General features: G+C 35.3%; 1 protein-coding gene across 1 annotated transcript; it reads left to right on the plus strand.

Annotated features, from left to right (window-relative positions):
• The first annotated feature begins 2,841 nt into the window (after positions 1-2,841).
• Positions 2,842-57,533, plus strand: LOC120633212 (hemicentin-2-like). Its single transcript, XM_039903364.1, has 7 exons — positions 2,842-2,935; positions 6,793-6,944; positions 9,842-9,922; positions 17,130-17,213; positions 54,390-54,524; positions 56,253-56,469; positions 56,991-57,533. Exons 1-7 carry the CDS (start codon positions 2,842-2,844, stop codon positions 57,104-57,106), a joined length of 879 nt encoding a protein of 292 aa, XP_039759298.1. The 3' UTR covers positions 57,107-57,533.
• The last annotated feature ends 3,415 nt before the right edge of the window (positions 57,534-60,948 follow it).

Raw genomic sequence — 60,948 nt, forward strand, 5'->3', positions numbered from 1 at the left:
AGATATGGGTTAAAATATCGCTGTAACAAAAAACGTGACCAACCATGACTTTTGACTACAGCACGCAGAGGCCATCAAAAATATTTTATTAATGGCAAAGGCCAAAAATGTTATTCCAAACTCCAAAAGGGAATTCATCCAAACAGAATTCGTTTGTGACTTCGGAAGAGTAACAATAACACAGAACTTTTCTGCGTTCGTTGATGAACGGACAAAAATGTTTTCTCGCCCCAATTTATTAAAGTCCATCAATTATTTTTGGCCATACAGAAACTCGAGGGGAGAAGCAATAGGATTGCTGGCGTACCAGACCTCAAGGTCAAAAATTTGTGAGGGTTTTATCTAAATCAAATCTATTCTCCAATTTCTTCTCTGCAATGACGCCTCATTTTATATGACGACGTTATCATCATAATCATCATCACATGGAAGTAGGTATTTTGTAGGGAGTTCCAAATTCTACGGTTTTGTGCCGCTTGAATCCCGCGGCTACCTGCGATGCGCTTAATGACTGCACTGGTAAACGCAGCATTGTTTGAGTTTACACTAATACATATTTGACCAATATAACGGGATATCATCGAGGTGCTCATTATTTGTGTGTTGCCCTATTTTATCTCTGTATATATTACTAGCTATTGCCCGCGACTTCGTCCGCATTTATTTTTGTTTTTCGAAAGACATGTGCCTCATAAATGTGGCAGCATTGTATGTATTTAGGATAGCTAAGCCAGCTGTAAAATCTACAAACACTTTCGTCCCCTCTCCTGAGAGAACTGAGCTTAATTTCGGGATAAAAAGCATCCTATATTACTTCTTTTACCTTCAGGAATATGCGTACAAAGTTTCGTGATGATCGGTTTAGTAGATTTTGCATGAAAGCGTAACAAACAAGTTTTGAGATAGGGATAGGGATAGGGATTTAAAAAAGACTTACTTTTAAGAGCATAGTTCAGTTACTTAATAAAAACAATGTTTGTGTATGTAAGTTCCATGTTTTTCATAAACTGTAAAACATACTCGTGTAATATGCATTTTGACAACCGTGTTATGTATTTATTTGTATTATAATTTAACAACCAAACCGCATTATGCGACAAATCTGAATAAAAATATTTTCAGGCACTTACTTTCCACCAAGGTGTGGGGTCGGTACTTATTTATAGTATAGTATTCAGATCACAATAAGCTCTAAATAAATTAAAGGTAGATATAATGAAAAGTTCTTGGAATTTCCTTTGGTAGAAATGTAAGAATTATGTTTACTGAACTAACTCGCTATGTCCACTCCTAGACTCATCGCTTGATGTTTTGTGTAAACGAACAGTGATAAAGACGCTTCTGTAATTCTTATTTTAATTTATGTTTTCCTCTTTCATTTACAAATTTGTTTTTCTCTGTTTAATTGACTGTAAGTTTGATTTTTAAATAAATCAAGCGGAACTTTTAAATACTGTTCTTTTCATTCTTTAATGATGCTCTTATTAGTTCCAAGCAAAGTTATAAAACCCCAGCTACTTTATAAATAAATGTAGCGTAACGTCAGAATAGCATCGCAATGTCGAAATTCAAAAATGTTTTATTCATTTAGACCTTATCACAGGCACTTATGAAGCTGTCATACATGTTACGACTAATGCTAGGTGATGTTGATAACTACATTCGTTAACTTAAAACTAAAGATAGGAGGGTTCCAAACGCGCCCTGGTCTAAGAAGATCCCACAACAAAGCCGGGGTTTTTTTTCACACAACACACATATCACACTGGAATTAATATTTAGCTATCAAGTTATAGCAAATCATACCCAAGTTTTTAGATTTAATCCTTAATATTATAAATAGGATTTTTCTATAAGCAATGTGTTGTCACACTTTAACTGACAGCACCTTTTTACAATGGCAGAACGTGACAAACACTGCGTAATAAAATCAATTTTCGCTTTTAAGATCGCTTTTTAGCGATAAGGCCGCCCATTGTACCTGTGTTTTATTGTGTTGTTTTTATTTATAATTTAATTTCTGTTAGGTGTACAATAAAGTGTATTTTCATTTCATTTCATTTCAATTACATCCAGTTTATTAATTAAAAAATGAAGAAAAAAAGTATACTTTATGGTACACAAAGATACACATACAAAACTTTTAAACAAAAAACGATACATTGCATACTAAAAAGCGATATCTGCTAGGATACCAAACTGCAGGGAATGTAATGAGTGACAAGTGGTTTATTGGTGTACAGGAACTATAATTAATAAAAGAAGAAGAAAATAAAATGGTCGTAAGAGACTTTATTTACACACTGGTACCAATTTAGTCGTACGTAGATATTTAACATCACTGCTTTTCGTTGGCATTTCAAATAGCAGTGATGTAATTTTTCAGGAGATACAGTGTCTTTCGCCTTATTCTACGTTTGTAGAAAAAACGACACTAACAATAGAAAAAATGTATTTAATACATTGAAAGTTTTATTTTTACGCATTATCTAGTTTAATGAAGCTTATTGGAATATCGTGATACAGTTGTCAGTTCTCACGCAAACATACTCGTACGTAGATGTCCTTACTTTTACTTTGTTGACTATAGCTAACTTCAGGGTGTCGGTTTTTTGTGACGGCGCGCGCATCGTAAAAATTTACTCTCATAATTTTTCCCTAACGCGCCAAAAGAAGTAGGTATAACTTCAAAAACTTATGTGAAAGGAGATAGATATATTGTAAATATGTATAATGGATTACTGTCTCAGTCCAGTTATATTACTTTATCTAATTATAGAGATAAAATAAAAAAGAATGTATTCGGATTATTCTATATTAATTAATGATGTTTTGTTGCAGATGAAATGGCAAGTGGCTGGCGGGATGGGCATACCGTTCGCCGCTGCTGTCTTCTGCATGCTGCCCCTGTTCACATCGTCCAATGGAGATATACGTGAGTACTCAAATTCAAAAATTCTTAATGGAATTATTTCAAGTAGGTAGGCCTAATATAAGCACTTTTGAAACGTCTAGCCTGTCTGTTTGTGGTGACTCTACCACCGGTTCGGAAGGCAGATTCTACCGAGAAGAAGCCCGCAAGTAACTCAGCAGTTGCTCTTTTCTAACATCAACTATTGAAATTCAAAAATTCAAATTCAAATATGTTTTATCCTTGTAGACCTTACTACAGGCACTTATGAAGCGTTCATACATTTAACATGTTACACTAATTTTAGTGATGGTGATATCTGCTGTATCGTAGGTGGCGGTATTTACTTAAAACTAAATCTACGAGGGTTCCAATCGCGCCCTGGTCTAAGAAGAGCCCACAACAAACAGCCAGGTTTTTTTTTGTTATCACCATCTCACAGTCTAGTTAATGTTGATCTATGAAGTAAGAGCAATTCATACCCAAGCTTTTTTATCATACATGTAATCAATATTATATATAACAAATATTATAATAGGATTTTTCTATAAGCTTATGTTTTATATAAACTTTGAACTTATTTAACTTACAGAGAGACATCTCAAGGATTTCATCTGGTAATTTGATATAAAAAGATATACAATTAATTACCCTTAAATGAATTTCTAATTTTATGCAGCCTAGTTAACTGCACTACAAGTTTATTTTTACTTTTACATTGAAATTATATATTTATATAATTTTTTTTAAACACATAGCTCTGATAGTTTTTTAGACTTAATTATACTTGGCTGTATTGCTTCATCAATGGTAACTGGTAGCTAGCAGAGGACCAACTTCCTATCAGATCAGTGCTACACCAAATTCCCAAAGATCATCATGGAAGAGGTGGCATGTGAAACTAAGACGAAATTGCCTATTCTTATGCATAGATTTGACTAGAAGTCAATACATTCCCATGCAATTTCAAGCAAATACTCAGATATAAGTCACACATCCACCTTTACAATCAAGATTATATTTAAAGGATTCATAATAGCCTATGAAAGTTCTATATGAATAAAAAAGTTTTTACAAATTCAAAATTCAAAAATGTTTTATTCATGTAAACCTTATTATGAAGCGTTCATATATTTAACATTTTAACACTAATGTTAGTGATGGTGATAACTACATTCGTTAACTTAAAACTAAGGCTAGGAGGGTTCCAAACGCGCCCTGGTCTAAGAAGCCAGTTTCTGTTTTCGTTATCATCAGCTTTTTTTATCCTACATGTTATCATTATTGTTATAATAGGATTTTTCTATAAGCTTACGTTTTATATAAACTTTGAAATTATTGAGAGACATCTCATATCAATATTTGGTAATTTTGACTTCAGTCCGCCATTTTTCTTAAAGATATAACACCCGATTTGATATGTTCAAATGGCAATCGCGTTGTCTTTACAAAACTTCGTCCTTTGACTAATACATGCTAGAAGCAAGTATGGCGGCCAACCCTCGTCTAGATTGTACGAACAACGCTGGACAGAACCGTATGACTCGCATGTCGACTCCAAATGTCATAACACGAAATCCCAGGATTACAGCTTAGCTCTGATTCGACCCATTTAAAATTAATTCGACTTATTTTGAATTATTTACAGAAAACTGTATCTAAGAGCAACAATATAAACTTAGTAATAAATTGATTGAAAGGTATAAAGCTGGGGGCAGACTAGCCTCACGTAACGTAAAGTAGCCTCTAACCTCGGTGGTACGCAACGTAAGCAAGGAAACGTGGGAGAGTCAATTATTTTCCCCTGTACGTAGGTATGCAACGTTAATTAACATTTGACGCTGTTAAGACGCTGTTATAATTTTATGACGTGGTACATTTAAGTTCTAGGTACAATGGCCACACGCCTGGGATAGCCTACGAACGTCCCCTCCACCTTCTCATGCAGATCAACGTTGTGAGGAAGGCGTGTGTTCTATTACTTAGATTGTCATCTGAAATCAAGAGTCCAATTCAGTATCCATTGCATACGTTGCATGCGTGGGATCAGTTTGTCTCTAGCTTTACAATTTTTCCTTACATTACGATTCCAATCAGATGGAAGGCGTATTGCGTTGCATATATAATAAGTGTGTTTCTATTGCATAGATTTTCATCTAAAAGAGTCCAAATATCAAAATGCGTTGAATACATTACCTACGTGGAATCAGTTTATCTCAAACTTAACAAGAAAGTCCTAAAGTCCTAAAGTTACGATTTGAACCAGTTAACTAACCCGCAAGCCGCGTGGCAAAAATAAAATTTATTCTGAAAACTACACAGTTTTTATACAAAAACAAAGTCATAAATAAATTGAGGTGGGTACAGTTAGTTTAAATAACATTGGCTCCGATTTTATCCAGTGTCAATATTTCACATACAAATAGAAAACTGTATAAAACATCCATAACATGGCAAACAAAAACTAAATCCATAGCGTAGAACAAAGGAAAATATTGTACACATTTCACAGCCGCTTATGAAATAATAAGGTAAGACCGCACTATGCGTAACTGCACTGCAGGAAAAAGTTGTGGCAGGATGCGACCATTTTATTTTTATATGAACGTTGAAAGTTGACTATTACTTTAACTCTAACTTTTCCGAGTTATGTGCGTTTTATGCAATTAAATCACTTTGTTTTACGGCGAAGGAAAACATCGTGAGCATGTTGAGAATCCTCGATACAAAGGCATGCTAAATCTACCAATCCGCACTTGGCCACGCGACCTTAACCCTAAAGATCCGTATTTAAAAGATCCGTATGTTTGAAGAACCGTATTAATTTAGACTATTGTAAAGATCCGTAGTCGTCTGGTAATTTGTTGATACTGATAATGATGAAAGTTGACTAAACGCCTTACGCTGACGTTGACGTTAATTTATACAGAGACTTTTTGGCCCCACCACGCTGACTTTATGCGGATTGGTGGACTCCACACGCCTTTGAGAACATTGCGGAGAATTATCACTATGTTCTCCTTCACCGTTGAAGCAAGTGATATTTTAATTTCTTAAAACGTACATAACTTAAAAAAGTTATAGGTGTAGCTGGTTTTCGAACTCGGCCCCCCGAAACTAAAACAGATGTCAAAGGCTATCAACGCTTAAAAAAAATTAATAATACATTCATTTAAATTCACTGTTCCCTCCAAGAATTATTCCTCAGTGTAACTTATCTATGAAGAAATAAAATTCGTTTATAACGTTCATCGCAGTTAAGAGTTAAGATTAATTCTCTTACGAAGCCGTTTGATGGATCCTTGTCACCACGCAAGTTGTGAAGGGCGTACAATGTGTTTGCCCGGGAGAAAAAAACAAAACTTATACTAAGCATAATAAATGTTTTATAGAAATCTTTATCTCCTCGTCTATTTTGCGCAGTGATTATCAAACTTCGCGTAGGGCTTGTGCGGTTTACCACTACAGCAGTACTAACCGTTCCTATCAGTGTGATATTACCTTTAGGCCGCCTATATAAACAATAAACAAAATACAGGAAAATTGAAGCAAAATACTAAATCCCTATGGAAAGTTTTTTATCGGTCAAAATCCGTCATGCTTCCTTTAAAGAACGCAAAATTTCTAAAATGTATATATAAATGTCTTCAATTGATGTCCCACATGCCCAGGTCTCCCTTCTGATAAGAGAGAGAATTAGAGTATTGACTCTATTGATTGAGATTGATTATAACTGAAAACTATATTATTATAGTCAGGTACAATTTTGACAGACTGACAGCGGAGGTAAAACACGTGCTGTAGACACACTTCGGGTACTGTACCCTAAAGTCGTTGATTTCTGCCTATATACTTTATTCAATGTGCATAATAATTGGCAGGGCATCACGGGACCTCCAGAGCACGCGGTTGGCGCGGCAATGCCAACGCGCCTGCCGACGTGACAGCCAACAACTCAGTCAGCAACGTAACAGCGCAGCTTGGCGGGACAGCTTACCTGCACTGTCTTGTCGGACACTTGAGCGAAAGAGGCGTAAGTACTTTTATTTATTTTTATTTATACTGCCTTACTGTTGCTTTTATAGTGCAACATCTTTTTTACACGCTATTTTATAAATCTATTAATTTTATATATATTATCTTTTTTGCATTTTGCACGGATGGTTTTTTTTTTATTTATTTAATTATAGCCTACTTGAACTAAGGATAAAAGTAAAGAGAATCGAAAACAAGAAAACAAGACTTAATCTATACTTACTTCATTAATATTATGATCACAAGGTGTAAGTACTGTTTGTTTATTAATTTGTATGAAAGGCAAAGCAAACGCGACGGCTGACCTGACAGCCAATGTCTTTGTCAGAATAGTGTCAGATCAGCTTGGCGAAACAGCTAACTTGCACAGTCTTGTCTGACACTTGATCGAAAGAGGTATAATTAGTATTTACTTGTTTTTTGTGAAAAGCAAAGCAAACGCGCCCGCTGACCTGAAAGCCAACCGCTCAGTCAGCAACGTTACAGCGCAGCTTGGCGGGACAGCTTACTTTGTACTGTCTTCTCAGACACTTGAGCGTAAGAGGCGTAACTATACTATAATATTATTTGTTTTTGTGAAAAGCAAAGCAAACGCGCCGGCTGACCTGATAGCCAATATCTCAGATAGCAATGTGACAGCTCAGCTTAGCGAGACAGCTTAGCAGCACTGTCTTGCCGATCACTTGATCGAACGAGTTTTGTGCAAAGCAATGCGAACACGCTCGCTGACCTGAAAGCTAACAGCTCAGACAGCAACGTTAAAGCTCAGCTTGGCAAGACAGCTAACTTGCACAGTCTTGTCTTGCACTTGAAGAAAGTAGTACAAGTTGTATTTGTTTATATTTCTTTATGAAAGTAATGCAAGCGTGACTTGAGCGAAAGAACTTGTTGCAACTTCAATAATTTCGTTAGTTCAAAATTTTCCACATGGGATAAAGTAAAATGTACAATTTTTCTTGTATACAAAAAAAAACAAAAAAGTTGTATCACAATGTGTCCTTATCGCAAAAATCTAAGGAAACCTTTCTGGGAACTTCAAAAGAAATTGCTAATTACGAAACTTCGCTGATCGTAATCTCACGCCGTCGCATTGCAGATCGTGAAGTCACAACAGTCTTTGTTAAACGGAACGTATGCTATATTGTGTTTGGTATTAACTATGGTGGCCAGGTGATTTGTATTTCTAATCGGAATTTCCCGTAAATTGTTAGTAAGACATGCAATTAAGTATATTGGTCTGTAGGTAAAAAATATCACAGTTTCATGTATTTTTTACCCTATTATAAAAAAATCATTAATTCAATATACGAATAGAGTATATGGTTGCCACTTTGTGATATTTTTCCACGTACAGGTATATTTAACCTTTATTGTTTTGCATCAAAATCGCATTTTTTATGTAGACGAAATCACTGTGTAATATATTATGTTTGTAGTTGATATGTTTAACATTTTTAAATATAATAAGTAAAAAAAAAATTACAAGCTACCCACAAATTTGAAAAAAGACAGTCGATTTTGCTATAAGTAATTAAACTTTATAAAGCAATTGAATCTATTTCCATCCATATAGCATAGAAATAATAAAAAACAACGTGGTTGACAAAACTGTAAATATGTAGGGTGTATAAGAGCTCATGGATATTAGTAAAACATAAAAAGCAAAGTGTTGGGAACGTTCAAAAGCTTACTTGTACACACCTAGCAAAATACGCTATGTTCTAAAAATTTACAAGGATAAAATTTAGCTTCCCATACTTTATTCGTGACTAGGTATATAAAATGTTCGTTATGTTGCGATAAAGTCGCTAAAATATAACTTCAACCTAACCTCTATGCGGATATTGATGGTTATCTTCACCAATATTACATAGTCAATAAGGTTTTATCATTCGCCTATAAAAATCATGAAAAGTTCATTGTATGAAATATTCATAATATATCATTATGTTGTTAAGCAAATTATTTAGATTTATTTCTGTACCGGACGCCAAAAGATTTTAAAATTCTGCTTCAACTTTTAAATTAAAATATTTAATACATAATCTTCTTTAGTTAAATTGAAACGTCAAGGTTACCTGTTTGTAGTAACTCTACCACCGTTTTGGTAAGACACTCAGCACTCTTATATAGGAATGAGTTGTAGATTTGCTTAAATATATACATATTATTGCACTAAAAGTTAGCAATCTCAATTGGTAAGTAATGATGTGATCTAAGATGTTAACGGGCTAAACTTTTTTGGGAGCACGGCGGTCAAGGCAATGGTTTCTACGCAAAATCGTACTGAAACCCTACATAAATAAGTAAATATTTATTATATTATGTATTATTTTATTTGTGTAATCTAGTTCAAGTATTAGTATTTAGTTATTTGTATGTTTTTTTTTAATATGCACAACCTGCAATATGTTATCCTTTTGTTTTCCTTACCCTAAGGTTGCCTGGAAGATATCGCTACGAGGCGATAAGGCGATAAGGCCTTTTGTATACTGCTTTATCTGTGTTTTTTTTATTCTTCTTATATATTTTTATTTGTGTGCAAATAAAGAGTATAAATAAATAAACAAATAAATAGGTCAGACCAAACCAGACCAGAGAACATTCAGAAATTATAAATTCCCAAATCTAATCCGAGACCTCCAGCTTAAACCACAGGTCTCACCACTGCGCCAGAGAGATCGGCAGTAATAATAATATAATATTACATAAGCAAACTGTTATTTTTTTGATATATTATTGTTTGTAGTAGGTTTTATTTTTGCTTGTTTAAATAAAAATGTCTCATACATGAATCTATGAATAAAAATTACAAAAATGTCCTTAAAAGTATGCCGTGTGGAAACCCTAGTACTGAAGCAGCGTGGAACTAATTTTGTCCTGTTTGTTTCGCAGCAAGTGTCGTGGATTAGGAAGCGGGATTGGCACATCCTGAGCTCCGGAAAGTTCACTTACACGAACGATGAAAGATTTCAGGTGAGCAACATCTTACATTTTTAGAAACATATATAGAGAATTGCAGGACTAGACGCCATCTTTTTATTTTATTTATTACTAGCTGCTAACTTCGTCTGCGTTTGATTTTGGTTTTTGATGTGACATTCAATTTAGTTTTAGTTAAAAAAAATTAAACTTTTCAGTATCTAGCGATACTTAAATGAGGGGTTTGCTGCTGTCCGCCGAGGAGTTCTGTCCTCTATCTCCAACCACATTTATCAGATCTACACAAAGTTTTGGCAAAATTAAAATAAACTCTATAGTACAAAAATAATTATTTAAATCGGTTACAATTTGTCGGAGTTATGGTGTAAAATCGTCAAGCACTTTCGTCCCCTCTCCCAAACGGACTGAGCTTGATGTCGGGATAAAAAGTATATATATAAAAGTATATTACTTCTAACACTTCCAAGAATATGTGTACAAAGTCTCATGAGGATCGGTTAAGTAGTTTTTGCGTGAAAGCGTAACAAACAAACTTACATTGACATTTATAATATTAGTAGGGATAGGGATAGGGATAATAATTAATTAATGGACCAAGCAGATTGGCCACCTGATGTTATATGGAAAACCATTGCCTATAAACAGAGCAACATAGGGCATGCAAGAAACACATCCTGCGAAGTATTGCCATGTGACCATCAACCTGGGGGGTAGATGTGAAGTCTCATGTGCCTGTAATTACACCGGCAACCACGCGCTTCGTACCGGAACACAGCATTACGACAATGCTGCTTAGCGGCAGAAATAAGCATGGCGGTAGTACTACCCCGGAGGAGCTTTGTAGCAAAAAGCTCTCATCGTTATCATCATATCAACCCAATACCGGCCCAATACAGGGCACGGGTCTCCTCCCACAATGAGAAGGGGTTAGGGCCGTAGTCCACCACGCTGGCCAAGTGCCAACTCCACACACTTCTGTAAGCATTATGGAGAACTCTCAGGCATGCAGGTTTCTTCACGATGTTTCCTCACTGGTGAAGCAAGCGTTATTATATAATACTTAACAAAACACACATAATCGTAACTTAGAAAAGTTAGAGGTGAAGCCGAAAACCTAACTAATAGGCTATCATCGGTTCAAGAAAATTGGAACCCATTCCGCGGTGCTTTTAAGATACCTATCGAACTAACTAGTTCCCCACTAATACTGACTAAACCCACTTTGCACTGAAACTCCTTTTTGTACGATTTAAGATGCCTATCTAACTAACTAATGCTCCACTAATACTGACTACACCCACTTTGCACTGAAACTCCTTCTTGTACAATTTAAGATGCCTATCGAACTAACTAATACAAATAATACTGACTAAACCCACTTTGCACTGAAACTCCTTTTTGTACGATGGTTAGTGTAAGAGCTGACATTTAATTAAATACAACACAGGGGAACCAACATTTGGAACATAACATTTTAAGTAAAATTAAGTCAATTTACGAGTGAAACTTATTATAATTACAAGTAATTTCATAATTACTAGTTATTATGAGAAATAAGCATGGCAGTAATATTATTAACGAGGTCGGTCACAAAAACCACGATAACTATTAATTAAACTATACATTGGTTAAGACTTACTCCAGGAAACCATGTTTTAAATTGTTTCCTCATCCTCATCTTCAATATCATCATAAACATATAAACGTGTTACTCTTAATGATTAGTGAATATTATAGATAACTAGCTATTGCACGCGACTTCGTCTGCGTTTGATTTTGTTTTTTGACGTGGCATTCAATTAAGTTGTAGTTCTAAAAAAAATTAAAGTATTCATTATCGCTAAGCCTTAAATGAGGGGTTTGCTGCTGTCCGCTGAGGAGTTCTGTCCTCTATCTCCCAATTCATCCCAATTTAAACACATATTATAACCTCTATAGTACAAAAATAATTATTTCATTCTGTTATAATTTGTCGGAGTTGTGGTGTAAAATCGTCAAACACTTTCATTCCCCTCTCCCAAAAGAACCGAGCTTAATATCGGGATAAAAAGTATTCTATATTGCTTCTAACACTTCCAAGAATATGTGTACAAAGTTTATGAGGATCGGTTAAGAAGTTTTTGCGTGAAAGCGTAACAAACAAACTTACATTGACATTTATAATATTAGTAGGGATATACGTGTGCTCTCTGAGACACGAGGATGATCTATGCTCATTTTGACAAGTGCTGCACACTACTTGGCGGAAAAAGGATGTGTTTATGAGTTCTTGGCCGTGTCCGAGAATCGAACCGTAGTACATTGTATATAAATTACTAACCACTGGATTGTTTTTCTTCATAGGGTTCGACCGATTTGTCCGTTAATAATCAAAATCTATTATTGACTAGGTATGATGCGAAACATAATCGTTAGGAATAGATCACGTTCTGTAGATTGGATTTGGTCGGGTCGATATTATTAATTAGTCAAGCTTGTTTGCTGGAACTTGGTCTTCGTTAACCAAGTCAGACTATCCTCACTAGCATCTAGATATTACTAAGATATATACTTCCTACGCTACTTTCATTTATTTTTCCTAATAGTGATATATGTATTCCTTTACGTTCTTAGCTTAAAAACCCAAGATTATATAACGTATTATGTATATATATTGGTTTTATTCAGGTACAACTTATTGTAATTTTTTCGAACTTCCTTTAATGCAATGTAATAGTATATGAAACTGGGCCTTTTAAATGCAATAGTAACGAATACCAGTGGTCGTCTAGTGGTCGAAATTAAACCTTAATAATCTAAATTATAAGTTTGAACATTATTAAGGTTATGTTTTCAAAGACTATCTTCTATAATCACAGATTTCCTAAACGCTATCGTGAATTTGTCTAATTAACTACTGAAAAGTAGTATATAGGCATGTGTGGCAAATAATAACGATTTAATGTATTTATTGATTCTAATGCATATTAAAAAAAAATTAACATATATAAACTGTAGGTGTGGAAAATTTCATAGTATATAGATTATATTTGTTTATTGAAGTAAAATTTTTTTAGGCGCGACTAGGGAGTAACTCAGATTTTTTTCTGACGGAAGTAACGCTTACGTCAGAGGTCTGTTTACTTTCCGCTATTTAGAAATAATGATTTGGATTTGTCGTAAGTATATGACACTCCACGCTTCTTGACTTATACGCCAGCTAGTGGCAAATTTCATAATCAATTAGGATTATTTATTTTCAATATTTTCAAACGGAATTGTGAATAGCAAAATGTTAACAAGCAAACACTCAAACACACACATAAACATATTGCTGTATATAGCAAACATATACGTTCTCGATTGCAGAATGGGATAGATGTTTACTATCGCGGCGTGAAGTCTCAATATGTGCGATCAGATCAAGACCTTTACTCGTAAATTGACTTAATTTTACCTTGAATTTGATGTTCCGAAATTGCAAATGTTGTTTCCCCTAAGTTACATTTACCTAATTAGATGTCAGCCCTAACACTAACAATCTTACAACCAGGAGTTTCAGTGCAAAGTGGGTTTAGTTAATATTAGTGGGGCTGAGTCATCATTAGTTAATTCGATAGTCATCTAAAATGCGCCGCGGAACGGGTTCACATTTTCATTAGTGCTTTGAAGCGTTAATTTCGCGGTTCCCGATTCGTGCCCATTCACGGTTTAGTGCTGGAGTGTCTAATTTCCTATTTCTGCAAATTAATTTTGTCGGCTATAATTCTTTAGGGTTGCCGTACCCATTTATAATTAAAAAATATATTTATTCGAGGTACAATTCAATTAGAAGCACTTTTGAAACGTCAAGTCAGACTGTTTGTAGTTACTTCACCAGCGGTTTGAAACTCGGATTCTACCGAGAGCAGCCGGCAAAAAACTCAGCAGATTGCTCTTTTTCAACATCATTCTTCTTCATCTTGTGACAGATGATATCGAAGCGTCGTACTGCCGCAGCCTTTTCGTTAAGAAATTCACCAATCGAACAGTAACCGCGACTTGTTAAATGTTTTAACACATTGGTTCAACTTATGCATTGGTAGGTCCTAAATTACCTTATGTAAGCTTACCTTTGCAGTGTTTTGTTCTTGCCCTTAGTAAGAATAATTTAGTGAGCTAATAACAACTTTATATTTATCAAAACTTGTTCTCGGGAATTAATTCGTAGCTAAGAGCAATAGCTTTTATGACAAAAACATTGCTATTCCACCGCTCATGTGAAAATACAGGAAATTAGTAATTTATACCGAATAGGGATGGGATTTAATGGGAAAACATTGTTATTCCGGCATCGATGTGAAAATCCAATAATATTAACAATACCGTATCTCGTATGAGATATCTGGGAGGCTGATGTATCGGCAATGACCGGGGGATCTGATACGTTCATGTATCAAGTTCAATCAATCTTAACGGACAAATTACATGCGATTGCCGTCGGTACGCGAAGCCATACCCATTTGAGTCACTTATAAATTGTAATAATAACATATTATGTCTTTTAGTTTGAAGGTTCAGGCCATTAAACCCTATTGTGAAAATGTTTTTCCGGATGGCCAATAACACGAAACAAGTGAATGTCGCTAACGTTCTTTATTTTTTTGTAATTCGATGTATAACATGTTACTTGGGTTTAAATGGATTATTTATTTATTTAATTTATTTTAAATAATTAATAGGATTGACTTTTTACACTTTAATGCATGCTGTAAATAGTTGAACATTTTCTATATGACTCAAAAAAAAATTGGCAACTTATAATGACGACTGTTGGTTGTCCATTATAGATAAATAAATAAATAAATATCTTGCGGTAATTTGTAGAAGGTGTTTCTTGGATGCCCTGCGAACTGTTGATCTAAAAAATAATGTATGTATTGTTGTAAATAATATTTTTATTTATATTATCTATATATATATAAAATGCAAAGGTGACTGACTGACTGAGCTATCAACGCACGTTCTAACCACTGGACGGATCGGGCTGAAATTTTGCTCATAGATAGTGATTACAACGTAGACATCCGCTAAGAGAGGATTTTTGAAAATTCCAACGCTAAGAGGGTTAAATAAGGGATGAAAGTTTGTATAAAATCCTTCATATATCAATTTATTTTTCAAGTTACATCCATGAAACTTTTATTCTAGGTTTTCGATTAAAAATAAAGAAATACTTGTTTCACAAATTTTAAAAATTCCAACTTCAAAAGCGTCCGGGAGATAATAATATAATAACATAGGGGATGAAAATGTATATGAAAGTTTCTGATTGTCTCAGTAATTTACGTTTATATTTTTCTATGTGCAGCAAGACATTTTTTTAAAACTTTTTAGTTAAAGTTTACCAGATCAAACATTGAACTTAACGTGAGTGACGCCGCGGGCAATAGCTAGTTTAGTATATTCATAGGCGATGGTTTTCTATTTACAGTACAGTAGGCTAACTGCTTTGTTTTTCGTCTTAGAATAAATCTATAATATAGAATAAAAGTAGGAACTAAAATAAAATTGTGGTACCAACCTAGACCAGATTACCAAATACCATTCATTATCTTCGATTTGAGAAATTCGCGCCAGAGAGTTTTCGTCCATTTCTGATATTAAAGTGAAAAGGAAAATATAGTTGACTGACTTTCTGTAGGTGAGGCAAGATGGATTATTGTGACATTTGTCGATACAATAGTCCTTCACAACATCCATTCTATTAATATATTTAATGGCGAACTGAGTTTCTATGTTGTTTCGAAAAAGACAAGGCTTATTAACCGTGTTAACAAGGTTTCGGTTCATCTCTCGCGAGACAGAATAATTATTAGTGTTCTTTAAACTATCGTTGTTAATCAGTTATTTCTATAAGTCAACATTTATCCGTTAAATTTTACTCATTTTCGAGGGCTTCATGAAGAAACATCTTTAGAGATAAGTTCCCTTGTGCACATACTGTACCTTTTCAGATTACGTTTCTAAAATTTTAAAATGCTGATGTTGGGAAAAAGTATTTGCTGAGTTAGTAGTTATGGAAACTTAAGTTAAAATAACCCTCGAATTTAACTGCCCATGCTGTAGGCTGGTCGGTTTTATTATAAACAATACATTAGGTCACTTAATAACAGTCGGTAAGACATATGCAGTTATTAAGTTACCTTTAATATACTTAAACATTGCCATCTAGCCCCAAAGTGAGCGTAGCTTTTGTTATGCGTACTAAGATGACGGATGAATATTTTTATGAATAATATACATATATACTTATAATATACAGATAAACACCCAGACACTATAAACATTCATGTTCACCCTAAGAAAATTGTCCTGTTGTGGGAATCGAACCCACGAGCTTAGACTCAGAAAGCAGGGTCGCTGCTTTCGAGATAATTTTCTAAGTTATGTGCGTTTTGAAGTCATGTGCGTTCAATACTATAACGGTAAAAGAATACATCTCGAGGTAACCTGCATGCCTAGGAGTTCTCTATATTGCTCTGTAGGGCGTGTGACGCCTACAAACCAGCACTTCGCTAGCGTGGTGGACTACGGCTTGACCCCTTCTCATTCTGAGGGGAGACCCTTGCCCTGTAGAGAGCCAGTAATAAATAATAATAATAATCTATATATATAAAAGAGAAATTGTGTGGGTATGTTCCGTATAGGCTCCGAAACGGCTGGACCGATTTTAATGAAACTTTCAGGGAATCTCCGGATTGACCTTGCGAGTAATTCTGTAAAGTTTGGTGACGATCGCAGCACTCCTATTTTTGAACTGTCAAACTGTCAAATACAGCTTTTATTTACTATAATGATATTCTATTGTTGGGTGTACATGGGTGTAGATAATGATCTTCACCCGCTCGAGAAATGAATAGAAGAGAATGAATACGGAGAGAAATAAGTGATTAAATATATTATGAGACTTAAATTAAAAATTTAATGATGTAAGTTTATCGTTTAAATAAAATAAAGCAAAATCTAGCCCGGCGAAGCGGACTGGGTACGCTAGTAACAAATATTTATTAACTACAATAAATAAATTACAACATATTACAACAACAGAGAAAAAGAAAAATAAAAAACAATAATTTAAGAGTATGTTCCTTCGTTGTGGTCAACGGGTCACCTACTCAGCTTTGTGCCTCAGCACCATGACAGTAACTAAGTGATGGGTTGATGAAGATGAAGCGATAGTAGTAAGGACTCTGGTGAATTAAATCTTCTTCTATTACAGGTCCTGCACGGAGAAGGGTCCGAGGACTGGACACTACAAATCAAGTTCGTCCAAAAGAGGGACAACGGTACCTACGAATGTCAGGTAGGTACACCCAACTTTAAAAACGACCTGCAAGCCGATTCTGTGTCTCAGTTGACACTTAATTCAGCTAGCCACGATAAGAAGTTGCCACCACATAACCTGTTATTTGCATTCTGGATGCTAAGTTTTCAACGGAGTTTATTTCTCGGTTGGCACATCATCATCGTCACTTCAAATTCAAAAATTCTTAATTCATTTATTTCAAGTAGGCCCAGTTTATAAGCACTTTGGAAACGTCAAGTAAATCTCAGTAAAGAACATTCTGGGACGTTAAACAATATATGTCAAATTAACGTAGCTATGTGCAGTATTATATGTTGCGCCAAGCCCAAATATAGTTTCTTACATATATAAAAAGAAAACCTTTCAATTAACTTACCTACCTAATAATATAATAACGTAAGCAAACGAATTGTTTGAAAATGGTTGCTGAAAAGAGGTATTCAAATTCACACAATTTAAATTGCAAATTTAAAAGTGCTCTCGGAACTGGCGGCACTGTTTGAGATAAAACTATTTTAAGCAATAGAACCTACCTACAGTACCTACTAAGACATCTAATAAAGGGCTTAGTTAACTAGACCTACATACTGTTTCGCCTATCCTACTAATCCTACTATCCTACTTTCGTAATAAACACTTGTTACTCAATGTTGTTTGTATTGCTTCTTTGTGTTCTTGTGCAACAAAGTTATTCTATCCATCTATTTGTAAATTGAAGTAACTGTTCTTTTTTAATAAACAAAATTTATTTTGTTACAATTTCAATGTCTAGGAATATTTACGGTACGATTGGTTGAAACAACTAACTCATTTGACAACTTGACATGTTCTAGGCTGTCAAAAATCATTTTTTTTTCAAGTTAGTACTCTATAAGCACTTTAGACACGTTAGGTTTGCCTGGATAGAATTCAAATTCAAATTCATTTATTTCAAGTAGGCCTAATTTATAATCACTTTTGAAACGTCAAGTCAGTCTGTTTGTAGTGACTCTACCACCGGTTCGGAAGGCAGATTCCACTGAGAAGAGCCGGCAAGAAACTCAGCAGATTGCTCTTTTCCAACATCATTTTATAGTTTAACAATCTCTAGAATTTTAATGTTATGTGAGAGATGAGAGCGGACAACGACAAGGCTGCTTCCAAGCAAAGGAATTCATCAATCGTGTAGTAACCACGATTTGTTAAATGTGTTTTAATATATTCAACTTAGGTAAAGGTAGATCTAATATTACCTTCGGTATCATGTTATAAAAGCATATACCAAAGGATTTCTGTACTTTTCTCAGACAATATGCAGATATCACTAATTTACGGCTCCTCTAGTGCTGCAGATGTTAATGGGTGGCGGTGATCACTTAACATCAGGTGACCCGTTTGATCGTTTGCCCGCTTTTAATATAAAAAAAGTCTCTGAAATTTAGTGAAATTTTTAAAAACTGTAAAAAATGCAATGTGGTTATTCGTGGTCAACAGCGTTGTTATATATAATAACTATATAATGTTATCACATTTTAATAAAGCTAATAACAATTCCTCATTTAGATAATAACAAAATAATATCCCCCCCAAGGGTTACAAACATTTAGCAATTAATTATTATACGCTAAACCAACTCACCCACTTGCAAATGACAAAAGAGCTGTTATTACGTTTTTATTTAGTGGAAAGTAAAAAGGGTAAAAAATTCATCACATAATCGCACGCGACAATATTTCTCTTTTAAATTATAAATTAAAACCCCGCGATTTTTAATATAGTGTACATTATTCTACTAATCAAGCATTTCATTATCATTATATATTTAAATAAAATTTCATTCTTGGCGGCCATCTTGGATTTTTCATAGTGAGTTTTACATAGATAAATCTGTCATAGTGTATTGTATTTTACTAGTCAAGCCCTTTCATTCGATACCTATATTGTGGGAGTTGTAAAAAAATATGCAATCCGCCATTTTGTGACGACGGCCATCTTGGATTGATTTTCATCAAACAAAACTTAAAACACTCCCGACTAATTATGTCACACGAACACACAGACACGTCAAAACCGTGTGATGGAATGTGCTCAATGAATTTTTTAATAAACGTTACGCGGCAACATTGCGAAGTTGTTGACATACTCGTATAGTCGTACGTATAAAAGAATTTTCGTGTGAAACATATTCAATTCGAGGTGCGGAGAAATGCCAATAAAAACCGACATACAATGCGGTTCCCACTCCAAACGGGTGACAATATCCTCATACAGGTTGCCAATTTCGCAGAATGTGTTCCGCGATCGACCTTATTTACCTTCCCAATTAGTCGAGGCCACATCACACGAACAGCCTCACGTAGTAAACGCCTAGCCAGTATGACCGATGTGGTAATTTCGAAAGCTTTTACATCCAATCACGATACAATTTAAATTTATTTATGCTCATCACACAAACACTTTCCAGTTGGGGGTCGATAAACTTTGGAACGTAGGGACCCCAACGTCCACCGGTTCTCTGAGCACTGTATCCCCCGCCCATTGCCACTTCAGTATAATATCCAAACATTTCATAATAAAAACCATACGTGTTGTACGTATGGTTTTTATGGCCGTTTGTAAAATTAGTTCTGCCGCCGCTTACAAAAATCTGTCAGATGGGCATCGATTATTCAATTGGTCTAAACTTTTAAGAGCGTATTGTGGATCAAAAATGTTTGTTAGCTTATTTTTTTTATTGCTAATACAGCGCAGTGTATCATTCTCCTGGCGCATATCATTCACCTGGCGAAGTAATAAAAAGTTTTAATATTGATTTAATCTTTTTCTTAGTTCGCCAGGAGAATGATTAGTGACAAACGATAACACAGGCGAAACTACATCTACCAAAGAACTATATGGTTAATATTCCATTAACACACACGAAACGTTTTCGTCCACGTTTCTGATATGTACCGCTAGGATGTGGAACACGCTCCCGGCAACCGTGTTTCCTGCTAAGTATAACTTGAGTACCTTCAAGGCAAGAGTGATAATGCTTTTTCTAGGCAAGCGTGCTCCAACCTTGCTCTCTAACTGGCAGGATTGACGTCAAGCGGCGGCCTATCGTTAATAAAAAAAAAATTACATGACATAATTTTTAAATTTAGATTGATAATAATTTGTGCAGGGGAAAAAACAATGAAAATAGGTTTTTTTGTAAATTCAACGGCACTACAAAGTTACATCGTTATATCGTGTATTCGATAGCGCCCTGTTATAGGAAAGCCTTATGTCTAAGCCCAACAATAGAGGACACTTCTTTTCGAGTGTTTTAGTGTGTGTTTTTTTTAAGACCACTCGTTAAAGCTCAACGAACTGAAACACATACATCTTCTTTGCCACAGCCGAGTAGACACAGTCCTTGGTGCAGCGGTGAAGCGCTGTCGCTTAAAGCTTAGAGATCCCGGGTTCGACTCCTGGGGCAATTTGGATATTTAGAATTTCTGAATTTTCTTTAGTCTGGTCTGGCCGTGGCTGGTTACCAATCGGTAGGTTGGTTAGGTAGGTTACGATGTTGCGTAGAAACTTATTACGGATACGGGTTCAATAACTTATAATATGATTCCTAAGGTGATTTTGGACCTGCCAATGCACAAGTTTAAAGAATTTGTTAAAACACATTTATTACAGCGAGGTTACTATACAATTGATGAATTTTTTAATGACAAGGTTGCTTGGAAGCATCCGGCTCCGCTTTCAGCTCTCACAAGATAGAAAGATGAATGTTAAAATGCTAAATGTAAATTGTTGATGTTGGAAAAGAGCAACTGCTGAGTTTCTTGCCGGCTTCTTCTCGGTAGAATCTGCCTTCCGAACCGGTGGTAGAATCACTACAAACAGACAGACTTGACGTTTCAAAAGTGCTTATATTAGGCCTACTTGAAATAAATGAATTTTGTTTTTTTTTGAATTTTGAATATAACTTCCATACTCAGGTTAGCCCGCTACCAACTTAGCGTGCATCATCACTTACCATCAGATAAGATTGCAGTCAAGGGCTAACATGTAGTGGAAAAAAAGAGACACCAAAAGAAGAGAATAACAGTTACATTTCCCTAACACGGTGATCAAATACAACGTTACGCGTGAAATTCAAGATGGCGAACCCGTTTCAGAACGTTATATTCCATTTGTGTTGTTTATTGTTTCCATTTGCATATTTTCATTGTTTAGAAAATAGACAACGTTTCGGTAGAGTGTTTGTAATTAGTTTAAATTTAGACAATGTGGGGGAAATTATTGCGTAGGTTTGGATATTTAAATTTTGAAATAATGCCTGAGACATTTCATTCAGGTTAAAGAATCATTTATTTCTCATAAAGAATAATTTTACATATTCACTTACAGAGAAATCTTATTCGCATATTAATAGATTAGCAATCATATTAAACTTATTATTAGGTATACATAAAAATTATTAAAAATCTACCCTCATAATCTTTGATATCCGTATGTTGCGAATTGCGAAATCGTTGCCATAGTGTACCTAACGGTATTACAATTGTGATAGTATGCGATTTTTTCTCGCATTTTTCACTTCCGTGGGTAATTTGTGGCAAAGATGCACTCCTTCAAAATTCACATTTCTTAGCCCGAGGCTGGTTCTACGAGTTGGAAGTAAAATGTTGTCTCCACTACGACTGATTCTACTCTGCATTTGGTATTTTTAGAATTTTTCTTATTAATATGCAAGTATAGTATGTATGTCTACATACATGTTCATAAGTTTTGTGTTTATGTATAATTTAGTTGTATTTTAATTATATTGTTTTGTGTAATTTGTAGGTCTTTTAAAAGCAATTCATTGATGTTCTCTTTTAGTAATGGTTGTATTAAACATATCCCTGTTTTTTTTCTAAGGGTTATACCCAAATTCATTCATTCATTATTGCAAATTCACAAATAGTACCTACACTTATTGTAAAACAAAAACAGCATCTGCGTGTTTATTTTAAATAATATTAAATGCAGCATTCTTATAAACGGAGCCCGAATAATAATGTTTATGAATGAATTAATGAATACGCTTTAATTAACCACATAAACAGGAAAAAAAAAAAAAACTAGTTTACATGATGTACACAATCAGGCTATTATCGCTACATAGCGATCTCTTTCAGGCAATGGCGTAAAACACTGCTCAAGACGAGAGGCAGGTGGGCATATAAATATATTTATAAATATATACGTAAATACTATATATATAATAAACTTCTACACAATTTTATATATATATGCTAATAATTAATTAAATTTTGATTTTGGGAGTTTATCACATCATCATGATAATGATAATTATCATCAATCCACTGCACAGTCCACTGTTGCTGAAAATAGTCCACTGTTAGAGTAAAGGCCTCTCTCAACGTGGGGGGTTCTGCCCATAACCACCACGTTGGGCACACGGGTTAGTGATCACAGTAATTGGTAATCGTAGCACAGACGACGCTGCTGCCCTCTACGTTACTTACCCGTCAATTAAATATTCGCATTTCAGTTGGCAAACGTCTCTGGACACATAAATAATATTGAACTAAGCTTTTATGATGTTTCTCACAAATAAATTTCATTTCATTTCATATCTTTAATTTCGAAAACGTATTTTATCGAGTTCATTATATCAATGAAAGCATTTTTACAATATAGATTGATTGTTCGGGTAATTAGGTACAGTTGTAATTAAGTTATGCAACCATTCAGCCATAATATAAGACCCTCAGAGTTTGCAGTGGTATAAAAAATAGATAATCTTATGCGTTTATGCATTGGTATATATACTTTGTAAAGCCCAGACATTTAGGGTCTTGCAAATAAACGTAGCGTAACGTCGGAATCGTTTCCAAATGTTTCACGCTCAGACATTTGAAAGTTACTGAAAGTGGAGCAACGGCAAAACACTGTATAACTATTCCAACGTTATGCTATTTATTCGTAAGGCAGAGATCGCAATAATCATCGTCATCATTATCCGCAGCCTATTAACGTCCCACTGTTATGCACAGGCCCCGTCTCTCATAAGAGAGGTTTTAGAGCATAGAACTACCACGGTGCTCCAACGCGGGTTGGTGGGCTTTAACGACTATAATCACAAGTGATAATAACCTGGACAGATGGCTTACCGTGCTTTCCGAGGCATGGGAGACACCGCCAATTTCCTAACTCGGGCTGGTACAGAAAATTCTTTAACGAAAAATACACAATACCTAACAATTTTCGGCCCAGTCCGGGATTCGAACCGAGGAAAACGTGATCCGTTATTAAACATGTAATAACGACTAAGACACAGAGAGGTATCTTTGCATCGTTCGAGTCCATAGTGTCAGGTGTGAGATTATCTATCTACGTTAACTAATTCGGTCACGTAAAAGCTAACTACGATTATATGATATAAAAGTGGCTCCATCTAGTGACATTACTGGGAAACTTCACTAGATGGCGCTTTTCGATACCATAATAATTGCAGTGTATCGAAAATGCATATCAAATATCGTATATCAAAATACCCACCGCGGAGGGTATTTCGGCGCAATGTCATTGGCTGTAAATCAAATAAAGTTTTAATAATAACTTGAGAACTATTTATAAATTAAATAAAAATTATCAGCACATTTATTGAATATAAAGTTATGGTTATAGTTTAATTTTTTACCAACTTCATTGAATTACTGCAACACATTCTAACCGCTAGACCAAAGAGGCAGTGGCAATGGTAAAATAAACTTAATTTTTTTACCATTGCCACTGCCTCATTTTTTAATGTTTAACAGCTACAGTTTCCATTTTCAAATTCCTACTTAATGCTTCAGAAAAGCTTCAAGATGAAGTGTAACGAATGCAAGTGAATCGTATCTACTTAGCGCGCTAAGTTCCCGTATTTAAAAGTTCACAAGTGTGTCTGAGTGGTTTGGAGCGAGTGACTGTGTTATTTAAAATACATTTCGATGGGAAATTAAAACTATTAATGTTTTAGAATTCAACCTGTCTTGAAGTGTACTCATTAACGAGCGTATTGAAATTTCCTCATTTTCTCTGTTAACGTTTTCCTCGAATTAAAAAATTTTCATCCATCATCATCATCATTTTCAGCCTACTGACGTCTCAGATGTTACAGGCCTCGCCTCTCAAACGGTTTTAGAGCGTAGACCCACCATGCAGCACCAATGCGAGCTGATGGGTAATAAGGACTATTATTCTTACGATAATGTCATAAACGGGACCGACAGTTTGATATGCTCTCCGAGCACAGAATTACCATATATCTGCCTCTTTGCCTTTTATTATTTTTAACCCTAACTGACCCTTAAAAAAATTAAATTAAAATAATGTCTATCCAAAATAGCTGAACCGATTTTAGTGAGACTTATCCAAGCAGGTGGAAAGGTTATGTCGCATCTAATATAATAATTCAAGAATGTTTCTGCTATAGTGTTGAAATTGGAATAAGAAGATTTCAAAATTAAAGACATTATACAAATTAAGAGAAGTTTCTTTACTAAAAATCACTTGACTACCCGCAAGTGATTTTAGTAAAGAAACTAATCTAGAGTAACAAGAATTAGATACCGTGAATAAAATAAATAAATAAATAAATATACTACGACAATACACACATCACCATCTAGTCCCAAAGTAAGCGAAGCTTGTGTTATGGGTACTAAGATAACTGATGGAATAATGAAATTAATAAAAGTAATCTTTACGATGATGATGTGATGATTATATTAATAATTGACGCCATTTCGTCCCTAAAATCCGGAGTGTAATTCCAAAATAGGAGATATAAAGATTAATAGTAATATAAAACCATAAATATATAATAAGTTCACGAGAGCTACTGCCGCCTGAAATACAGTTTATTTCAGTTTGGCTAACTGTGTTTAAGTTTGACGGCCGGTTGACGCAGTTTGTAGCGACCCTGCTTTCTGGGCTAGATGGCGATGTGTGCATTGTCGTATCTTTATTTATTTTATCGTTAAGTATGTAAAAAACTGGAAATAAATAAACTAAACAACAACTGACTGACTGACTGTAAGCCAGGGAGATATAACTTGAATAAGGTTTCTTACAAAAGATAATGTTCATAGTCAGGTCAAATTATTCAGCATAAAATATATGCCTCGTAAGTACCCAGGGAAACGGTGTTATACATTTTAAGACCTCTCCTATGCTACCTTCTCATGTATAATTCAGGTAGTGTTCCTTTTAATTCTTCAAACCTACAATAGTATTTCCGGAAATGCTGTATAGTTTTAAGTGTTCTACTACAACTAGAATATCATGCTGGAAATATAATGGGTAAAATAAGCGTGCACTTCATACAAGCACAGAAGCACTGCCTACCCTAAATATACATAACTCTTAAAGAAGGAGCCTTTCTATTTTACTCTTACTTCTTTATGCCTACCCTTCTTGCACTCTTCCAGTTTGCTTGTCCTTGTCAAAATATCGTATGCACACCACCCAATTATAAATAAAGCAATCCTTCGCACCACAAAGTGCCGCCTAGCGTACATCAACCTAAGGCGTAGGTAATAGCGTGCACTTCATACAAGCACAGAAGCACTGCCTACCCTAAAATATACATAACTCTTAAAGAAGGAGCCTTTCTATATAGTTTTATTATATGGAATATCATATATTTATTTTGTGGGGATTAGTAAATTACGCCTATATTGGCCAGATATTGGATAGAAGCAGACGTTAATTTGCGGAAACCCATGAGCATCAGGTGATGTTGACTTTACAATGAATAATTGATAGGAAATAATTCCGCTTATAGCTATCTCCCTTCAACTCTTAATATAACCAGTTCACCTAGGAAGTTTAAAAACAATGTGTTTTCCAACGTGAGCTCGCCTCTCCGGCACCTTAGTACTAAAGTCCTATGAATTATACGTATCTCACATAGCATTCACATTGTTTCGTCTACGGTTGGGCTAAAGCAGACTTTAAAGTAGGGGGTCCTAAGTTCGATCCCCGGCAGGAGTGTCACGGGAATTTACAATTTCAGATCCTATTTTCAAAATTAAAGACATTATGTAATTTGAAAAGTAGTTTTTCTTAAAACCCCTTGAGGGTAGTAGAGTAACGAGAGCGATTGAAAGACGTTCGTTTTCAAAGTCAAAGACATTGACAGCGTAGATAAAAAGATAAAATAAAATAAATCAAAAAATATTAGCAATGATGATTCATTCATATTAAATGCATAATATTACTTTTTTCTGTGTATTTATATTATCATTTTAATAATTCACGCCATTTTGTGTCACGTCATTCTGAATTTGGTTTGGTGATATTACGAAGATTGGCTTGTGTAGTGACGAAGTCTTGCGGCCAAGTGATGTAGCGTTTAGCTGTTCTCTTATCCTTATCAACATCATCAACACATTACGGGGCACGGATCTCCACTCAGATTGAGAAGGGTTAAGGCCAAAGTCCACCACGCTGGCTGGCAATGCAGATTGGTAGACTTCAAACTTTCTGGTAAACATTATGGAGAACTATTAGGCATATATCGGTTTCCTCACGATGTTTTCCTTCACCGCTAAAGCGAGTGATATTTAATTGCTTACGCTCGAACTGATTGTGGGGAGTACCACGTAACCTCCGCCCTGCCCAAGTGTCGGAGGTAGCAATAAAGATTTTACACCACGCCAAAAAAAAGATTTTCTTGTTGCTTTATTTATAGGTGGTGGCCCCGTGGTGTGCATACGATATTATGACAAGGGCAGGCAAACTGGAGTGCAAGAAGGGTAGGCATAAAGAAGTAAGATTAAAATAGAAAGGCTCCTTCTTTAAGAGTTATGTATATTTTTCGGGTAGGCAGTGCTTCTGTGCTTGTATGAAGTGCACGCTATTACCTACGCCTTAGGTTGATGTTTGCTGGGCGGCACTTTGTGGTGCGAAGTATTGCTTTATTTATAATCGAGTGGTGTGCATACGATATTTTGACAAGGACAAGCAAACTGGAAGAGTGCAAGAAGGGTAGGCATAAAGAAGTAAGAGTAAAATAGAAAGGCTCCTTCTTTAAGAGTTATGTATATTTTAGGGTAGGCAGTGCTTCTGTGCTTGTATGAAGTGCACGCTATTACCTACGCCTTAGGTTGATGTACGCTGGGTGGCACTTTGTGGTGCGAAGTATTTCTTTATTTATAATCGGGTGGTGTGCATACGATATTTTGACGAGGACAAGCAAACTGGAAGAGTGCAAGAAGGGTAAGCAAAGTGCTCCTTCCTAAAAAGTTTATTTATTTATTAAGGAAGCCAACGTTATATATTCCGTGCTTGTATGAAAAGCACGCCAATAACGACACCTTAGATTGATGGACTGGTACCTTGCGCTACGAAGTGTTGGTCTACATACAGTCGGTAGTTTTCTTACCGTCAGTGCGCCATCTTTTGCGTCCATCAATTAATACTATGAATAAATAGTAAAACCGACATTCACCTAAAAATATCCACAGCATAAAGCGTCTGGCTTTACAAACTGCATAATTGGGTATTTCGTCTCGCGCACTGCCTTGTTACTTAAGTTTTCCCTCAAATTATCATATTCATGTTCCCGATCCGAATTATTCTGCATGCATAGCGCGCCGGTGCCAAGGGACCGCGACGGGATACGTCATAAGATCTCTTCCGACCTCATGTTAAATTCATAAAACGTTTCGTTTTTAAATCGACGTCAGTAAGAAAGTCGAGGTTATGTAATTTATTTACTTCAGTAGTGGCTTCGGACGGCTGAAGCTCCGCATTAAAATTATGAAGAAGAAGAAACACTTTATTGCATACAATGTAGATATGCAAAGGCGGCCTTATTGCTACAAGCAACCAGGCAGGATTTACAGCAAGAGAACGGGATACTGCTCTGAGTGTTCTTATATATACATTTATACCGAAATGTATAAATTCGAAATTCATGTATTTCAAGTAGGCCTTTTTTATAAGCACTTTTGAAACGTTTAGTATGTCTGTTACACCGGTTCGAAAAGCAGATTCTACCGAGAAGAGCCGACAAGAAACTAAGTAGTTACCGTTTTCCAACATCAACATTTACAATCATTTTTCGATCTGGCGGGAGATGAGAGCGAATAAATATACAGATACTTAATTTAAATAAATATACATAATACTAGAGTCCCTCGCGACTTGGTCCTCGTAGAAGTCAACCTTAAAAGATAGACTTAGAACTTTAAAGGGGAACAAATTTTTCATACGTGATTTTATCGAAACCTACCCGTTTACGCAGCGCTCGTAGCGTAAGCTCTCAAATCGATAAAAACCCCCGTTTTTGAAAATTCTTCATTGGTGCTATGCTCCTATTATAATAAATAAAAATAAATAAAAAAGCCTTTTATTATTCCTTGATTCAAAATATAAACAAAAATAAATATAAAAACAGATAAGAATATAAGCTTTTGCAAATTAGTAACGTTAAATTTAAAAAAAAATGCGCCTATTAGTCTCAGCTTAATATGTACTTTATAGCCTTGTTCAATAGATGGTCTTCCAACACTGAAATAATTATTAAAATCAGACTCGTATGAATGAATGCAGTGGCGTGCACTCTACACCTGCGCAAAAGCACTGCCTACCCTTTTTTTTTATTTAGCTTTTGGAGAGGAATTTATACATTTTATGCCATGTTGCCTTATGCATACCCTAGTCGAAGACCCTGTGCACGCCAGATGAATGAATGAATATACTTTTCTTGCACACTGCAAAAACTAAATTAAAAAAAAAGTACATTTGGCGGCCTTATCGCCTTATAGCGATTTCTTCCAGACAACCAATGGCGAAAATAAAAAATACAAAAAATAGTCGTAGCTGAATAAATCAGCCGTTTAGTTGAAGTATAGATAAATAACCTAGATACCGACTTCGGCGCCATATGTCGGGCTGATTTGTGAATCTAAACCAACCAGCAGGGCTAGCACGGGCAGGAGATATAAATTATATCCCCCGATTATATCCTCTATCAAGGGATATAATTATCTTTTCCCCTTGCCAGAGCACGGCAACAGGGGAGAGGATAAATTTATCCCCGTTTGACATTTCTCGTGGATATATATCCCCCGCCCATAGCATGGGAAGAAATGAAAGGGGAAAGACTATCCTTTTTTGACATTTGAAAGAGACAATTTTATCCCCGTCCTTAGACGTGGGTTTAAAATCCTGTTAACGAATTAAAGTCGAAAAAAACATGTCTCGTGCTTTCTGGGGCTCTTATTATTCAAGTGAAATGGAGAAATCTGAACGAAAATTACACCGGCGATCTATACGTGACGCCAGTAATCCGTTCGAATTTCCCGATGCAGAGTTCCAACACTTGTTTCGGATGGGTAAAAATTGTGTGCTGTACTCGTGCGAGGACCTTAAAGAGGCACTAACCACTAAATGCTGTCGATGGACTACCAGTGCACATAAAAGTAAGTTGTTATTAAGTACCTAAAATCACCTTGTGCAAAGATCTTATCATCTATATATGAACATAGGTTTAAAAAAAAGCATGGCTAATCACTTTTTGTCTAGGTTCTCACATCTTTAAGGCTATTAGCGGACGGTAGTTATCAGCGGGGACAGGTCAAGACCATGGCTGTTGCTCAAACCACAGTCAGCAAATAACTGACCCAAATTACTGGAGCTATTGTCAGTATGTGAGTATATATAGGTACTTACTTCCTAATAATTCTCATTAGTAAATATAAATCCCATCCTGTTCAAAGTGCAGTGATGTGATAACTAGTTTTCACTTTATAGCCGAGTGCCCCTTGTACGTGTTGGTAAGATGGGAACTACAAGGTAAGGATAGAATAAGTGAAGAAGACCTAGCAAACCTCACCTTAGGGGATATTGTTAGGTTCACCACAGAGACTGGTAGGTTTCAGGGGGGACCCTGCCGGGACACCAGTAAAACCTGTGTCTCAAACATGGGGAATAGGGTGGAATGGTCCTTACATAGGACTGATCACCCGTCTGGCAATGGCAGACATCCCCTCATCAAATATAGATATACTTACTTTAATAATAAAATTATTAGTCAGTACTTAGTACTTCAGTATAAGTACATAGCAAAGATATTCAATGCTAGGTACTTTAATTATTTTTCATTTCATTTTAGACTAATGCCAAAGTAGATATTATTCCCGGGAACAGACTCTGGAGATCCACGATAGATGTTCAACTGGTAAAGACAAATTATTTAGATCTAGAGTTTATCAAAAACTTAAACAATCAAGTAAGTTAATAATTTTAAAATATGTTTTACAGATTGTGGTGTGTGTCCATGACCAATTCATATTTATTAACTAATTTATTAAGTAAAATATGAAAAGATACAGCTGTATGAAAGTAGAATCGGACAGTACTACATCTTATGTATGTTTTAAATAAAATGTGCAAACTTTGAAAACTTTACTTATTGTTGCCATTTACTAGTATAAAAGGGAAACAATGCAAATCAAAAAAAGTTACACACCTACCTATATCATTATATTATACTCCTCATAATTACCTAGAAATTACATGCCTAGGATTCTGCTGCATATGTTGTATACGACTAGTCTGGTAAATTATTTATATGAATATACAAAAAACAATGTCTCATTATAATAAAATTGTTTATTTGAGGAATTAGTACAAAAACTTGGCAGTAGATACTGTATTTAGTAATGAAATATAAGAAAATACAAAAAAAATGTCTGATAAATTATTTAACATGTCTGATAATTAGTTAACCATCATGTCCAAATTACAGTGTAGGATTGTGCATATATTTCTATTCAACATTTTATTAAAATCTTGGAGAAAATCTGAAAAAGCAAAACAAGTAGGAATTAATTTACATGTTTAAATAACAAAGTAGAATTTTATTGGGGACTCAGGCTATGCTCTAGAGCCTTGGATGATGACTCCAGATTTAGAAGCTGCACCAAATAGTTCTGCAGAGAAGTACACAAACTGGCACTGCCACTAAGAAACTGTGTGGAAAGGTACCTCAAAGACACATTTCGCAGCTTGGGGATTGACTGGGTGCTTCATTACAGTCCCGAAAAAGCATCTCCACTTATAACACTTTATAATATTATGCATCATTATAGGCGTGTATTGTAAATATATACTTTAAATAATATTTAAGTTCCCATAACTTATTATTATTGGGCACATTAATGTTTGGTAATATTATAAAATTATATCTTATAATAATGGTTCCTTATAAATCATTGATCCTGCATTTTCACATACAATTTTCCCTACTAATTTGGGTCAACAGTATTGAGCATAATATAATTTGTATATTTCAGAACTCTAATGGAGCAAATGACAGTAAATTTTGTAAATACGAGCGAAGAACGACATCAGACATCAAATATGGATCAAACAAGATTGTTAACAGTTGCTCGACAAAAAAGAGAAAGATTTATAAATACATATTTTAATTAATAAAATTTCTAAATTAACCTTTTCATCCTTTTTAATTTATTTTTGTGTGATAAATGAGCATCCTGCATTCTTCCATCTATACCTACTCTGGAAAATAAATAAATTCTTCACTTGGTTGAGTTTACAGCAACATGTATACTATGTATATGTTGCCTGTGGTGCTGCGTCCCCGTGCTGTTGCAGCTTTTTAATGTCCTGCCACGTCTGCAAATAAAAGAAAAATTATGCAAGACTTGTTTGATGCCAACAACACTAATAAATAATTTAAATTTTTTGCACTTGCTTACTTTACCGCAAAATTGACTTAACTGTTTCCACTGATTGACCGTCCCGTCTGGCCCATGCTCCTTCAGTAATGACTAAGATTTGCCACTGGGAGTCTGCCCTTTTGGCTCCTAAGAGTTCCTGTGAATTCCCCAGTGGCAAGGTGGTTGTGGGTTGGCATGAAATCTACCAACATTTGCAATTGTATTTTATTACTTCTTGATCTGAATAAATACAAATTTGTCAACTAATGGGCCATAGAAGGCAAGCACAACTTTAAATAAAATAGTACAAGATCAATAATTTGATATGTAAACAGGATTGGATCTTGATGATTAACGTCTCTGTTTACTTTCACTGTAAAACATTCATTCATTAGGTACGCTTCTAAATCAATCAAGGTAGTCACTTTTTCAAACATTTTATAATAGAAGACTTACTTTTTAGCACTCATTTTATTTTCTCGAAAGGTAGGTTTTATACCACTTTGAAAAATCCAGAATAAATAATATAAACAAACAGCCGCAGACGAGGAACATTTATAGATAAAAAAAACAATAAAAAACTTAGACAACTAAAACAAAACAGAAAACGAAAAATTTATTTGTCAAAACCATGAGCACAGATTAGAATAATTAATTTGTGACATTTACCGGGGGTTCGTCTTTCCCCTATTATATCCACCGTGGATATATTGTCCACCCGTGTGCCCATGCTCGGGGGGTGGATATAAATGCGTGAGGGGATAAACGTTATATCCTTCCCCCGTGGAGAAAATGTCCCCCGCCCATGCTAGCCCTGCTGCCGTATTCATGGAGTTCATGGATATACACACGTACAGTAGAATTATAAAAAAAATTAAAAAAAAACATTTTATTTCAGGTCGGGGACCCATATACAAAATTGCGAGATTAATCGACATCTGTATCTATACTAATATATAAATCTATAGAGTTTTTTACGGTTGTTTCGTTGAAACTATACATCCGATTGAATTCAAATTTTGCATCCATGTAGAGGATACATTGACTTAATGGATAGGCTAACTTTTTTATGAGTGTTAAATCTCTGAAGTGTAAAGCGGGGCGGCGTTAATGATTAGAAAAAATCATAAAAAACTAAATAATGAATTTTAACTCTTGTAGACATGAAATTTGGACATAATTATTTTGGGCCATGTTACGAGCAAACAAGAATGTATTGAATGAAGTTTATATCACAAAATCGGTTACGGGGGTGCTAATGAAAAAAAATGAAAATTTTATACTAAAATTCCCACAGACTTAAAATTTAATAAAAGTTTCATGTTTGTTAAATTAAGGTCACTTACTATCAGATTTCGAAAAATATTTGCCCTAGCGGAGATTGTGGGGGCGTTAAAATTATTTATATAATTATAATTGTTGATAACATCCTAAAGGTTTTTTTATAGTAATAAATGATGGACCAAGTAACCTAATGGTTAGTGAAAAACCATAATTTGTTACATAAACAGAGGAACACTTTGAATGCCATGAAAGGAACACATCCTATGAAATGACACCCTTCGGACTGGAACGCAGCTTAGCAGCTTAAATAGGCATGGGGGTAGTAGGGACTTCCCTGGACAAGCTTGGCCACAAAATGCTTTAATAGGTACTACTACTAAAACTTTAAGTGCGGAAGAGTCTATGTAAGATTTGCAGTCAATGATTTCAACTATCTATAATTTTCAAATAATACTCCTCCTCCTGGTTGCCTCTGGATACTTCCAGAGGCAACCAGTATTATTTGAAAATCATCTCGGAGGGACATCTTTAGTGCTAAAACACATATCTACATATATAAAAATTTAATGTTGGTTTGTGTACGCTTCAAAAACTCAAAAAGTTCTGCAATGATCGGGCTGAAATTTTAGCATGATATATAATACGCATCAAGAATTGTTTTTATCTATTTTTCTCAACCATTCAATCACAATGTGCCACAGCAAAGCGTGGCAGGGTAAAACTAGTTATGTATATGTAAATATATACACAAGTCTATTTTAATACATAATATATATACAATAGTAAAGCAACAACTTCAAATGCCATCACTCAAACAGAAGTCCTTCAGACGACTCTTAAATATAGGACGGGAATTTCTTCTACGGATTTCAGCAGGTAAATTGTTCCAGAGCATAATAGCCTTAAAGGCGAAAGAATTACCGAAGAACTTCGTTTCACTAAATGGGAGTACCGACCAGAGAGACGGTATAGACCAGAGATGACCATTTTATATAAAATACTTGCTTACAATAATAATACGTCCTCGTATTTCAGTTACTTTTCCCGGGGTAAGAGTAGCCCATGCACGTCTCTAGGACCAAGAATTATATCCATATCTTTAAAATTACACCAATATTTGGTAAGTAGTTGAAAAAACTAACTAAAACATTTCACACACTTTCGCATTTATATTTAAGTAGTATGGATATTTAAGCCAGCGTTTCTGGAAAACCATTAATCTTTCTTCTGGTAGGAGGTTTCGGTTGTGGATAGTTACACCACCAACATAGACGTGATATTAAGCGACTCAATTTGTGAACTTCTGTTTATTTTTTTAATGCGTGGAAGTTTATAGTTGCAACGACAACGAAAGAGTCAAGCAAAAATTCAGTTGACCTTAAGTACAAACATTTAACGATCGTGATGATCGTTAAATGTTTGTACCTCATTTTATCCACTCATTACCGGCCCACTACAGACCAGGGTCTCATCCCATAATGAGAAGGGGTTAAGACCGTAATCCATCATGCTGGTCCAGTGCGAAGTGGACTCCACACACCTTTGAGACCATTATGAAGAACTCTCAGGCATGCAGAATTTCTCACGATGTTTTCCTTCATCGTTGAAGCAAGTGATATTTTAATTACTTAAAACGTTATAACTTAGATAAGTTAGAGGTGCGTGCTGAGATTCGAACTCGGCCCCCCGAAAGCGAAGTCGAGCTCCTACCCAATGCGCTATCACCGCTTCGCAAACAAACATTTAACGATAAAACTCCAAAATCCTACATAGGAAGAACAAAAGGCGCTCATACGCTTTAAAGAGCTTAAATGCGATTAGTGATTTAGTCTGTCTCCGTTGGAAGATACGTAGTATCGATTACTGTTTATTCAAAGAGGATTTTATATTAAACGTTCGTTTAGGGATAAGCGTTTAATTAATGATTACTTGGTGTAAGATAATTTTATGCTAAATCAGTTCATCTACACCTTTATCTTTATATATATATTTCTTGTGTGCGTGTGTATGTCACTGAACTCCTCCTACACGGCTGGACCGATTTGAATGAATTTTTTGGTATACGTTTGGGTTGCACCCTGGATGGTTTAGATTCACAAATTAGCACGACAGATGGCGCTGGGGACCGCTAGTATTCATATAATAATGTTTATAATACTCCCTTCAATGGGTAGTTGAAATAAAGACAAAATTGCGTTACTGTGAAAATACAAGAAACAACATTTAAAGCCCTTACTTCTTTAAAATCCAATAATTTCTTCTTAAAATAAAATCTTAAACATCTTTTTTAAATGTCACTTATCACTGTAAAAAACATTGGTGACTTTCAGAAAAGGTTCGATATATGAACTCGAGAAAAGCGTTCTTTACATTAATTTAACCAATTTAAATAGCACTCGCTTGAAACGGTGAAGGAAAACATAGTGAGGAAACCTGGATGCCTGAGAGTTCTTCGTAATGATCTCAACAACGTGTGAAGTCTATCAATCCACACTTGGCTAGCCAAGTGACGTGGTAGACTACGGCGTAAACCTTTCTCATTCTGAGTGTAGACCCGTGCCCTGTCGAAGACGGGTTGATGATGATAATACCTTTATGAGAAAAGGGTAAGGTACCCGTTCTCCCTTATAAAGGTATCATTCTCACCATCCACACATTACCGGCCCACTACAAGTCACAGGTCTCCTACATTGAGGTTTAGGCCGTATTCCACCACACTGGCCCAGTCTGTACTCGGCCCAACTTTGAGAACATTCTGGAGAACTCCAAGGTGTGCATGTTTAATAACGATGTCTTTCAAGTGATATTTTATTGACAAAATATTACTCCTTTTAAACAAAAAGTGGATATAAACAACCGCCCTACTCGAAATGGACATAAGTTAGTGACATCTGCATATCGTTTGCGATAGGTGCAGAAGTTATTTGTGGGATTGTGTATGCTTTTATAATATGATTCACAAGGTAATTTTTGACCTGCCAATGCATAAGTTTAAACAATGTGTTAGAACACATTTAATAAATCGTGGTTACTATACGATTGATGGATTTCTTAACGACAAGGCTGCTTAGAAGCAGGCTCGGCTCTCATATATCACAAGATAGATAACTTAATAAATATATATTTATTATTTATTTATTTACATTATTTCATTTCAACTCTAAAATTTTGTCGAAAAAGAACAATTTGCGATAGGTTCTTGTCGGCTCTTCTCGGTGGAATCTGCCTTCCGAAACGGTAGTAGAGTCACTACAAACAGACCGACTTGAAGTAAATGAATTTTGAATTTTGAATGTTGATTTTTTTGTTGTGCTCTTGTTGGTTTTACTAGACGCCCGGGAAACCCCTTGGTAACGGACTTCCCGGACGTAATACGGAACCCTAAAAATATGTATATAAGACCCTTTTACAAAATGCCTGTCCTAAGAGCACAGCGCAATATGCATACGCTAATTTTTTCATGCTTCACTCCGTCCCCTAGGTGCCCTCTTTACATGAAACGTTGGTGAAATGTTACGGGATTAATGTAACAGCCGACAGTCGTTGCATTAGCGCCGAATTGCAAATTTTGCGGCTTTATGAATTACGGGGCACTGACCCTACAAGTATATAATTATACGAGTACGTACCTGTCTATGTTGATTTGTCATAAAATATTTATTTATTTATTTTTTTATTCATACTCTTTATTTGCACAAAAATAAAAATACAGATGAAGAATAAAAAAAAACACAGACAGAAGAAGTATACAAAAGGCAGCCTTATCGCTTTGTAGCGATCTCTTCCAGGTAACCTTAGGATAAGCAAAACAAAAGGATAACATACTGCAGGTTGTGCATATTAAAAAAAAATACATACTAATAACTACATACTAATACTTGAACTTGATTACACAAATAAAATAATACATAATATAATAAATATTTTAAAAAAATAATATAATGCGGAATAATATAATAAAATATGAGGATTTATCACGACAAAATTGTAAAATGGACCTCTTTTTTTTCTGCCTCGGGAAATGCATTCTCGCAAACCTTCCGTGGAAGCTTATGCGGAACTCAATGACAAGCCGTAATACAAGACGTAATGTGAAAACGTCTTTGGTTAATGCAATAAAAAATGCGGCATTATTCTTATGTGTAATAGTCTGGTAACAGTAATGTTTGATTCCCATAAAAAAAAAAAAAATAATAATAGTTACTATCGTTTCTTCTTGAGAACAGAACCCTTGATAGGACTCGTATTTGGTTGTTTTTTTGAAATTATACTTCTTTTGGCGCGTTAGGGAAAAATGATGAGAGATTTTTACGATGCGCGCGCACATCGTCACAAAAAACCGACACCCTGAAGTTAGCTATAGTCGACACTTTAGTTTTGCAAAAAACTTAACAACAAAGTAAAAGCAAGGACATCTACGTATGTTTGAGTGAGAACTAACAACTTTATTCACGATATGTATTCATTTGTGATATTTAAATATACTTCATTTAACTAGATAATGCGTTATAATAAAACTTTCAATGTATGAAATACCTTTTTCTATTATTAGCGTCGTTTTTTCTACAAACGTAGAATAAGGCGAAAGATAGAATTTTTGAAAAGATTTTTATCGCCCGACGGCCGACTGGCGCAGTGGGCAGCGACCCTGCTTTCTGAGTCCAAGGCCGTGGGTTCGATTCCCACAACTGAAAAATGTTTGGTTGATGAGCAATAAGTGTTTTTCAGTGTCTGGGTGTTTATATGTATTTTCTAAGTATTTATGTATCAATAATTCATAAAAATTTTCATCAGTCATCTTAATACCCATAACACAAGCTACGCTTACTTTGGGGCTAGATGTCGATGTGTGTATTATCGTAGTATATTTATTTATTTATTTATCTTGTTACGCCAAAGAAGTATAACTTCTAACGCGTGTACACGCACGTTTTACAGTTGCAAACAGATCATCTTCATCATTATCAACACATAACCGGCTAAAGCACGGGTATGCATATAATAATTTAAAGTATTCAGTATCGCTAAGCCTTAAATGAGGGGTTTGCTGGTGTCCGCTGAGGAGTTCTGTTCTCTATCTCCAACCACAGTTTGGGCAAAATTAAACACATGTACACCTCCATAGTACAAAAATAATTATTTAAATCGGTTATAATTTGTCGGAGTTATGGTGTAAAATCGCCAAACACTCATCCCCTCTCCCAAAGGAACCCAGCTTAAAATCGGGATAAAAAGTATCCTATATTACTTCTAACACTTCCAAGAATATGTGTACAAAGTTTCATGAGGATCGGTTTAGTGGTTTTTGCGTGAAAGCGTAACAAACAAACTTACATTGAAATTTATAATATTAGTAGGGATAGGGATAGGGATAACAAACGGAGGTAAACTTCCCATGTTCCTGTGCTTTAGCAAGTGGACAGGTTACAGGTTGATTATATCATAGGATCTGTTAGCCCTGCAGGGCGAGCGTCTCCTCACAGATAGAGAAGGGTTTGGGAAGTAGTACATAACGCTGGCGAAGTACAGATTTTAATTACCGGCTAAGTTTGTTGTGGGCTCTTCTTAGACCAGGGCGCGTTTGGAACCCTCGTAGCTTAAGGTTTAAGTTGGCGAACGAAGCTATCACCATCCCTTACAATTATGTAAACATGTATGTATGAACGCTTCATAAGTGCCTGTGATAGGCCTACATGAATAAAGAAATTCTGAATTTGAATTTTGAATTTGATTGGTAGACTTCACACGCCTTTGAGAACATTATGGGGAACTCTCAAATTCACTCACGATGTTTTCCTTCACAGTTAAAGCAATAAACGTGTAATTCAAGCCAAACGTATAATATGTAGGTACTATAGCTAATTTAATAATGGTACCTAAAGTTGGGATAATCTCTTTAGAATCACAATTTTAAGGTCCCTAATACACCATTACGTAACACCGTGTGTAAGGGCCCTTAGGTTTTCCATTAGCTGATCCCTTACTGAGTGTTTGAGTAGAACTCTAAGTTGTTTGGATTTGAGCAAATGATAATAGGGGTGACTTTGTACCTTGTATTTTTAATGAGGGTTTTATCCCCGGGTATAACTTTAAGTCACTTATTAGGTAAACATTGCAATATTAAGTGAATTCAAATTCAAAATTCATGTATTTCAAGATGGCCTAGTTTAAAAGCACTTTTGAAACGTCAAGTCAGTCTGTTCGTAGTGACTCTACCACCGGTTCGGAAGGCAGATTCCACTAAGAAGAGCCGGCAAGAAACTCAGCAGATTGTTCAGATCATTTTATAGTCTTACAATCTTTAGAACTTTTGTGTGTGTGTGTTTTGTGAGAGATGATCGTTAAGGATAATCGCTTGTGATTGCACAAAGGATTTCTGTACTTTTCTCAGACGATATGCAGTTATCACTAATTCATGTCCGTTACTAGTAAGTCGATTGTTTAATAAAGATTATATATAAATATTTTGCGAGGCTACTGTAAGTATACCTATTTCTTTAAATATGGCACGCGTGATCTATGTTTATATATATCGATCGCAAAGCTCTTGTCTGTAGTATAAATATAGTTTCTATATCAGCAGCTCTGCCCCATACTAAGATTCCATACGACATTAGAATAGAATAGAATAGAATAGAATTTGTTTATTTATCAGAACAACACAAACAGACTTACATACGGAGTAACTTAAACATTTAGGTAGTACTTATTTAATAATAGCTTAAGTCTAAGATTTGTGTCGTGCCAATAAAAAGGTTCTGACTCAGCTTAATGTTCCGGATACTAATGTACCCACAACGCTGGTGTTCTGTCAGTACCTATTTAGTTGAGGGAAGTCCGGTTATGAAATCACGTATAAAAAAAAATAAAAAAAAAATATATAAACTTGATAAAAGAAAGTAAACTTCATTATGGAAAGGAGATGAAAATTCATTTTTGTTTAAGTAGTAATGGAAAAGTATGTTAGTCAGATAATAATTTTTAGTTTTTTTTTTTTAGTAGTTACTATTGTAAGATAGTGCCACATTAGATTTTTGAATGTTCAGTAGATAAAAGCGATATAATTTCTTAAAGCAAAACTTTGATTTGGCATTTCTAAAAGGCGGTGGGATGTCGTTCCAGCATTTGGTGGCAAGATATTTAAAACTGCCACGAAATGCTGCAGACCTGTGGCGTGGCATCGATAGTGGTGGCGCTGTAGTTCTTTTACCGTAGCTAGGGTCGCGCCAAACTAATTTCCTATACAGGTATGGTGGTTCTTTTGTTTTAACAACACCAAAAAGAAGAGTGCCTACTAGCAGATTATATCTATTTTTCATGTTTAGTAGGTCATGATCATTTAAAAAATGACTGATGTGAGATCTGGGCGGAATAGTAAAGCAAAATCGGGCGCAAGCATTTTGTATGCGCTGAATTAATCGCCACGATTTACCTAAAAGACATGGACCATAAACAGTAAAACAATAATTTAGTTTCGAAAGTACCAGCGTGTCACAAAGTTTCATTCGAAGATTGATGTTAATGTAAGGTCTAATCCTGTACAGTACTTTTAGTCTATAAAAACAGTTTCGTACTAGATCTACTACATGTTTTTCGAAACGTAAGTTTTCATCCATTCGAAGTCCTAGATTACGAGCATCACTTACATGTTCAAGGCATATTCCATTGATATTCAACTTTGGCTGGTAAGTTAAAATTTTACTAACTTGCTTTTTAGATCCTATTACCATAAATTTAGACTTAATAGGGTTCAGAATAAGAGCATTATGTTGACACCACAGTGAAATTTTATCAAGGACTTTATTCAATTGCCCGACTGCGTTATTAACGTCTTGGTGATTAACAGGAACATAAATTTGAAGGTCATCAGCGTATGAATGATATTGACAGTTTTCCATACAGTTAATTACATCGGCAGAGTACAAAATAAATAACAGAGGACCCAAAATTGACCCCTGAGGAACACCTCTACTAACAGGCTTTAGAGTTGAAACTAGGTCTTTTCCATCGGTTTTTCGTATAACAACTTGTTGCATTCTATTCTGAAGGTAACTAGCAAACCATTGCACAGTTGCTGAAGAAAACCCGTAGTAAGAAAGTTTAGCAAGCATTAGCTTAATATTAATAGAGTCAAACGCACGAGAAAAGTCTAGCAGAACAAGGATACTACCCTGGCCTGCATCTTGGGATGTGAGTAAATCATCTATGACGTCTGATAAAGCGGAAGATGTGCTACGATTTTTCCTGAACCCTGATTGAAAATATGGTAATAAATTATTTTTTTCACAATACTTTATGACTTGGTTGTAAATAACTTTTTCAAGAATCTTAGAAAGATATGGAAGAATACTTATTGGCCTTAAATCCTTGATTTCAGATGGGTTATTATTCTTGGGTAAAGGTAAGATTAAGGCTGTTCTCCAGCATGAAGGAAATTTCGTAGATAATATTGATTTATTAACTATAGCTGTGATGACGTTAAGAGTAGTCGGTAGTGTAAGAATAATCATATCCAAGTTTACTTCGTCTATTCCTCGTGCGTTAGATTTAATTCCTAGTATAATTTTTGCTACTTCATAATCATGTACAGTCTCCAGTTCAAAACTACTAACCGCGGAGAATTTATGAGTCTCGAAATAGTCTAAAACAGACGGTTCAATATCATTATCACCAGGTATATTTAAAAAATGGTCATTTATTACATCGGGATTATCAAAATGTTCTGGTAGGTCACTAGTGTTTTTAAAGCTTGGTAGGACATGTTTCTTGAGATTTTTCCAAAGATAAATCGAATTATGTAAATGTGCATTTATATTATAATCATAATAAGCTTTTTTTTCACTATTAGCACTGAACTCAGAAAGATATTTTAAATTTTTATAGTTGGTTTTATTTTCATAGTTTTTTAATTTTTTATATTTTGCATGTGCCTTATCACGCAATTTCATCATAAGACGAACATTACTAGTTATCCAAGGACTATATTTATCTTTAGCAATTAATGTTAATTCAGGGGCATGCTTATTATAGAGGTTAAGAATTTTTTCATTAAATAACTCAACATTACACTATGAAAGTACGCAAAATAAAGTTGCTAAGTCAGTGAGAACGGCTATGATGGTTTTTAACTGTTTAATATAAAAAAGCAATACTTTTCAGAATTTATACTAACATCTGTCTATGTACCTAACGAACTACTTAGTTAGATTTGTACAATATGTTTTCCGTTTGATTTTTACTGAACTGTTGAGGTAGGTCTCCTCTCACAATGAGAAAGGGTTACGACCGTAGTCCATCACGCTGGCCCAGTGCGGATTGGTGGACTCCACTCACCTTTGAGAACATTATGAACTCTCAGACATGCAGGATTTTCAGGATTTCCTCCACGTGTGTCCTTAACATAACTTTGAAAAGATAGAGGTGCGTGCTGGGATTCGAACTCGGCCCCCCGAATGTGAAGTCGAGCTCCTAACTAATGCGCTATCACCGCTTTATAATATGTATATTTATTAAAATATATAATGCCTTTACGAATTTAGTAACCTGAACCAAAGTTTCTTTAGCAAAGGCATCGCGATAAGAGTTCAATGAACTGTCTGTTAGATGGCAGCAAAGCTGTAAATTTATAAGATATCACTTGATAAAATATTTTAACGTTAAATATTTAGTTTTAATTTAATCCACACGAAACGGTAAGGTATTTAATATAATATTCAATGCTAATTGCGAGTGCAATTAGTATGAAATAACTTAGCAACGCTGTAAAAATAGATGGAAAAAATCAAGCTACATTTGAAGACTAGGTAGCGCAGGGCAAAGACCTCTTTCTCAAAAAGGTTCTACAGAGTGAACTCTTAAGGGTCTTGAAAGAAAAATGAATTTCGCGACGGCACCCCTGTTTCAAACGTCAGTTTGCACTCGCATTTTGTGCTCACTTTCCTTTAAGATTGTAAATGTTATGTTATGTTCTTTGTTAAGAAATCGCTAAGTAGATTGTGCAGGGAATTAAGCATGAAAAGTGCTAAATATCGATTTGTGTATTGATTTACTACAAACAATTAAAGCTAAAATCTTTTCGATTTCGGAGGAGGAGCTCGTGATTTTATTTTATTTGTGACTTTTGGCTGTTTATGTCTAAATTTTATCTTTTTTTAAATTAATTTAGATATCGTACGAAACAAATTTTCAAGCTGTTTTCTATACGTAAATATAATAATACTAAAATCGTTTTAATTATTGCATACTCCAATTTATAAATAAATAAGACAAATGGTGTGCAAGGGTGTGCACTGATTTTAGGCAGAATCTAGGTGGGGACAAAATTCTTACACCAATCCAAAGTATTAATGAATCAATGAATACACTTTTATTGTACACCAAAGAAAAAAAGTAGTTACAGAGATAAATACAAAGCAGGAGAGTACAATTTGGTGGCCTTATTGCTACATAGCGATTTCTTACAGGCAACCAAAGGCGTAAAAGGAAAAAACATAGAAAAGAGGTAGTAATTATATTAATGCGCTATGTTTTTTTACATTGTATTATATATTTTTTAATAACATTCCTTAACTTGATATGCAAAATATACCTTTTAAAAGCAGAAATATATCCAATTTTTCTACATGCATGTGACAATGAATGCATTCAGGAAAACCGTTGTAACGAATTTTAAAAAGATTAAGATATAAAATACAATTATATAAAAAAAATACAACTGTTTGTTGAGAGACACGGGTGACTCCTCGTAGAACGTCTTCCTTGCATGCTCTGCAAAGTATTGCTCTGATTATAGGCGAAGTTTTATAATTTGGGTCATGTGCTTGGTGCGTCAATTATTAGGTACTATAAAAAGGAGTGATAAGCAGTAGGCAACAATTTTTTTCGGAAATTCATCCATAATGACAAGGTAGAGCCAGCTTCGCTTTTATCTCGCGCAAGATAGGAAAATGATTGTAAATGTTGATTTTGTAAAAGAGCAACTACTGAGTTTCTTGCCGGCTCTTCTCGGTAGAATCTGCTTTTCGAACCGGGGGTAAACCGTAGAGTCACTACAAACAGACATACTTGACGTTTCAAAAGTGCTTATAAAGTAGGCCTACTTTAAATAAATGAATTTTGATTTTTTTTAATAAATGGTTAAAATGCAGTGAGAGACAAGATTTTTTTTTCTTATTGCTACTACATTGTGATTATACTAAGATTTTTATACCTATTTTGAACGTGGGTATGCTGTTTAGTAGTTTTTGTAACTACCTTCGATCATGCCAACCGCCTTTCTATGTGTTAACAGTGAAAAATACAATTCTTTTTTATTCTATTCTAAATCTGCAGCTATATTTATTATTTCAAATATGGTAACCCTATATGCATGTAAAGGTTGTTTCGCACATGGATGAGGATATTTCGGGGCGACCGGGTTATAATACAATGCAAATTTAATTCCACGGTGATTAAAAGGTCAGCATTTCCAAATCTCATACAGTCACGTATTTACAAATATTATAGACCGTGTTCAAAATATACAATAACAGAAACACGCATAAACCAATTTCGTATATCAAACCAATCCATTTAATACAATACAAATGGTAATGAAGGCCGTGTTTTTGGTCAAAATAAACCGTTAAGGTGCTTACCAGGTCTCTCAAAACGTAGGGTTCCGTATAAAATATAGACAGATTGCTAATAGCTAGCAGCGTCCGCATTGTTTAAGCATGTGTTGTAAAGTACACAGATAATAATTGGTATTAAGGATAAAGCTAAAATCAAACTAAGGTTCCAAATTACGTCTGCAGCGACGTAAAACGACCAATTACAAGGCGCGACGTTTAAACAAGAACCCAGTGATTGGTCGCAAGTAGGACGATTTTGGATCGCATTAGTTTGGACCTTGCCTTAAACCTAAAACAAAAATAGGCGAAAGTTTTAGGGTTCACTGTCCAACTGCATGAACCCTAAAAGCGTGAAACGAGATTATGTAAAAGGATGATCACGGGATCGGTGAGATAATTTTCGCTTTGTTTTTATTTACACCAGAATTGAAATCATTCGAGCGCGAACGTAATCCAGGCCGACCAATACGAAAATTTTTAATTAACGACTGGAATGAAAAACGAGTCCCTCTCTCTTGTTTTGATAAATATGGCGGCGCTATATTATTATTAGGGATCTGTACTGCCGTCCGTGCTCGTCCGTCTGCCACAGCATTCCTAAAACTGTACAGGATGAAAAAAAAACATCATTGTCATAATTCTTATGTCCCACAGCTGGTCGCAGGCCTGAGATCGTGATTTAGAGCTTAGACCCTCCACGATTCTCCAAAGCGTATTGACGGGCTTTAACCATTATCACAGGTGTCTTTTTAGGAAAATAATCCTAACCTAATCATAGTGATCATGCTTATCGGTTTTTTTAGAACCCTCTCCATAAAATCCGACTCGCAATTGACCGTTTTTTTTGAATGCCGCACAACTGAAGACTACTTTTGTCTTTAGGAATATACCCGTAAAGAGATTGTATGCGATAAAAAAAAATATGAATACAGACTAGGACGATAACGAGGACCTGGATTTGATTATCGATTCTGGCTGAAATTTTTTATACTGTAACTAATTGTTTTTTTCTATGAAGGAATTCTTAGTGACGGTCCGAAGTTTCAGATAAAGCAATATCTTTAAGACGAGTCGTACAACCTACGGATTGTTAGTGCGTGCTACGAAAGTTCCAGTGGATCGAAAGCGGGCGTCGGCTATTTCAAAGACTCGACACTCGGTTGCTATTCAGAGGTTTCAATAAAGACAAACACTTATTGTTTTACTGTTTATTTATTATTGTTATTAACGTTATTGACATTGATGAATGAAGTAAGTACTAAATGATAAAATACTGTACTTGGACAATATTTTTTTATAGTTTCCGAATAATTATTGTGCGGGATTATTTACTTCATCCTATTTTTATTTATTTATCACCTCAAGGTGTAAGCTTAAACTCAAAATATTTTTTCCGCACACCCAGCCGTTGAAAAAGTTTTGCTTGGTTAATCTCTAGTAGGTATAAGTATATTTAGATTAAGCTTAGTGCTACTAAATCATTACTAGTTACATTACCATTTAGAATGAGGGTAGTCCGATATTGTAAAAAACCTTTTTTACTATAAATTTTAATTATATATTGATGAATTAATAATTATCTTTTTTTCGGATCGGAAACGTGGTCGCTAACTATGGGCCTCATAAAAAGACTCAGTCACTCAGCGAGCGATGGAAAGATCTACGTTAGGAGTATCTCTACGTGATCAAAAATAAGGAGATCCATGGAAGAAATAGAGTTACCGACATAGCTCAACGAGTGGCGAAGCTAAAGTGGCAATGAGCGGGGCAATGAGCGGGGCACATAGCCCGGGGAACCGATGGACGTTGGAAGGTGTTGGAACGGCAACCCCGCACTGGTAAACGAAGAGTTGGTCGAACCCAACTAGGTGGACAGACGACATTCAACGAGTCGAGGGGAGCCGTATACAAGCTTACCAGAATCGTGGAGTTTGGAACGTCTTACAAAAGACTGATGCCCAGCGGTGGACGTACATCGGTTGAAGTGATGATGATGATGATAAATAAATAAATAAATATACTACGACAATACACACATTGCCATGTAGCCCCAAAGTAAGCGTGGCTTGTGTTATGGGTACTAAGATGACTGATGAATATTTTTATGAATAACATACATAAATACGAATAACATATAAACACCCAGACACGAAAAACATTCATGCTCATCACACAGACATTTTCCAGTAGTGGGAATCGAACCCACAGCCTTTGGCTCAGAAAGCAGGGTCGCTGCAAACTGCGCCAATCGGCCGTCATGATGATCTTTTTTTAAACTATATTTGTTGAACTATAATTCGTCGCTCAAATAGATTGCAGTTATTTTTTTAAAACAGGCTAATTTACCACAAGGCAATTAAGAAAGACTATATAGTTACGTTAGCTGTACTTAAGGAAGAATTTGGTAATATACAACATCTTAGACGTAAAGGGCGAGATGGTAATTTTCGGAAACTGCCTAGTCATAAAAAGTTTATTCTACCGAAAACACATAATGTGTACGGAAGAAGGAATTATAAATACATATTACCCAAAATATTTGAAGATCTCCCACCTGCTTTGCAATGTGTAAATGGAAAAAAACATATATTTTTAAGAAATTGTAAAAGACATTTTTTAGCTAATAGTTCAAAAATGCCACTGTTTGATTAAGATTGTCTAAATATTTTTACATTAAGATTAAGTAGTTGAATATTTTTTTTTTTTAAGATATATACTTGCGAACCCGCCATCCCCACCATAAACGCATAGTTTCCAAGGGGATGGATAATTATGTTGGAAAAATATTTGTTACTTTTATTTTGAACAATAAATTAAAAAAAAAAAATATAGTCGTGGAACATTAATAAGAAACAACTAGACAAGTAATTATACTACACACAATTTTCGTTAATGAATGGGAAGTCTGCCAAATAGTTTTCTATTGCCTACAGACTATATTAATTAATATAGTCTTAATTAATTATAACGTTTAATATACGTTCGTATATTAAACGTTATAATTAATTAATCTTCATAACCCAGCGTCTTTTATAACTTTGCACACATCGTGTGTTAGTTTTTTGTAAAATAATAAAAAGAGGAAGATAGTTAAGTCGTTAGTTTCTTTTTTTTAATGATTATTTTTGAACGTCGCAATCTATTTTAATCCCATCAATGGTAATAGGATTCAAAGACATTTATAAAAATACTAGAGCTAGTTACGAGTCTGCGTTTACTACCATTTTTTTAAAATTCCGATTCCATTTTTTAAAAATCGTTTGTTTTCCTAAGATTAAATTAGCTTGTTTCTCCTTTTTTTTCAACTAACTCTTTAAGCCAAAAGTCAAGTCTATTGGTTGCTGTAAAGGTCAACAAACAAACACACTTTCAAATTTATAATATAAGTATAGATTACAACGGTTTAAGGATACTTACATTCACGCATACATCGAAATATTTGTATTCTCCTTTTTATATTGACGGCCGATGGGCGCAGTGGGCAGCGAGCCAGCTTTCTGAGTCCAAGGTCGTGGGTTCGATTCCCACAACTGGATAATGTAAAGTCTGGATGTTCATCTGTATTTTATAAGTATTTATGTATATTATTCTTAAAATTATTCATCAGTCATCTTAGTACCCATAACACAAGCTACGCTTACTTTGGGCTTATATGACAATGTGTGTATTGTCGTAGTATATTTATTTCTTTATTTACTAGCTGTTGCCCGCGACTTCGTCTGCGTTTGATTTTGTTTTTTGAAGTGGCATTAAATTTAGTTGTAGATCTAAAAAAATCCAGTATCGCTAAGCCTTAAATGAGGGGTTTGCTGCTGTCCGCTGAGGAGTTCTGTCCTCTATCTCCAACCACAGTTTGGGCAAAATTAAACACCTATTATAACCTCTATAGTACAAAATATTTATTAAAATGGGTTATAATTTGTGAGTTATGGTGTAAAATCGTTAAACACTCACGCCTGTCCCAAAGGAAACGGGCTTAATGTCGGGACAAAAAGTATCCTATATTACTTCTAACATTTCCAAGAATATGTGTACAAAGTTGCATGAGGATCGGTTAAGCAGTTTTTGCGTAAAAGCGTAGAAAACAAACTTACATTGACATTTATAATATTAGTAGGGATTTATTTATATCGTCGGGTAGTAAGCAGTAACGTCGGCTAGTCACAATAAGTTGTGACATTTAAAGCTAGAGTAAAGGTATGTTTTGAAGCTATGAATGTTTTGCAAATAAGGTAAATCCACCGTGGAATTTCCTCAACTGGATTGTTTTATGTTGTAGGTATTCACATTTTCCGCAAGTACCCCGTTTGTATAACCCTTCTATTTCCACGTCAGTTTGTTTTGCCAAAAAAACTCTTGAACGGCCCTTCAATACTTGAAATCATTTCCTTTATGTAAATGGGACTATTTCATTTGCATACAACACAGAAACGCTTTGAAAGATTCAGAACTCATTCTTTGTTTTCTCTCTAGACATGGAAAATGGGACATTTCTAATGAGTTAAGTGCATTGCTTCTTTAATTGGGTACTTTTAAGTTAAACTAACTCAGCAACTGACTATACTAAAAAAAATATTTAAAAAACCAACCTCGAAAGCAGTGACAAAGAAATTGTCTTTTTTTTGTACTACTACTACTCGCCCCATAAGTGTGCAGACTATATAAAACGAGTCGCAGATAGCCGCTAGAAACTTACTGCACATCGTGCCAGGAAAGCTTCTACTTTTGCGTTATTATAAAATTCCTCCAAGCGTAGATAAAAATATTTAAAAAAAAAATACATTTGGTCACTTCCACAAAACCTAAAGTCACTGTGCACAAGAGCTATGAAGCTAGGTGAAGTGTCAGTAGGTCGTGTGGAGACGGCGCGGCCGCTCAATCCAAAAAAAGCTTAAAAAGATAATGTGTTTGAAGCAAGTTTTTAGGCGAAATTATAAACTTATAAACTTTGTAAAAAATGATTTTTAATCTGATAACGAAAAGGAAAAAAACATGAAATCACCTCTTTTTTTTTTTTTAAAGTAGGTGAACATGCGACTTCTTATTTTTTATCACAAGAGATCGTAAATTTATTAACGTATTAACACAAAAATATAGAAAGATAGATAAATTCTTTATTGCACACAATTAAAGATAATAAATATTGGAAACAGAAATACAGGAAAAATAAAAATGCACAAAGGCGGTCTTATCGCCTTAAGCGATCTCCTCCAGAAAACCCTAAAAAAGTGAAACGGGATAGTGCAATATTTTAAAAATATGTCATAATATAAATAAAACTACATCAACTGCATATAACTATAATACATAAATAGCTTATTCAAATATAAATAATATAGAAATAAATACATGCACATAAAAATATATTTAAAAAACACAAGGTACATATATTCTGGCTTTGTTATTTTTTAAATATATTGCATTTCAATTACAATAAGTAACCCAATTCAGGGTACATGCAATCCCCGCGTTAGCTCATAATATCAGTACGGGTAAAACGCTCAAGGTTAGTAACGTCACAGGCCTTTAGAGCAGCAGTATGGAGATAGTCTACCAGACTAATGACCCTGAAAAGGACCCAAGAAAAGACTGGATACGGAAAGCGGAGGATCATAGGCGAGCGTTCCGAAAGGCCAATATACAGAAATAGATGCCAATAGGTTAAATGATAGATTGAATCAATAAATGATTTTCATATGAATTATACGACCTGTCGGGGAAACAGCGAAATTCTTAAACGACTCCCTAATAACCTGAACAAAGATCCCACCAATAAAGAATATCCGTTACAAAGAGATACACAAACAATCAGTGCGGCACGTGAGCTGAATATTGGTCCGCTACGACCGCTAAACGTATTTTATGCGGAGTCATAAGTTGTGATATAGAAATTAATGGTGGTAGGGGAAGACTTATAGATATTAGTAAACCTCACACACAACACACACACTAGCACAAGCTTACTCACACATTTACACACCCAACCTCTAAAATGTATGAAATCTTCATGTTTCCCTGATTAACAAAAAAAACATAAAATAACCTTTGTACCAAAATAAAACTTAATAATATCTAAAACTTCGCAGCGAGGCATAGCGACTAAGATGCTGGCAGGGGAAATCTCTTTGAATGGCCAAACTAGTTCCTTAATTTCAGTTCGAGTCCCAGCACGCACCTCTAACTTTTCTAAGTTTTAAGCAAATAAATATCACTTGCTTTAACGGTGAAGGAAAACATCGCGCGGAAACCTGCATGCCTAAGTATTCTACATATTGATCACAAAGTCGTGTAAACTCCACCGATTCGCACTTGGCTAGCGCGGTGGACTAACTACCGCCTAAGCCCTTCTCATTTTGAACGGAGACCCGTGCCCTGTAGTATGCCGGTAACAGATAACAAATAATTACAATGACAGGTAAAAATTAATGATAAATAAACTTCAGTTATCACAGTATAGTTACCGCTGACCACACCTAGGTACTTTGAAAAGGAATGTAATAAAACCGTAGGAAAACACCTACCCTTCGTAATATCTCGAATGAACAAAAAAGCAGCCGCTATTTTTCACCAATGCCAAATTATATTGTCCGCATTGTAAAAGAATATCGTGAAAAAGTGTAATCATCCCTTTTGTTAGATATCTGTTTTTGTTTAAAAATCTTTCACAAAATATATTTTAGATGTATTTTTAAAAGATTTCCCAAATAAATGTAAAGAAAAACAGAAAGCGTTTTAGGTTCCCGTAAAAAACTACATAGTATCAAGTAATCTGTCTGGTAAAAAAAGTATAAAGACCCTTCTCCTTTATTTAAATACAAACGACGAAGACCTTTTTGGCGCAGCGGTGAGCACTGTGGTTTTACGAACACGGGTTCGGTCTCCGGCAGGTGAAATATGGAAATTTATAACTTTTGAATTTTCTCTGGTCATATCTATTGGGAGGCTTAGACCGTGGCTAGTTACCACACTTCCAACAAAGACGTGTCTCTAACCGATTTTGAGTTCCGGTCGCGTAGAAACCGATTAAGGATATGGATTAGGTTAGCCCGGTTACCGTCTTAAACTGCATCATCACTAACCAACATGTGAGATTGCGTAAAAAAAAACTTAGGTATACTAAATATGACTTTCCTAACATACTAAACAAGACTTCGACATTAATACGACATTAATATTGAATAGAAATCTTAGGTGTGATAGATTTAAAGGGATTTAAATCTATCAAATAGGATTTAAAAACCATTAGATCTATTTCTGGAATTCGCTGAAAACAAAGTGAGAAAAACGGGAACAAGCTTGAATCTTTTAAAGCGCTGTATGCAGATGGAATAGCACCTTCAAATAACTCGTTTAAGAGTAGACATAGAGCTATAAAACTCCGATATTACATTATTCCTAGTATTATCCACATAGTATTTACTATATACTATCATCATATTATTATATATCATCCATACCTTTGTTGCAACTATTTATAAGTATAAGTTTAAGTTTAAAATAAGTTACTCATTAGTGAAATAAATAGACTAGATTGTAAAAGGCATTTAGACATTCTCTCTACCACAAAGCATGACACAGATGCTTTTTGGTAGAGTGAAAAAAAATTATATTATTATGTACTTATAGCTGTACACTGCTAGCAGCTATGGGTACATTGTTGCCCAAGGTTTACGATCGTATGCCAATCATGTCGGTGTTTTCCTGGGGCTTCTTTCGTAGCTTCATATTGGAGTTTACCCAATAAGCTACTTGAATGCTGTGTCTTCCGCAGTCCCTGTAACCACAACGGGTAACCTCATTGCTGAATTGATACAGATTACTTACCTATAGGTGTCTCTTTCACCCAGTGAGAGAATATGCACTTTCTACGTCTACAGCTCATCCGTTAACCTAAGCTTGATGAAGACAAACGTAACCGTTATAAAATATATACTTTATACTTCCAGTGTTGAAATATTTGAATATAGCTTGAAAGTGACAGCCAGTAGAGTATAATATACATCATTAATGATGTTATCTTCGATATGGGTAACAAGTTCTGGAGCTGCTGGTCCAATATTTTGGCTGGAGCGTATATCTTCTCGCTATAAAGAGAAGACTTGATTTACTTTTTGGAATAGTCCTATTTACATAAATGAAATGATTTCAAGTATTGAAGGGCTGTTAGGAGTATTTTTGGGACACGAAGTGACGTACAAATAAAGGGAAATTTTGCGGACGATGTGGATTCTAGTGCAAAGCTTTTAAGAAACGCTTGAACCCCAATAAATAAACCTTTGTGTTTGCTATGAGTCGCACCGATATATTTTAAAAAACTATATCGAGCGGCGTTAACCTATTGGTTAGGGCTTTACTTTGAGGGGGCCGAGTTCGAATCCCACCTGTAACTATTCTTAGTTTGCGTTTTAAGCGATTAAAATATCACTCGCTTCAACGGTATAGAAAAACATTGTTGGGGGAGTTGACAACAACGTTCTCAAAGGCGTGTGAAGCCCACCTATCCCCACTGGGCCAGCGTGGTAATACCCTTCTCATTCTGAGGAAAAGAGTTTTTTTAATTGACTTAGTCCCAGTGATTGAAGTGATTGGAAATTTATCGCATTTACGTTTTAGATATCAGATATTTAATATCGATCAATTTACTGTAATAATAAATATGATCTAAAAATATCGATGGATGTATTAACACAAGGGTATTTTTTCTGCAAGCCTAGCGGGAAATAACATACATAATTAGTTAATTATAAATCTGAGAAAATAACTGTAGTTTTAGCTCAATGGGGACATTTTTTGGAAAAGGTAAGGATAAATTAAAGCACTATTCTGTTTAATAATTTTTATGTTGTGTTTTACCTACACTTGGAAATATTAATTTCATAAATTTAAAATGCATATAAAAAGGTTTGGATCCGACAGTATTTGAACCTGCGACTCTCTGTCAATCGCGGCCTGAGCGCTTTGACCATTAATCTACGGCTCTCCAACTGCCGATGCCGAAATTAGTATATGCATTTACGTCAGTCTTTATAGCGACAGTAGCGCCATCTAGTAGAAAACACTGTAGTTCCGATCGTCTTTTCAAAAGTCTATATTACAATGAGACACGTTTGAAACAAGAGATGACACATTGCATTTTTTTAAATTTTATTATTTTTATTAGTGTTTTCACCTACACTTGGAGTCATTATCAATTTTATAAATTTAAAATGCATATATAACTTTTCGGAACCGACAGAATTTGAACCTGCGACTCTCTGGCAATCGCGACCTGAGCGCTTTTTCCAATTAAACTACAGCTCTCCGTAATGTTCCGTAGTGTTGCGTGTGGATTCCGTCAAGCCGCGTTTGCCCAGCGTGATGAACTACATACTAAAACCTTTCTCATTCTGTGAAGAGATCATGCCCTGCCATGGGTTGATAATTCAGTAGAGCAGTGCTGTGGATAATTATTCTGAAACCCTCCCTCCTGTGAGACAGGCCTGTACCTCGCAGTAAGAAGTAAATCGGCTGATAATGACGACGATTAAACTAAAGGCACGGTTATTATCTCACCCCCAAACCTTATGTTCCAGGTATCGACACGTACGGGCATGGTGTCGCACTACGTGAGGCTACAGATTGTGGTGCCGGAAGCGTTCATCCTTGGCTCCGGCGAGCACCACGTGGACCTCGGAAGCGTCATACACCTCATTTGCATCGTTGAGAAGGTCTGTATTCCTGGTGACTTTAACAACAGACACATAATTTGAATCTTTGAGAAGGTCTGTATTCCTGATGACTTTAACAACTGACACATAATTTGCATCGTTGAAATGTTCTGTACTCCTGGTGACTTTAACGACATACATCTCATTTGTATCGTTGAGATGGTCTGTATTTCTGGTGATATTAACGAGATACACCTCATTTGAATCGTTGAGAATGTCTGTATTCCTGGTGACTTTAACAACTGACACATAATTTGCATCGTTGAAATGGTCTGTACTCCTGGTGACTTTAACGACATACATCTCATTTGTATCGTTGAGATGGTCTGTATTTCTGGTGATATTAACGAGATACACCTCATTTGAATCGTTGAGAATGTCTGTATTCCTGGTGACTTTAACAACAGACACCTAATTTGCATCGTTGAAATGGTCTGTACAGCTGGTGATTTTAACGACATAAATCTCATTTGTATCGTTGAAATGGTCTGTATTCCTGGTGATTTTAACAACAGACACCTAATTTGCATATCGTTGAGATAGTCTGTACTCCTGGTGACTTAACGACATACACCTCATTTGCATCGTTGAGAAGGTGTATTTTCCTGGTTCATCATCATCTTTATCCCTTCAACCGATTGAAGTCCACTACTGGACATAGGTCTTTTGTAGGGAGTTCCAAAATCAACGTTTCTGGCCCGCTTTTTTCCAGCGGCTCCCAGCAACTCGTTTGATGTCGTCTGTCTACCTCCTTGGGGGCCGACAACCGACCGAAAAACCGCAATAATATCCACATAATGTATATGTGTAATTATAAACGGAGGTAAACTTCTATTCCATGCTCCCGTGCTTTATATCCGTGATAAAATCGGGTGATATAATTTTTGTCTCCTATTGCAGTCGAGTCAAAGTTTTAGTGTAGTAAAAAATAATGCGATCAGCTGCAGCCCTATACGCACATTTCCTCCGGGTGTTTCGTGACATGTTAGGCCGGCCATCCATCAATGGCTTTGCCTCTCATTATAATACATTATATATGTATCAGTAAAGTCCGCATGTCAGCACGTTTAAACCTTTCAATCTCCATTGAGTTACTATAAGTGTTCGCTCTTTATAGCTCTTTGCCTTGTGCTCAACTCCTTCATTTATTGTAGCTACTAGCTTTTATCCGCGGCTCCGCTCGCGTGGTAATTTGAAAAACGTTGCTTGGAGGAATAGGACACCGATGAATACAGAACAGTGCACTTTTTAGGAAGCTTATGGCGCGAGCGCAAACGTGAGCGCAAGCGTAAGCTTATCTTCCCACAGGATTTCTTTACGTTTTTCCGGGATAAAAACATCCTATACCACTCTACGGCTCATAACCTATCTCTATGCCAAAAATGACGTCAATCCGTTGCTTTGTTGCTGCGTGATTGAAGGATAAACAAGCACACTTTCACATTTATAATATTACTATCGATGTTAAGACACTCGTGTGGTTCCGACATCTTATTGAACCGTAATGCATTTGATATGGTTTTCTGGACTTTATTTGTTTTTTTTTAATGTGCCGCAAAGCTCAATACCATATGTCCACGCAGGTTTTATTATAGACTAATTACAATTTAGAGTCATTTTTGTAACGGCCTGCTACTGACCTTCTGATTTTTATAGCATAGCCACCTCTACGGTCTGCTGACAGTAAGAGCTAAATAAGAACTTACAAACTATTGATTTTAATTTCAGAGTCCAACACCTCCCCAATACGTGTTCTGGTATCACAATGACCGCATGATCAACTACGACGCGACGCGTGGAGGCATCACCGTGGAAACAGAGCCGGGTGCGAGAACACAGTCTAGACTCACCGTCCGCGGCGCTACACTCAAGGACTCGGGAAACTATACGTGCAGTGCTAGCAACACTGAGCCAGCGTCTATACATGTCTTCGTATCTGAAGGAAGTAAGTATATGAAAGTACACCTAGTAACATTTCAAATCAGTGGAAACAGTGCCAGGGTGAGAACAGTCTAGACTCACCATCCGCAAGGCTACGCTTAAAGACTCTGGCAACTATACGTGCAGTGCTGACAACACTGAGGGTGACTCTTGGTCTCCCAGCACGCAGGAACAGATTCCGTGGTGGCCAAAACACAGTGTAATTTCAAATCCACATGCGAGCAGGGTAGACGATCAGAACTCTATAGGTTCCCATCAAGACCTAATTGTGGGACAACACTAAAAATAATTTTATTTTAGGCCATTTGGTTAAAATAATTACTTAATTACTAAAATATTTGGGCCCTGACTTCCAAACTGGGAGACAAATATATATTATATATATATATATATATATATATATATATATATCTAAATGAATCATGCACACGTTATGAGTTAATAAGTGTGCGTGTGTATATATGATTGTGTGTAAAAGGCTTATTTAGATATCTTTATGACAATAGATCCTAACTTTGATTCCAGGTAACAAAATGGCAGCGATACTCCGACGGAACACGAGTGCAATCCACGGCATAACTTCTAGCATAACCTGCCTCCTGCTCTTATCTTCCGTGATTATACACTTCGCCCTCCGATGACGTTAGACGAATTGAATCTCTATCACTTATGGAATACGGTTTATTTTAAAACATTTCAATACCATACATATATGTAAGTAGATTATTATCTAGCCCAGATAAATGTATGAAATATACAAGATAACCTGTCTATAGGACGGCCCTAATTTTAAAAACGCTTAAAGAATGATAACGGGTAAATAAAGCTTACCCGCTTTTTCAAAATTGAGTAAAGAGTTTTCTTCCTCTGGCCCAGACATTTATCCATAGCCATAAAGAGAATGCCTGTCACGAAATTGTGTAATCCATATTTTTATCTCAACCCCCAGTGTAACTTATCAAGTTAGCAAACTTAACTTTTGAGTCACGTGGATCTGTCAAATTATGACATTTGTTCCCTGATTTAAAATGACAGATGTACGCTAAAGTCGATGTGACGTTAGTTAACATGAAAACTTACACTAAAGCCAAAAATGGCACAGATAAAATATAAGAATGAAATACATTAAATTTCGATTAATGTATACTTTATTATGTTTAAAGTATTAAGCAACAGTCAATAATTATTTTTGTGGAATTAATATTTATTGTGTTAGAACTTTTCTTAGATTGTTTAATTCTAAGGCATTTACTTTTTTACACAACAAAAGTTTTATTTTTTAACATAATTAGTGAAACCAAATTATTATTATCTAAATTATTGTATATTATAATTATTAAAATTATCTATGTAGTTAAAAGCACTTAAAGTATTCGAATTTATATAATAGAAAATGAATAATGTAAGATGAAGTAACAATATTACCAATTGTGTTTAATTTACATTTAAACTATCAAAAATAGTAAAAGTTCACACCAAAGATTAAAAAAAACTTTGTTTTCTTACTGAGCCGTTTCATATAAAATTACTACTTAGTTATCAAAATATAAAAAAAAATTGTACGCAATTTTCGTAAAATCTTGCGTAGGACATGATTTGAACACGTACGGGGCTTCGAGAAACAATTTAAATAATATTTGAGTTAAATAAATAACAAAACAACCGATTTCAAGCTAATGCTCCACCTGCGTTAATGCTAATATTAAAGGTTTTTTTCCAAATTCACGTTATTTGCGGCACTAAGAAATAGCGCGTTGATATGGTGGCTACATTAATGGGAAATAACTTATTTCCGCCGCCCGATGTCATTAATAATGTCATTATTAATTTATACTCCTTTTTTGTACACAAGGACAAGTTCAGAACATTGATAGAAAAAGCTGAAACTTAAAATAGTAAGATACAAAAGGCGGCTTCATCGCTTAATACAATCTCTACCTTGACGGCCGACTGGCGCAGTGGGCAGCGACCCTGCTTTCTGAGTCGAAGGCCGTGGGTTCGATTCCCACAACTGGAAAATGTTTGTGTGATGAGCATTAATTGTTTTTCATTGTCTGGGTGTTTATATGTATTTTCTAAGTATTTATGTATATATAATTCATAAAAATATTCATCAGTCATCTTAGTACCCATAACACAAGCTACGCTTACTTTGGGGCTAGGTGGCGATGTGTGTATTGTCGTAGTATATTTATTTATTTATTTACCTTGCAACCTCAGGAAGAGAAAATGAAAAATAAAAGTGGGGTATAATGTATATGATTGAAATCGTACATACGAATAACTATATACGTAAATAGTACCCATAAATAGTCCACAATCACCACTTGCCGATACTGATTGGTTGATGATCGCAGTAGACGCAGTTGCATGCATAGAGGGTATGCACAGGGTATGCAGATGATATAAAATGAAGAAAATCACCAGTACGAGTTATAAAAAACTTAAGGACAGGCATTGTAAGAGTTATAAAAAACCTACCTATATTTATAACTCGTACTGGAGATTTTCATCATTTCATATTATCTGCATACCCTGTGCATACCCTCTATGCACGCCACTGAATAGATGGTAGTGACATATAAAAGGACGCTGCTACCCGTTCTCCGTTATTTTATCTTAGTCGCCTCGTATAAATAACTACATACTTAATGAGCGACTGGCGCAGTGGGCAGCGACCATGCTTTCAGGGGATCGAAGCCGGGACCTCCCGCATAAATCCACTGCGCTCACCGCTGAGCCAGGGAGGTCCTCAAAAACTTAATATTCACACAAAAAGTTCTATAGGTATTTTGAATTAAGAAAGTTTAATTTGATTTGATGTAGGTACCGCTACCCCAATAAACATGGGTAAAACCCACAGAAGATCATACAGAATCTTCATGAAGCCATGCAAGAAGTGTGCATTGCATTGTGTCCATAAACAGTGACGGCCGATTGGCGCAGTGGGCAGCGACCCTGCTTCCTGAGTCCAAGGCCGTGGGTTCGATTCCCACAACTGGAAAATGATTATGTGATGAGCATGATCGTTTTTCAGTGTCCAGGTGTTTATCTGTACATTATAAGTATTTATGCGTATTATATTCATAAACATTTCAAAAGCTATCTTAGTATCCATAACACAAGCTACGCTTACTTTGGGGCTAAATGGCAATGAGTGTATTGTAGTAATATTTATTTATACTAATATACATATAAGCCACACATAGAGCAATAGTAATAAATAAATAATAAATAAATAAATATACTACGACAATACACACATCACCAAAGCCCCAAAGTAAGCGTAGCTTGTGTTATGGGTACTAAGATAGCTGTTGAATATCTTTATGAATATTATACATATAAATACTTATAATATACAGATAAATACCCAGACACAGAAAAACAATCATGTTCATCACACAAACATTTTCCAGTTGTGGGAATCGAACCTACGGCCTTGGACTCAAAAAGCAGGGTCGCTGCCCACTGCGCCAATCGGCCGTCAAATTACATTAAGAATTTTACAATTATTTACATTAAACGCATTAAAATATTGGCCCTATCTGAATTTATTCATCTATCGCGTTAATTATTTCATTATCGCGTAGATGGAGCAGTAGCGTAGGAAAGGGGCTCGAGTAATAATATTATATTTACTCGAGCTATTGGCTGGGGACGTATTTTACTAGGTATTTGGGTTATGAATTGAAATGAGCACCTGCTTTTTAAAATATTGATACTAAAGTATCATAAATGTCAATAATTATTTGTTAGTTCGTCCTCACGCAGCATTCACGCAGCGTCGGGTAAAACAGTTACTTGCATCCTGGCTTTGTTTTACATCCAGGATAAAGAAACCAAAGTGAACGAAACTGCTAACCAAATTCGAAAAGAGTTTAATTCAAAAAAGACGGCAGCATTAGAAATTTTTTTAAACAATAACTTTATTCACAGATTAAACCGTATTTATTACTTACATTCCATTATTTTATTAATATGTACCTACCGACGTAATAGACATCTGTGTTAAAGGAACAAAACAGCTCAATATTAACATTCCAAACAACATAAGTTTGGATTTTTCACTGTTAAAGGTGTTAACATTCTTAGGTTTCATTTATCATGTTAGTCGCCACAGAATTAAGTTCATAAAGAAGCCTCATTCAGCCATTATTGCGTGCAGAGCATTGTGTCCCTGCGAACGTCTCACTTCACACCCGCGGAAAGTTGCTAGCTCACAATGTTTTTCCATTTTCCCCACTGTATGGTAAACGTTTGGAACATTAGAGGAATGAAGTGACGGTTAGTCTGTTTGTAAAACACTACTAAAGTGGAGTGGTTTTTGATGATTCAATATTATACACGGTTTCTGTATATTCTTAATTCTGAGTTAGTCATCATGAATTATAAATAAAAACCAACAAAATAAATATTCCGAATTGTGGTCAATTAAATATATTTTTATGCAAGTTTAGTTTATAAATTCAAATTAAGTACA

Source organism: Pararge aegeria, chromosome 21 (genome assembly GCF_905163445.1).
Source record: "Pararge aegeria chromosome 21, ilParAegt1.1, whole genome shotgun sequence".
Classification (NCBI taxonomy): domain Eukaryota; kingdom Metazoa; phylum Arthropoda; class Insecta; order Lepidoptera; family Nymphalidae; genus Pararge; species Pararge aegeria.

Coding starts and splice junctions, on each gene's coding strand:
- LOC120633212 (XM_039903364.1), top strand. CDS start 2,842: ATGAAATGGCAAGTGGCTGGCGGGATGGGCATACCGTTCGCCGCTGCT. Junction 2,936..6,792: donor ATCGTCCAATGGAGATATAC/GTGAGTACTCAA, acceptor AATAATTGGCAG/GGCATCACGGGACCTCCAGA. Junction 56,470..56,990: donor TGTCTTCGTATCTGAAGGAA/GTAAGTATATGA, acceptor CTTTGATTCCAG/GTAACAAAATGGCAGCGATA.